At 38.9% G+C, this 72,089-nt stretch overlaps 1 pseudogene across 1 annotated transcript; it reads right to left on the minus strand.

Annotated features, from left to right (window-relative positions):
• Positions 1-16,402: 16,402 nt before the first annotated feature.
• On the minus strand, positions 16,403-58,075 carry LOC143598285 (MADS-box transcription factor 23-like; annotated as a pseudogene). Its single transcript, XR_013147084.1, has 7 exons — positions 57,672-58,075; positions 18,564-18,642; positions 17,354-17,415; positions 17,094-17,193; positions 16,802-16,843; positions 16,659-16,700; positions 16,403-16,525 (listed from the first exon to the last, which is right to left on the minus strand). The product of XR_013147084.1 is annotated as an MADS-box transcription factor 23-like (transcript).
• Between the last annotated feature and the right edge of the window lie 14,014 nt (positions 58,076-72,089).

Below are 72,089 nucleotides of genomic sequence, written 5' to 3' on the forward strand. Positions count from 1 at the left end.
GCTTGAATGCCTGGTTAGTTATACAAGTATAATTTTAGTTATAAATTAATATTTTTTATATTTATTAATTATAAATCAATATCTTTAGTTAATTAGTTGGTTATAGGTTAAATTTTAAATTAATCATTATTATTGTTATTATTAATTTTATTTTTTAAAAAGGGAGAAAAGTGGTGAATTGATAACCATTTCCATCGTATTATGGATGATAGTGAAGGGGAGTAAGGGATGATGTGACGCTGACGTGTCACAGTAAATTGAGAAGCAAAATGATAACCACACCTGATAGCCTTAGGCACATGAACCCGAATCCTTTGGTTGAAACCAAAATTCAGAACATGTATTCGGGCATGGAATTTTAATTTTAAATCTTTTTCGCATTATCAACTTAATATTATATATTAGCTCAATATTCACACATTTTTAATGAACATACCTGTAAAAAACTTTTTATTTTATTTTTCCATTGAGTAATAAAATAATCTATTAATTCACCATCTTTTAGTTTTTTATGTTTTAATTAAATCTTGTTTGTTATAGTCATATAAAATAAAAATAATAATAAATGTTTTTACATGCAATTATTAACTAACGAGTACATACGATACTGAGATGTAACCATTCGACAAATATATGACGAATATTGAGCCGACTATGTCAATGCTTTACAATATGTTATAAAACTAAGATTATTAATATGGATGTGATTTCTTTGTCATCTCTCGATTATCTTGCCGAGTATTTAATTAACGTGGTTTTATGATATGTCAAATGTATGAATAAAGTTCATGATCAACAATTATGCCAGAATCTCATTACAAACTCACATGGATTGTGTGGCATGATCAACAATTAAGCCACACAAATTTGTATGAATTGGATTCTATGAAGAATATTGTCTTCTAGTCCAATTATGTTAATCAAATCACGATTACTTATATATATATAGGGTTAGGTTAAAATAAAAACCCACTTGAGTTGTGAAAACTCTAGAAAACCATTCTCAACCACATGTTTTTAATTAAAGTTTAAATCTTGTGATACACAATTAAAGTTAATAAAAAATATAAACATACATATAACATTTTCTCTCTCCTGAAAACATATATAAAAATTAGTAAAAAAATGTTAAAAAATAGCAAAAAAATGTTTTTTTAATTTTTCGATGTTTTGTATTAAATGTAACAACATATATTACGTGTGTAACAAAAAAAAAAGAAAAAAAAAGAAAAATGAAGTTACATAGGGTTTTCATTTTATACTTCCCATATATATATATATATATATATATATATATATATATATATATATATATATATGTCTGTGTGTGTGAGAATCTAGTTCTCAAGGCGAGCATACAAGTGCATGTTTGGTTGATTAATTACTACCATATAATCTCTCTTAGAGGTGGCAATATGAATTGGTAGGGTTGGATTTGGGTGATCGGTTAGAATGAGTTTGTGTCAGGATGGATTTTTAAATTACTGATTAATGTCGAAAGGTCAATCAAAAACATTTATAAAATACCTTTACTAGCAAGGGCAAGTAAGGTGTCTAATCCATAGGGAATCAGTCGAAAGTGCTAATCAAGTTCAATACTTAGTAATAATTATGTTAAGCGGACAGACGATGTCAAGCAAGTTGAAAATTAATTTGGTTGTAAAACAATTTAAGAAAACAGTGACTACACTTCAGTTTCAGGTAATGCAATGAAATGATTGATGATAATTTTTATACCAATTGGGAAATCACATAGACATGATTCGTTTATTAGAATAGATAAATGATTACTAGACACAATAGTTTGGTTATGATGATTCATAAAACTTAATCCGAAGAATTGACACAACTGAACACGGTCTATCTAATTACCAGTTCATTAATACAAAACAAAGCATCTATCAATGATTAATGGTAAACGGTTCAATGACGATAAGAACTTAATCCTAAATGTTGATGAACACAAACCAGATAATTGATGATAAACGAAAGTCCCAAAAACACAACTGTTTAATCAGTTCCAATAAACATATAGATTCAATCAACCAAAAGATTAATCAAACTAAATCCCAATACATGTAATGTTCATAAAAATAATTAGTTTATATGCAAACCCTACACCTGAAGTGGTCACGAGTGGTTTAGCCTTGCCTCTTGATGTGTGGGTGAAATATTGTGTGTTAAGTAAGCTATATCATGCATTTTGTGTGTTTATATGTCTTGGACACGATTACTTTGAGTGGTTTTACGTTTACAGGTGAGCGGAGCTTAAAGGATCTTAAAGGAGCTAAATTGGAGCTTATGAGATGGAGTGGAAATGAAGATTTTATTGCATGGAATGATAGAGAATTTGAAGACGAAGACGTGGCCGAAAACGGGGCATAAATCGGAGTTCAAACGAAGAAGTTACAGCCGAAACACCATGGTGGGTGACAGGCCCACCATAGCCTACGGTGGGACTGCCACCTGTAAGGCCCCGTTCCTGGTAACCCTACTTTGGTGTTGGATTTACTCATAAACACAGTTCTAAAATCAGAGTTAACAAAAACTTTCGCGGAATAATTAAAACTTCATGCATTACATTACAAAACATCAAATCATATCTTAACATACAAGTTATCTTTTCATAAACATTAACATAAAATAGTCATGACACTTCTTTATAGATGCCAGTCTCTTTAGCTCGTGCTATGTGTCCCTCCTCAAGCCAGCTGCCTCAACCTATTTGCCTGCGTGCATACTAAAAGTCAGCTACCCTGAGTGAGTTCTAGTTAATCAATTAACATAAATTACATTCATACCATACTCATACGTATCCGGAGATACGTATTCATACCTTATTTACTATCACTTCTTTCATACATACATGCATACGTTCTTACATACTTTCTTTCATAAAACCCTATGGTATACCATAAGCTATTCTATCTCAGACATCATAGATATTGGAAGGGTCTGGTCCCTAACATCACAGATATTATAAGGGTCTGGTTCCTAATATCACAGATATTATAAGGGCCTGGTCTCTAACATCACAGATATTATAAGGGTCTGGTCCCTAATATCACAGATATTATAAGGGTCTGGTCCCTAATATCACATATATTATAAGGGTCTGGTCCCTGACATCACAGATATTATAAGGGTCTGGTCGCTACTATCTCGAATAACCTTACCACCGTACCTGTCTTATGTATATAATATATATACATGATCATACATATAATCATCATATAATAATAACATTCCATATATAGTCATACACGCATCATACACTTACCATTCAAGTAAATCTATTAACTATCACATGGGAGTATGTACACAGCCCCGAAAACATAACAGATAGGGGGGGGGGGGCTAGAACTCACCTGGAGTCGGTTTCTCTCGCTGTTAACGGTAATGCCCTTCCTTAGTTGTGCACGGCTAACTGTACAATACATTACGCGTGTTAATTATCCATTACTACTACTTCCTACATCTAAGTTAATGAAACCCACAACTAATGGGGGTTCGGGGGCAGCGCCCCTGGTAGCGGGGTCTAGGGGCGGCAGCCCAGCCCCTAGCAGGGTCCAAGGGGCGGCAGCCCCTGCTGGGAGAATTTCGCCAAATATAAGTCATTAAACATGATCATTACGTGCTTTTAAAGTACAATTACACTACTGACTTGATCATCCACGCTGTTAGTCATATGGGGTCCCCGTGCTCGGGTCTCATTACCATTAAGAAACGGACCACACGGGACACGTCATATGTAAGACCTACAGATGAATTCGTGCATACTCACCTATGGAGATGGACTTTGGGGTGTTGCTTGATAACGGATGTATAGCATGTAGTGGGGGCTATTTGCTAGTTAGTTACATAATTGTACCTTAGTCGTATCTAATTGCCATTCTGGTAGACTTTGATGCTTAAGTTTAGGTTTTGGTTCAATAAAAAAATCCATGATTGTTTTAGCTATTACATATGGGCTTAAAATGGTACACTTGGTTGTGCATAGTTTTGATCATCTAGCTCTAAGGTTTAAGTCAATTTGGGGTGGTCTGGCTCGGTAAAGCATACTGAAGCATGGTAAGGCGGCTTCAGAGCTTTGATGTGTGGGTTCCATTTAATCGTATAAACTAATGAAATTGTCACGCCTTATTTATCCCGGTAAGTATTAGGGTATGGGTTTAAGTGGATAGCAATATCGGTAATCGCGGTTTTTGTGTTATTTGTTGATATTCAAAATATAATTTAATTATTTAGTAAAAAACAGTTTCCGGTTCTGATTTCATTGTTCATCTTTTTCGGGACGAAAAAGGATAAGTGTGGGAATGTGATGTGTGGGTGAAATATTGTGTGTTAAGTAATTTATATCATGCATTTTGTGTGTTTATATGTCTTGGACACGATTACTTTGAGTGGTTTTACGTTTACAGGTGAGCGGAGCTTAAATGATCTTAAAGGAGCTAAATTGGAGCATATGAGATGGGGTGGAAATGAAGATTTTATTACATGGAATGATAAAGAATTTGAAGACGAAGACGTGGCCAAAAGCGGGGCATAAATAGGAGTTCAAACGAAGAAGTTACATGCGAAACACCATGGTGGGTGACAGGCCCACCATAGCCTATGGTGGGACTGCCACCGTAGCCTATGGTGACCCACCATAGCTTACGGTGGGACTGCCACCGTAAGGCAGAAGATGAAGACCGTAGGCTACAGTCCGGTGGTGTGACCGTAGCTTACGGCCGCCTGGGCGGAAAAAACGCAATTTTTAAGTTTTTTCTTCCATATTTAAGCCCGGTTCAACCCTATGCCGCCTATCCTTCATACCCTAGCCCCCTTGGACGATTTTGGGGCTATTCTTCACCATTCTAACACCTCCCAATCACCATAATCATCCATGGTTTCATCCTTCCAATCCATAATCGAGCTAATCATGATGAAGAGGCAAGGCTAAACCACTCGTGACCACTTCAGGTGTAGGGTTTGCATATGAACTAATTATTTTTATGAACATTACATATATTGGGATTTAGTTTGATTAATCTTTTGGTTGATTGAATCTATATGTTTATTGGAACTGATTAAACAGTTGTGTTTTTGGGACTTTCGTTTATCATCATTATCTGGTTTGTGTTCATCAACATTTAGGATTAAGTTCTTATCGTCATTGATCCGTTTACCATTAACCATTGATAGATGCTTTGTTTTGTATTAATGAACTGGTAATTAGATAGACCGTGTTCAGTTGTGTCAATTCTTCGGATTAAGTTCTATGAATCATCATACACAAACTATTGTGTCTATTAATCATTTATCTATTCTAATAAACGAATCATGTCTATGTGATTTCCCAATTGGTATAAAAATTATCATCAATCATTTCATTGCATTACCTGAAACTGAAGTGTAGTCACTGTTTTCTTAAATTGTTTTACAACCAAATTAATTTTCAACTTGTTTGACATCGTCTGTCCGCTTAACATAATTATTACTAAGTATTGAACTTGATTAGCACTTTCCACTGATTTCCTGTGGATTCGACACCTTACTTGCCTTTGCTAGTAAAGGTATTTTATAAATGTTTTTGATTGACCTTTCGACATCGATCACCTATTCATCATGATTAGCTCGATTATGGATTGGAAGGATGAAACCATGGATGATTATGGTGATTGGGAGGTGTTAGAATGGTGAAGAATAGCCCCAAAATCATCCAAGGGGGCTAGGGTATGAAGGATAGGCGGCATAGGGTTGAACCGGGCTTAAATATGGAAGAAAAAACCTAAAAATCGCGTTTTTCCGCCCAGGCGGCTGTAAGCTACGGTCACACCACCGTAGGTTACGGTCTTATCTTCTGCCTTACGGTGGCAGTCCCACTGTAAGCTATGGTGGGTCACCGTAGGCTATGGTGGGCCTGTCACCCACCATGGTGTTTCGTCTGTAACTTCTTCGTTTGAACACCGATTTATGCCCCGTTTTCGGCCACGTCTTCGTCTTCAAATTCTCTATCATTGTATGCAATAAAATCTTCATTTCCACTCCATCTCATATGCTCCAATTTAGCTCCTTTAAGATCCTTTAAGCTCCGCTCACCTGTAAACGTAAAACCACTCAAAGTAATCGTGTCCAAGACATATAAACACACAAAATGCATGATATAACTTACTTAACACACAATATTTCACCCACACATCAATTAGAGAGTATGATGGGTATGGGTCAAGATGGGTAAAGTTAACCTATCTTAACCAAAGTAAATATTAAAATACAAAGTGTTTCAAGAACCCTTCAAAAAAAATTAAAAAAAAAAAACAATAACTCAAAATATAAATAAAAAATGCAAAATGTAAAAAAAACTAAAATGTTTTCCCCGTCGTCATCGGTTTCGATTTCTCGGTTTCGATTCGTTTTCGTGGGTTTTGTTTGAAATTAAATTGTATAGAGCTTGTTTTAGTCCATTCTAACCTATAACAAAAAATCATTAGCATTTTCCCAACCTATCTTGAACATCTTGCAAAACTCTTTTAATCCATGCTGACGATCATTTCAATTTTAAAAGTTATCCATATTAACTCAAAACAACTCATTTGAGTTTCTTTTGCCATTCCTAATCTCTCTGTACATATACAATTAGAGTTAACTTAGTCAACTCAAACCTCAACTAATTTAGCCATATCACATATTATGAGATAAATTAATTAAAAAATTTAACCACTTGTTGTACTCGAAACTCGAAAGGTACATGTAATTTGGTGTATCTAATGTCTATCTAAAAGTATTGGTCTACGGAATTTACCTGCATATGAAATCTGAATATCAGAACTTCTATAATTATCGAAATTAACGACATTGACGTCAATTTATCTAATGAGAAAGCTTAGCCTGATCAGTGAGACATTGAGGCCGTGATATGAGATTAAACAGCACGTGTGAAGAAAAAGTTCAAAATATGAGAAAGCTTAGTCTGATCAGTGAGACACTGAGACTGTGATATGAGATTAAACAGCACGTGCGAAGAAAAAGTTCAAAAGATAGTTATAAATCTATGAAATTAACAACGCTGACTTCAATTTATCTAATGAGAAAGCTTAGTTTGAAATGGAAGCATATATTCAGTTAAGTATTTCTTCAAAATTCCAACTTGATGTGTGGGTGAAATATCGTGTATTAAATGAGTCATATCACATGTTTTATGAGTTTATATGCTGGAAACACGATTACTTTGTGTGCGTTTACGATTACAGGTGTGCGGAGCTTAAAGGATCTAAATTGGAGCATATGAGATGGAGTGAAAATGAAGATTTTATTGCATGGAATGATAGAGAATTTGAAGACGAAGATGTGGCCGAAAACGGTGCTTAAAACGGAGCTATAACGAAGAAGTTATGGGCAAAACAGTACGGTGGGCCAGTCACCGTAAGGCAGTGGCTGATGACCGTAGGCTACGGTCGTCTGGGCGGAAAAATACGATTTTTTTGGGTTTTTCTTCCATATTTAACCCCGGTTCAACCTTAGGACGGCTATGCTTCATACCCTAACATATTTGGGCGATTTTGGGGCCATTCTTCACCATCCTAACACCTCTCAATCACCATAATCATCCATGGTTTCATCCTTCCAATCCATAATCGAGCTAATCATAATGAAAAGGCAAGGCTAAACCACTTGTGACCACTTCAGGTGTAGGGTTTGCATATGAACTGATTATTTTTATGAACATTACATGTATTGGGATTTAGTTTTGATTAATCTTTTGGTTGATTGAATCTATTTGTTTATTGGAACCGATTAACAGTTGTTATAAATGTTTATAAATGTTTTTGATTGACCTTTCGACATCGATCACAACTCGTAAAGGTAATTTATAAATGTTTTTGATTGACCTTTCGACATCGATCACAACTCGACCCGAGCTACTTGTTATATCTACTAGAATGATTTCAATTATCCCACAATCCAATTTAAAAGCAGTACGTAATAGGCGTTGAGATTATTTTTTCATCAACGTTAGACCATTATGATCCTCTGGTTCACAACTTCACTCTTTTAACCTACATTCCCAATTTTAATCTCTTACACTTTATTCCTTATATATGCAAAAGATAGTAATCTAAAAGCCCAAGACAATACCTCCTCTTATCTGCTAGCTTTTAGGCTGTTTTTTTAAAGTATATGTACATTAAGATCAGATTTATGACGTGTATCCAACAATCTTCCTTTACATAAAAGTACTAGAGAATGATGTTAGTGTAATTTGCTTTTGGTAGTTTGTGCATGCATGGGAACGGTGGAAACACGTCGATCTTAAAACTCCAAGCTAGGCATATAAACTTTATGCTTTTATGTTGTTTGTAAAATTTGACGTTAGAAGATAATATTTGACTACTTAAGGAACTTTAAGAATGTTGAATGCTCAAAGGAAGATCTGTCTTTTGAATAACATTGGATAAGATGTCGGCAACAACTTCTTCAACTATTATATCATCTTAGAGCATCCACAATGTTAAACCCATACAAAGTACTACATTAGTGCCACATTAATTGTAAAGTTTTTTCAAAAAGCCTTATTTTCTTTCACAACATCAGACCTCTACAAACACTATTTAAATTTTATTAAAATTGTCTGTATAATGTGTGTATGTATATATATGTATGTATGTATGTATGAGAGAGAGAGAAAGAGAGGGAAAGAGAAGAGGGTTGTTCCCACTTCCTTGTCCCCCTTCTCGTTTGCAGGCACAAACCATCCTCACCCGAACTTTGCTCTATATCACTGGACATCATTGCCTCTTCTTTTGTTGTGTGCCATGTTGGAAGGACGGCGCCTAGAACCTTAGCATTACACGTGCTCTTAGACTAATGTTTGTGTACATGAATGTAGAAAGTGTCTCATTTTTGCAATATAAATATCATTAAATAGCCTACTTTCAAAGTTTATATCATACATGAAAACAATTTAGACTAACCTTACAATAATTTATAATCGATATAACTTATAAGTGATTTAAGAAATTATTTTTAATTTGTAAAAATCAAAAATGTTTTAATATTGATGTATATTACACAAAAATCACATCCATTTATAGTTTGGCAACTCAAATTTGTAAAAATTAAACAAAAATTTAGTCAAGATATCATGGGACCAGCATTATGTGTAAAGATTGAACACTGACGATTGTACACGATGTATTCAAAGTGAATGCTTTCCAAACTTGTTAAAATTACCATAATACCCCCATGCGACATCTATAAAACCCCGTTCGTCCACTCAAACTTCCATATCATTTGTTATCTCCAAAAACAAACTACTCGTATACCTCATGGCGACCGCAACTGACAACATTTGCACCATAGACACCATTCAAGGACGACCATCTAACTTCTCTGAATGTTCGTCGCTTTCATCCGTCTCTGACACTGGAGAGTTTACACGAAATAACAGTGGCAGACCCCGGAAATGGAAAAAGCTTATGAAAAAGCTGGTTAAAGAAAGCAAGAAACGTTTGTATGGATCTTCGAAGCCTTCGGTGTATTCTTACGATGCCGTTAGTTACTCCCTCAACTTTGATGACGGGAATAGCAGCGATGATTATTATTCATATCGAGTTGGATGTTTGTCCCAGGTTTTAGTTGAATGATCTTGAGGTTAGTCAGCGTGGCGGCATCATGCATGTATATAGGCTATAGTAGAGATGGTGTCATTTGTTGTATGAGTTGTGAGATACGACTTAGATCTTGTAGATGATTAACCATATATATAGGTGTCAAAGCAGTAGAAATAGTCAATTTGTATTTTAGACGTGTAAATCAAGTCTAAGGATTTGGAAGTTTACAAGATATATGAATAATATGACAATGATATTTTGTTGAATATCAACTCTTTTAAGGTGTTTTTAATTCACGGATAAAATATTTAAGTAAAGAATTATAATTAATTTGAAGAAGTTGTATTTGAAATTGAAATTAAAATTGAAAATTTAGGATTTTGAATCCGGATGGAATTTGAATTTCTAATGATTTTAGATTTTTTTGTAACTAAAATAATTAAAGTAAAACTGTTATTTCCGTTCTTCAGATTTGGTTAATTATGCCACTTTTGTCTTTTTCTATTTTTTTTTTTTTGATAATAAGAGCCTTTGAGGTTTCACGACTCATGTTAGTTTCTTTCAAATCGTTAATTCCGCCTATTTGCTAACATTAACTAAGAGGCATTTTTTTATTTTACATACTTGGATGAGCAATAATAATATGGCAAACCTCAATGACACTTTTATAAGATTAATATTAAGATATTTAACCATTTCAATATAACTTATTACAAATTACTTAATGACGATTACCTCATGCATTACTAAAATATATAGAATCACTTTTTTAGGGTTTTTTTAAAGTTAATTTTCGGGTTTTAATTATTTATTTAAATATCCATTCTAATCTTTTACTCTTTTTTATCTTTTTATTTAATTAAAGCTTTGTCACTTTTATATACTCATAGTTGCGCATATTTGTGATGTGCGGCCTTGAATGAGCTTCCCTTGGTTTATGCGTTCGGAGTTCAATATCTATTAGAGATAGACAAGTTTTTGAAGTGCTTTAAGAAATAGGGTTGGCACGGTTCGGTTTTTTGGCGAAACCGAAGTAAGCGGCCTTTTGAATATACAGCCGTTTGGTTTTTTGATTTTCGATTTTTTGTTATTTTTTGTTTCGGTTCGGTTATAGTCGTTTTTTTTAATTATGTGTAGACATTGCAAATATATATATATATATATATGAAGATGTTGATTTTAAGCTTGTAAGAACGTATTAGAGTATCATAAATATATTAAATACAAAAAACAAAAATAGACGCATGTTACGTGCAACCATACGAATACAAAATTGCTTGAGTAATAGGGTTTAAAATAACAAAGTTCTTAATCAAAAAACACTAAAAGTTTATTCTTAATCTTCATTAATCATCTTGTTCATCTTCAAAAAAGTTTAATACCAGTCTTCGTCACCTTCATAATCTTTATCACCAACAATTGGTTCAGTTCATTTTTTTCGATTTTTGTGAAATGGCACCAAACCGAAACCGAAAATTTGGTTTTCCAAAAAATAAAAATTAACCGTCTGCTAATGCTTCGATTTAGTTTTTTTGATTCGATTTTTTCAGTTAATTCGGTTTTCTACTCACCCTTAATAAGAAACAATCGAAAATTGTCCATGCATGCCATTATTCTTGTAGAGCCCACTCAAGTTTTTAAGTATTTTGTATTGGTTAGCTTAATTCACGATTGTTTATATGTTTTTGTTTAGTTCATGTATGTTTGGGACCGAGCCCTTTTTGTAAACAAGCCCATTGGGCCAATATGAATGGAAGATGCATGCCATGCAACACTAACCTTTTGTATAATTCAAACTTCTCTCTCTCTCTCTCTCTACCTTATTCCCTCAACAACTCTTTCTTACCTTTTATAGTAAATAATCAAACACTCAAGATCCGAGATCCTTTTATGCTGTAAGTGATTTCCGATAGCTTACAACAAGGATTGATTCAAGAACAAGTTGTGAGATCCGTTATAAGGAACTTCAATTCTTACCTCGTTATGGTGACTCTGGAGGGCTCGAAATGAGCTGACTTTTGATCATATATAAAACGAGTTCAGTTGCGAAACTGGTCGAATTTGTAGGGCCAATCTTCTATATTGTTTTTAGGATTGCGTATGTCGTTTTAGTTTGCTTTTGGTCGGTGTTTTACGTACTCGGTGCGTTTATTTTGTAAGTTTATTATGTAAACTTTGGAGAAATGGAGACCCTATAAAAGGGACACTTTACCATTTCTCCAAACTCCAACTCTTTCACAACTCTTGGAAATAAAAAGAAGTTCTCTCTCCACTTCTCCTTTTTCTCTCTTTTACATAAACAAACTAAGATCCGAGTGTCGTTAGTGATTTCCGCTAACCAACAACACGGATTGATCAGAGTCAAGTCTTGAGATCCATCTAGAGAACCTACAAGTGGTATCAGAGCTTTCGGCTCGACTTTTTGTGGTTTTCGGGTCAAACTTTTCGAATTTTGATCTTAGTTTTTGTTGGATTTGAGGTTGATTTCGTGTTATTTATCTCTTTTGGAATCCCTTTCACCTTAGAAATACACAAGAATCACTAAATCTAACTTTTTAGTACTTTAAATTTTTGTGTATGTGCTCAGATTCGGCTTAAAAACTCAGATCTAGGCCGATTTATTAATTTTTAGACTAAAGTCTTTTTTGGAAGTTAGGGTGTTATATTCCCAAAAAAAAAAAAAATTGCATCGGGTACTGTAGCAGTCGCTTCCGAGGTATTGTAGCAATCTTCGAGTACTGTAACAATCGCAACGCCGAGGTATTGTAGCAATCGTTTCGCTTCGCACGGGGGTACTGTAGCAATCGTTTCTCTTCGCACGAGGTACTGTAGCAATCGCTTCGCACGGGTACTGTAGCAAATCGTTTCGCTTCACACGGGGGGGGGGGGGGTACTGTAGCAATCGTTTCACTTCGCACGTGTACTGTAGCAATCGCTTCCCATCGGGTACTCTAGCAACTCATGCGAAACACTGTAGCAACTCATGCGACACACTGTAGCGACTCGGTACTGTAGCAAAAAAAAAACAAAGAAAAAAAGAAAAACCTTAAATTTCTTTTCTTTTTCAAAAAAAAAAATGTCTTACGAACCTGAGCTTGGAGGAAATCTGGATATGGGAGAAAGCCGAAAGAAAATATTAAAAGAAGAATTCAACATGTTTATACATATTAAAGGAGAATCGGTTGCCTCTCTCATCAACAGATTTGAGTCACTCGTCTCCAAAATGAGTAATGTTGGTATCATCAATGGTTTGTTTGAGATCAACATGAAGTTGTTGAATTCACTACCTTACACATGGAACATCAATGTGGTTACCATCAAAAGAACCACAAATCTGTATACCATGACACTCTCCGAGTTGGCTTCTACCATCAAGTCTTTTGAAATAATGGAAGATAAGCTCCAAATAAACAATCAGTCCAAGGAAAATAAAGTTGGGTCAAGTAATAAAGTTTGGACAAGTGCTGTCGGTAAAAGCAATCATGCATGTCCTATCATTCCCGACACATCACCAGTCGATGAGATAAATCACAATCTGTGCACTCAAGCTTGCATAAATAAGGTTACATATTATAGATATCTTCATGACGAAGTTTTGAAAGAAAATGCAAAACTTCGTCAATTAAATGCTGAATATGTAAAGGCTGACAAGATCTACGGTGAAAAGATTAAAACTCATCATGTGAGTTTTAATTTTCAATTAAGAATTGATCCGACCATGTGAAAAATGATAGTACATTGGTATGCAATGATCTTAGCGCATGAAAAGAGTAGATCAAAAGTCCACAAAATCATTCATAGATGTGTAGGTAGGCTTGACAAACAAGTAAGTGTCGGGTGATATAAACCTAAATTCCTGCCGGTATTAGTGGATATACGATTGTGAGGCGGTTGCATGATTCCATGAAGTCATATTCATGAAGGCAGAAATGTAATTATACATGTCATACCCAAGCCTCTATTTACCCTATCACAGTTGTCTTATGAAATAAGTGTCAATTTTTAATCTTTATTTGAGTCAAGAAAAGCCTCATAGAAAGGCAAGAAAAAGAAAAACAAAAGAGTCAAGAAAAGAAAAAGAAAAACAGAAAAACAAAAGAAAAATCAAGAAAAAGAGTCGAAAAAAAGTCTATCTTAGGATTTTGACTTCTGTTTTATTTCTTCATTTATTTTGATTCAAGCCTTGGACTTTCTCTGTTTGTAGTCATACAAGACCTGATTGTTAAGGCCCTGAATCTTCTGCTTTCTTTTAATCTTTCTAGATTGAGTCAAGTGTGCAAAAATAAAGCATAAAGTATCAAGTATGTTAATAAGAGTACTGTGATCAAATAAGAAAGGTTTAAGTCAAGTTGAGGTGATATGTCAACACAAAGTAAGCCCGAGATATGATGGAATCAGTAACATGTCTGATTAAGTGGGGACCACATAAGCACCGTGCCTAATTGTACTTTAAACGTATCACTTTGGCATCAAAACACTTGTCAGGTTAAACAAATGGACGATATCTACATTCGGTGATGAAATTGTGACACAATAATATCAAGATGGAAACACGATCTAGGACTTTGCAAATCAATATGATTCCATGTTGTGATCTTTCTCACAAAAATATTAAAATCGTTAGAAAATTCTGTAAATATTATTGATATATAATATTAATTTCATCTTTACTCCTATCTTTTATTGTTTATTTTGATTTGATTTTATTTTAGTTTCAACTTCAAAATGTTATGTATATATTTTTGTTATTTTTAAAATATATGAAAATGCCAAAAATATTTTAAATTTGTATTATGTTCGTACATATTTTGTTAAACTTTGTTTCATTCAAAATCATGTGTTTTGTTGTCAAGGTCGTTCATGCAAAGTTCGTTGAAAATCTGGGACTTAAACAAATCATTTACAAGTTGAGGGACTGAAATTGGGAGGGCCTATGAACGATTTCTTCTTGACCGTCCAGAGGGTCTGCGAGCGAATCTTATCGTTCTGAGTTTTGTGCAGCTATACATGGACAGGTAGATCAAGATCAAGTCTGCTTGGAGTTGCAGATATTGAAGCGCTTAAAAGAAAACGAGAACGTGAAAGTTGGTGGTTGAACCTAAAGATGAACTGATTGTTTCTGAAGACAAGGAAAGAAACCAGTCGGCTCAAAGAAGGCAACAAAAGAAAATTAGATGTCGAGCCTCCCGCATCTGATGTTTCTAAAATTTGCTGATGCCGATCCTCCCAGAAAATAAGATTGAAGTTCAAGTCTACAAGATTGGAAAATAAAGAATTGTCCGAGATCCAATCTGGTTCAAGATCCTGGATCAAGACAAGTACTAGTTTCAAGAAATAAAGACGAAGCAAAGAACTTAATGAAGGTTCCTCGACATACTCAATCCTAGAGGGAGATTGTAGGGCCAATATTTTTATATTGGTTTTAAGATTTTGTATGTCGTTTTAGTTTGCTTTTGGTCGGTGTTTTACGTACTCAGTACGTTTATTTTATAAGTTTATTATGTAAACTTTGGAGAAATGGGGACCCTATAAAAGGGACACTTTACCATTTCTCCAAACTCCAGCTCTTTCACAACTCTTGGAAATAAAAAGAAGTTCTCTCTCCACTTCTCCTTTTTCTCTCTTTTACATAAACAAACTAAGATCCGAGATCCGAGTGTCGTTGGTGATTTCCGCTAACCAACAACACGGATTGATTCGAGTCAAGTCTTGAGATCCATCTAGAGGACCTACAGAATTGAAGATGTTAAACTCCTGGGCTTTCTTTGAGTAAGAAATCGTGTGAAGTTTTGGTGCTTTGAGTTTTTAAGATAGGCATAGGTTTAATCTCCATAGCATAGGAGTTTGACGTGGCTTTTTCTTTGATGTTTATATTGATTGTGTAAATATTTGAGGTATTTGGTGTTGCTAGCCGGCCATGCAGTTATATAAAAATTCTGTTGCTTGTTAAAAAAAAGATGTTAAATCAGACGCTACATCTTTTCTTAAATATAAACTACGCATTCAGTCAACACAAATATTTGACATAAGTTTTTTACCCTCAGATGTTACAAAAGATGTTAAACTATATCTATAACATAAAAAGAAAATACTTTATAAATAAACAATGCAATGAATAAGAAATAATATAACATAAATGAACCATTAGACCTGAAAAAAAATAAAAAACACATATTAGTAAAAGATTTTGTAATATTAATTGAAAACTAAGTTTACAAATACATACTAACTTTAAACTGTATCACATTAAGTTTTCGAAAATCTCTTTGTAAACAGCTTTATTTAATTTTTTTAAATGTTCCTAATTGTTCTAAAGAATGTTTTTTTTCTTTTTTCTTTTATAGTGTTTTTTATAAATAATTTTCAGAAATATCTATATTTTTATAGCATTTTTCATGTCATTTCTTAATAAATAAATAAATAAAACTTAAAGAACATTCGGTTTGATCACCATTCACCGGCTCTTTTTCTTTCCTCAAGAGTAAATTAAATCATTGACAAAGTGGTTAATAATTGGAATAAATAGACTTAATCATGGAGTTAATTGCATTAATTTGAATAAATAGATTTAATTGCAGAATTAATTGAATTAAATTGGAATGCTTATTTTAATTTAGTGGATTAAAAATATTTATGAATATGTGGAAATTATTGATATGAAAATATGATTACATGGAATCCTATGTGGATAGGCTAGAATAAGGACATGTGGAGAGAATCATCTTGATTTAATATATTAGTAAGAGATTTTAACTATTTCTGTTAACATTGCCAGAAAAAATTGACTTTCCCTTTGAAATTTCTTCTCAAAATGCCGATGGTAATCCTTGAGTTTCATGCTCAAGCTGGCTTAGTTGCAGATTCATAAGAGCACGACTATCACTCTCCTCAATTACTAAGTTTTCAGCATTCACGCTTGCTCCGTAAATCTAATGTCAAAGGAAACCTTACATTATACATAGTTGTATAACTTGAATAAAAAGATTGATAGAAATGATACATGAAAACTAATCAAGTATGTACACATAGAATTAATTAGGTATCAAGGGACACAAGATTTACCTTTTTGTAGAGATCAATGTTTTGTTGATGTATCAAGCTCCCCTGTGTGATTAAGAACACAAAAAAAAAAGCCCAGATATGGTTAGATTTTCTTATTAGATGAACTTTTTGTGATATAGAAATGAAGAATAAACCGAACACACCTTTCTTGTCAGATCTTGTATCTCCTCTATTAAAAGTTCATCCTGCAACCATTTAGCCCAAAAGTGTGTGGAATCAATTAATTAGCAATTAATTAGCTGTAGTGACTATTCAAAGGGCCAAACCAATTTTTATTGTGATGTTTTCTAACTAAATCATAAGTAATAAAAACCTGTTTTCAAATTTGTGAAAATAGAAGTGCAAGTTTAAGGCCATTAAGAACATAGAATTAATGTGTTTTATTATCTTTATACAAAACTAAAAACTTTCCAACCTTAGACATACGTATTATACCTTCTTTGAACTAATGCATCGCAAGCTCATTTCAAGCTGATTCTCTAGGCTTTTCAGGTCATCAAGACCCATATTGCTGATTTCTTCTCCCATCACCTGCCTAATATTAACAAAGAATAAAATTAACATGAAGTGTTTTTTAAAGTAATGCATGCCGGTGGATAATTTAAATCACACAATACACTGTCCATCTTTGAGTCTAATGCAAATGAATACAGTACCAATGAAATCATTAGAAATGAAAATTAAATACAATTTACCGATGAGCTACTTGCAGAGTCTCTAGTTGTTTCTTCAGTGTTGATGCTTCCATTTGCTAGAGCTAGCAATTGTTTATATTAGTGATAAACTTAAATATATAATTATAGAAACAGGATCAAATACATTTTAGTTTTAACATAAAAACAGTGAGAACCAATTTGCTGTTATTATTAGGTTTATTTTTATAGGTGTTTGTTGTTATATTTTGCTCGTATTTGCTAATGTTCGATTATAAGACGTTATAAATATTTGCTTATTTATATTTTGTTGTTAATATTAGATTTTTTCTTTTGCTATTATAAGTATTTGCTGTTATTATTTTGTTTTTTGATTTTGTTTCTTTTGTTGTGATTTTTAGGGTTTTTTTTCTTTGTTATTATAAATAATTGTTTATGTAGATTGGTATTGTTTCTTACATTCTTATTTTTTTATAAATTGGTATTATTTCCTACGTTCTCATGTTAAGATTAAAATGTACATGAATCTTTCCTTATAATTATAAATATAATGTGTACCACTAAAAGCATAAAGAGTTAAAATATTACAATGATCAAATTATTTGTATAATGAGGGTCTTAACGGATTTTAAAATTGGAGTTCTTTTCGTAAAGTAAAAATTAACTTTTTACCCAGGATTGTAACATGTGGGAGCATGGCAACAACACATTTTTTGTATTACGATAATGCACAAAATCAACATATATGAGTTGAAGTGAGTTTGAGGGAAAAGGGAACTATCCCAAGCATAGTGATTCTTTTTCTCCGGATCGAACCTAGAAAAATAGAAAAAGCTTATAACCCTAACTTTTAGGCCCCCTCTTGAAATTGGGTCCCTAGCTTCAACTTATTTCTTGTGCATAGACCATTCGTGTGTGATTATAAAACTGTCCTAGCTAGTTGTCGTATAATATACCCAGAAACAACTATTCACTACGATTTTGATTAGTGTATATGGACATAAAGGATTCTAAAGTTTCATTATTCTAAAATGATTAGTAAGATAAGAAGAATGTTTTCGGTTTAATTTGCATCTTATGTGTGACAAAATGTGCAAACAAAATTAATTAAGTGATCATTCAATTTGTAATCTATAAGTACATAATGTTTATTTATATGTTAAATTACTTGAAGGTGGATTAAGAAGTAAGACTAAGGGTCATTAAAAAAAGAAAAAGAAAAGAAAGATGTAAGAGAAAGGGGGAATTGTACCTTAGCCTCTGACGTAGAATTCAACAGTTGATTGTTGTCTTCTTTTGATCTGATATAGCGTTGAATCACCGATTTCATGCTGAAATATCATATAAAATATAAGACAGAATTACAAATTTTGTCCTTTAAACATAGTTGATTTACGGATCAGATCCTTCGAAAAGCTTACTTTCAGGAGGTGTCCTTTATATAACATGTTTCATTGCTTTTCGTCCTTTAGACTAACTGATAATCCAATTCATCTGTTAAGTGATAGCAGGTGCAAGTCATGTGATGGGCAAATAGGTAATTTCAACATTTTCTATATTAAAATAAAAATAATTAAAATTAAAATTTAAATTTAAAAAGACTAATATAAATAAATGGTGGACCCCACAAGTCTTCATCTCCAACCGCATCACCCTAACCTTAAATCTTCCCCAGCTCCATTTTTCCGATGAGGGAGGGTGAGATAGAAAAACTACGGTTTTCGGTGGTCGTAGCATATACCCCGTCATCGTTTCAAACCCTCCCTTCGTTTCTATCATCCAAACCCAAAAATCAGAGATTCCGGTGACCCAGGCCTCTCCGTCGTAAGTAGTTTCAAAGATGAAGAAACACTAATTGACCCCGGGCAGATTATGGATAATCTGGGGGTTAAATAGATGTTTCCCACGAGGGGTTAGGTCCGGCAAAGATGGTTCTTCTGATGACCTGCAAAATAGACACCGTGAGCTCGTCACTAAGAAGGGGGGGGGGGGGGTACCTCCTTGTGACCACCCTCCGGCGTGAGAATCAGACTAGATTGCTCTTGAATATAAGTGTATATTAAGATATTGCTAGAGAAGATAAGATAATGAGATATCAGATAACGTAATGTAGTGTGATGTGATCATACCATTCCAAGGTGTTAGAGTATTTATAGCCGAAGGTAGGTTTCCAAGCAGGTACAGCCGGCTGAATAGTATTCCTGTTCTGCCAACTGTGGGCTACGCACGTGCCATGCTGGTGGTTGGTGGGTAGACAGCGGCTGATAGTGACCAGGCCGGCTGTGTACTATTCCTGTTCCACCAACTGCATGCTATGCACGTCCTCCGACAGGTTGGTGAGTAGGTAGCGGCTGATAGTGACATACAGTACAAGAGCGTGCTGCTCGTCATACTGTTGTCAGTGAGCTGTCGTATCTTTGGTCAGATCTTTTGTCCATACCTCGTCAGGTACAGTACAAAAGATCCTCCAGTATCGTACGGACTGGCTCATTTGTGCGGGAGTGTTCCCGGCTTTGTGCGGGAGTGTTCCCGGCTTGCTCATTCCTTCTTCAGGTGACATTACTGAATTATATAAGAGTTAAGTGCCTTGTGCGTGTAGCCTTGCTGCGCGAGTAGCCTTCCCTGATGGCTAGTATCCGTTGCTGCGGGAACAGGCGGAGTACGTCGACCATTGGGAGGCTTTTTTTGCGGGAACAGCTTGCGTACTGCGCGTAAGGACGTCACGTCTCTGAGCATGGTGGGTCCTGCGGATCCAGTTGGTTTCTGCGCAGACGTCTCTTCAAGGTGAGTCGCGAGTTTAGCCTTTGCGCAGACGTCCCTGTTGAAGGTGAGTCTTGCGGGTTCAACTGCGCAGACGTCCCTCTTTGAGGCGAGTCTTGCGGGTCCAACTGGGCTCTGCTGGGACCTACCTCTTCAAGTCCCCCCAGTCCAATGTTCTTCTCATGAATTGTTAATAAGTGAGGTGAACTTTTGGACTTAAGCAAAGGGTTTTGAAAAAGGTTTTAGTTTTAAGGTTTTCCATGGGGATTCTTCCCGCGGAAGTCCTAATGTCACGTGAAGAAATTCCCGACTTTTCTGCTTGATCTTTGGGTATGATGCGGGTAGGTCTGTAACTTCCTCGCAAGTCAGGAGCGTTGGGTTCCACTTGTATAGATTCTCCCTGAGGTTTTGGTAGTTTTGAACATAGTGATCAATTATGTTAAAACAACCAATTCCATCTTGGAGCTTCAAACAATCTAGTTCTCGACGTTCCCGCTATGCGGGGATGTTATTCCCGTTTCCGCAAGCGTGGCCCAGAAGATCCTTCTTGGTTTCAATTCCCTGCGGAGTGCTAGGTATGTGAAGGGCTTCGCCTTGACACTGTACCCGCACTCGTCTTATAGTTACTTTACTTCCAAGGTATTCCTGGCTTCAATTCCCTGCGGGTGTTAAGTATGTGAAGGGTTTTGCCTTGACACTGTACCCGCACCCGTCTTATAGTTACTTGGTTGCCGAGGTATTCTTGGCTTCAATTCCCTGCAGGTGCTAAGTATGTGAAGGGTTTTGCCTTAACACTGTACTCGCACCTGTCTTATAGTTACTTGGTTGCCAAGGTAAGGGGTATAGTCCCGCTTACTTTTGAATCTTTTTGAATCTTTTTGAAATTCGAAGAGTTGGTGAAAGGATAAGAACAGTCCAAACTGTTGAAACGTCGTCCGACGGTTTCTTCTGACAGTGTCAGGACGTGCAGGAAGTTATGACGACGTGACAGTATATGGTCATTCCAGACGCTTTTTCAGGCGCGTGGGCGCGAGTTTTCGGGCGCGTGGCCGCGAAGTTTATGGCACGCGTCCTGTCAACAGCTGTTGCCAGCTTGCTTTTTCCACGTGTCATAGTTTCATTACACCAGCGTTTTCCTCTCTCTTCCGCATTAAATTCATCGCATTCATTGCGATGAGTATATAAAGGGAGGAGAGGTTGCATCTCAACTCACAGTTTCACCTCTCTTCTTCTTCTAAACGATTTCCGGCGAATACTCTTAACTTTTCTGTCGAGCATTCTCCTGAAATCGTTCTTCTTTACATCCCAAACATGTCTTCTGTTCATGATCTTGAGGCTACCGCCGAGGAGTCTGACGTGTATGCAGAGAATCCGTCGTCCACGTCGGACAAGGATGACAAGAGTACTGCTGGCGAGTGCCAGTGTGCTCTTCCGGTCGACCTCTATCAGTACGTCGTCACGAAGTTATGCTCGAGCCTTTCGAGCCTGAGTTTCCTGCACCTCATCAGACGGTGTACGATGCCCCCAAGGGCAAGATAGGGGTGTACGCTGCATTCTTCGTCTATGGGAATCTCAGGTTCCCATTGACGAAGTTTGTATACCGTGTTCTGGAGAGACACGGTGTGCATCTGACTGAGGTACACCCAATGGCGATCGCCAAGATCCGCCATTTCGAGTGGGTGTGTCTCATTCTGGGTGTGGAGCCCCATGTTGACCGCCTGAAGACCTTCTATTCCTGGAGGTGCATCCAGGGGTAGTATACCTTGGTCAATCGGATCAAGGGTTTGAAGATCTGCGCTACCGAGCGCAGTCTTCGATCTTGGAAGCTGGAGTTCTTCTATATCTCCGCTCGCGTCGTCCCCATAGCAATGACGTTCAAGAACGGGAGAGCTCTCCCGAACCTTCACGCCTCCAACTACCAGGAGGCGGAATGGTTCTCCAAGGTTTCCCGGATCCAGTCTCCGGTTTACCGCTTTGCGGAGTCCGGGATGGTGATGCTCGGGATGAGCCGGGTGTGGAAGGAGGCGTCACAGATTCCCATCGTCCTTCAATACGGTTTGAACTCTGTCCCTTACGGTATGCTTCATATTATCCGTTAATTTAGGGTTTTTGTTCTAACCGTTTTTTCTTTTTGTTTTCAGAGGGAAACGACTTGCAGTCTCTCCTGCAGCCGCGGGAGAGTGATGGTCCCGCTCGGATGGGTACTCGTGCTCTAGATGAGAACGAGTTGCCCATCCTTGAGCAAACGGCGGATCGGTTCGTGGAGGTCTACCCGCCGGGCCACCCGATTCTAAGCGCCACGCGGCCAGGTAAGGAGTTGTTTAACCCTAGACCTGTCAATGCTCAAACCTCTGCTGGAATTCCTCTAATCTTGTCAACTTCTGATGAGGAATCCGCAGATGGTCCATTCTTCGTGAGGAAGAAGAAGGCTGCTGGCGGGAAGGGGAAGGCGAAGGTTGCCTCCACTGCCGATCCGGTGAATCGGTCTGACTCAGAGACCGAAAGCGAGGAGGTGGCGGGGAACACTGGTGGTGTTGAGATCACTGCTCCGGAGGTTGAGACGGCTGTCACCTCCGGGCAGCCCAGTACAGCGACGGTGACCGGCGTAAAGAGGCCGGTTCCATCGGGTTCGTCCCCGCCTGTTCGTACCTTCAAGCTCAAGAGGACTCGTAAGTACAAACTTCCTTTAATTTTAACTTCATATCTTTCCGCCATTATGCTTATATATCTTGTCTTCGTGTAGGCGTGGATGCTACCGCATTCCAGGGTGGAGCGGGGAGGAGCACCTCCGGACCCATGATGGTAGGTTTGGTCAACCTACCTGAGGCGATGACCCAGGCGGCTGCGCCTGCTTCAGTTGGTTCAGTTGCTCACTCGGTTGAGGCAACTGCTCCAACTGTGACGACGTCTCCGCCGGTTGTCAGTGCCATATTCACTGATTGTTTCACTGAGCCGGCGGTGAGTTTTTCTGTGGTCTCTTCCGCAGCAACGACCGCGGTTGTGAGTTCACCTCCGGTGAGTTCACCTCCGTTGGTCTCTACCACGGCGGCCTCCGCCATGCCTCCTCCGGCGCCGGCGACAACGGCCGGTCCTTCAGGTATGTCCGGGGTTGCGGCGTCTAGCCAATCTCTGCCTCCTTCCCATCTGCCTGACCTCTTGGATGGATATCCGTTAGGTTCGGGTGATGGGTTTGGCGGCTACAGGTCTGTCGTCGACCCTACAGGTGCGTAGGGTTATTTTGGCCTGTTATGTATTTGTTTTTTTTATCATCTTTTCCTAACTGCTTTTTGTTTTTGTAGTGTCGTATTCGAATGAGGTGTTTGTTCCGCGGTGGAACATCCGCCGGGGAACCACCTGTAACACCCCGACCGATGGCGGATTATACATCGGGGCGCTAAGAATTGTTTCATTACTCGTGACACTATTTGGGTGTCAATATTTAATAAATACATTTCATTGCGCATGCGCATAACACACCATAAAGTAACATAAATCACATCATAACTCATAATATTCAAATACATAAATTTGTCTTGTTATATTTTAAACTAGGTCCAAAGTAAAAGAAAACATCCTACGTGTCCTCGAGTTTCCAAAAGCAGCTACAGCAAACCTGAACATGTGTTAAAATAAAACGTCAACACTTGCGTGTCGGTGAGAAATCATGTTTAATAGATATACATAGATAATAACAAAGCACTGCGCGCAACATGTGTATAACTGGTGTTCAACATAGTGTGTAAACAGATTGTGATCAAGCCTAAATAGATCATAGCTCATAGTTCATAGCGTGCTCCAAATCGAGCAAAAACAAATAATCATTCGTGTATGTGCAAAGAAAACAAGAAAATCGTAACGATAGGTCTCCCGTGTTTATCTAATGGATCCATGAAAACTTCGGAATAGGCCGATCAAAGCGGTTAATGATCAACACATACAAATATACAACACTAGTAAACGTCCATAACACATGGGTTTTGCGCACATAATTTCATAAATAAGTTTAAGACTCAAGTTGTACGAACACATGAACATCCCAAAAACGTTAAAAATAAAAGGGGATTAGGTACGAGATTACTCACTTGTAAAAGATGCGTTGAAAGATAATGCAAGAACCAACTTTTAAACAAGCGAAAGTTAACCTATAAATAAGAGGTTATTGGTTTAACGATTGGTTTTTTTTATGTCTTGAATATATGCAAGTCACTTAAACAAATTATTAAAAAAAAGGACTATATATTATATATTTACCGAGATTTCTGGGCAGAAAAGAAGAGAAGACGGATTGCAAAGAGGGGAGTGTTTAAATGTTTGAGTGTAGTGTTTAATTATCCAAGAAATTAGTTTTATTTATAGGAAAACCCTAGGGAACACATCCCTAGAATTGGGGAAAAAGATCTTATCAAATCAAAGCAAAAGATATCAAAAGCAAAAGATATCACAAGCAAAAGATATGGTGGCAGCTGCAGGGGATGGGGGAGGCTGACAAGTTACTGTTCATAGCATGGGAGGGGTCAGTCAAAGTACTGTTCAAGACATGGAAAAGAAGATTTTAAAAGATTATGCCAGTTACTTTTTCTGACAACCAAGAGGGTTGGTAAGCAAGCTGCGCCGAAAGTGACATTTCGGACAGATGTCAGATCTGGCCTACTGTGCCCATACCTTGGCAGGTATAGCACAGAAGATGAGATATTTCAAAAGCATACAGGCTGGCTTAAACTGGAGAAAAGACTTAAGTGTCTAGCGCGAGAAGGCTTGAGTGCGCGAGGGCGAAGGCAGACAGAACAATCCTTAGCGTGCCGCGGGAAGAACTACAATCCTTGGCGCGTCGCGGGAAGAACTACAATCCTTGGCGCGCCGCGGGAAGAACTACAATCCTTTGCGCGCCGCGGGAAGAACTACAATCCTTTGCGCGCCGCGGGAACAGTTCGCCTCGCGTATCGCAGGAACAGCTGGTCTTCACGCAGGCTTCCTTGTAAGGAGTCTGGCGCTTGGAGCTGCACAGACATCCTTAGGCGGGAAGAACCAAAGGACAAGCAAAGAGTTAAGAGAAAAAGGGGTTCAAGGCTTAAGGGTTAAGCAGAGGGGCGGGACGGCGACAAGAGAGAAAAAGGGGCGGGACGGCGGAAAGGAATTATTATTATTATCATTATTATTATTAGTAATATAAATATATATATATATATTTGATAAATTTATAAAGATTATAATCAAATTTTAAATCTTAAAATCGGATCCGTAAACGGGTACCTGGGTCGGGTCGGATTTGGGCAGTTGTCACAGTCTCCCCTACTTTAAGAAATTTCGTCCCGAAATTTATCTCGAAGTAGGATGCGCAGAGAAAAGGTGCGGGTATTTGATCTTCATTTGATCTTCCCTTTCCCAAGTGAACTCGGCTCCGCGCTTGGACTCCCAGCGAACTTTGACAATAGGGATGCGACTGCGCTTGGTTTGCTTCACCTCGCGATCCATAATCTCAATAGGCTTCTCAACGAAATGCATAGACTCATCAACTTGAACTTCATCAAGTGGTATGTGGAGGTTCTTGTCAGCTAAACATTTCTTGAGATTGGATACATGGAACGTTGGATGCACATTGCTGAGCGCGGGCGGCAGGTCCAGTTTGTAGGCAACCTTTCCCACTCTCGCAAGAATCTTGAACGGACCAACATAACGAGGTGCAAGCTTACCTTTCTTCCCAAAGCGGACAACACCCTTCCAGGGCGACACTTTGAGGAGAACAAGATCACCAACTAGAAATTCGAGAGGCTTCCGCCTGCGATCTGCGTAACTCTTCTGCCGGCTTCTGGCAGTCAGCAGATGATCACGGACCTTGGCGATTTTATCGGTTGTCTCTTGAACTAGTTCGGGTCCTGTGATTTGAACTTCACCCACTTCGTTCCAACAAATCGATGAGCGGCACTTTCGACCGTAAAGTGCTTCAAATGGGGCCATACCGATGCTGGAATGATAGCTGTTATTATAAGAGAACTCGATCAGAGGTAGGTGTGAATCCCAATTACCTCCAAAATCAAGAACACAAGATCGAAGCATATCCTCAAGGGTTTGGATGGTTCGCTCGGACTGTCCGTCAGTCTGAGGATGATATGCAGTACTCATGTCCAAACGAGTTCCTAACGCAGATTGGAGAGACTTCCAAAAGCGAGATATAAAACGGCCATCGCGATCGGATATTATGCTCAAGGGAGTACCATGACGGCAGACAATTTCTTTAACATATAGATGCGCAAGTTGTTCAACACGGTAGGTTTCACGAATGGGCAGAAAGTGGGCAGACTTGGTCAATCGATCCACTATTACCCAAATGCTATCATGTTTGCTTGCGGTCGAGGGTAACTTGGTGATAAAGTCCATTGCTATACTTTCCCATTTCCACGTAGGAATTTCTGGTTGTTCGAGCAAACCAGATGGGCGTTGATGTTCAGCTTTTACCTTAGAACAAGTTAGGCATTTAGCTACGAACACAGCAATATCCTTTTTCATACCGGGCCACCAATAAGTAAGGCGCAAATCTTTGTACATTTTGTCAGCGCCAGGATGAATGGAATACCGAGTTTTGTGCGCTTCACTCAGTATGTCAGTGCGATGAATCTCATCATTGGGAATCCAGCTGCGATTGAGATAACAGAGAGTTCCATTCAGGTTAGGGACTAGATGCGCTTCCGCACCACACGCTAACTCGGCGCGTAGGTTGCCTTGGCTGATCGATGCGCGCTGCGCGTCGCGAATTCGCGATTCAAAATTGCTTTGGATCGGCGCGAAGTGAAGCTGCGTGCGCGGCAAAATACAGTTGAGTTGACTGGGTTTGCGGCTGAGCGCATCGGCTACCACATTAGCCTTTCCAGGATGATACCGGATCTCACAATCGTAATCGCTGATGAGTTCGTTCCATCGGCGTTGTCTCATGTTAAGTTCCTTTTGATCAAAAATGTGCTGAAGGCTTTTATGGTCGGTGTAAATGATGCACTTAGTACCATAGAGGTAGTGTCTCCAGATTTTTAAGGCAAATACAACTGCGCCAAGTTCGAGGTCGTGAGTCGTATAATTCTTTTCATGAATTTTGAGTTGCCTTGACGCGTAAGCGATAACCTTGCCTCGTTGCATAAGTACACAACCGAGACCTTGGTTGGAGGCATCACAATAAACGACAAGGTCGTCAGTACCCTCTGGTAACGTTAGAACAGGAGCTTCGCACAACTTTCGCTTGAGCGTTTGAAAGGCTTCTTCTTGCTTCGAGCCCCAAATATACGGTTTGCCTTTGTGCGTTAAAGCTGTTAAAGGCAAGGCGATTTTTGAGAAGTTCGAAATGAATCGCCGGTAGTAACCAGCTAATCCCAAAAAGGAACGGATTTCGGTAGGAGTGGTCGGTGTAATCCAGTGCTTGATTGCTTCAATTTTGGATGGGTCGACATGAATACCCATCTTGTTTACAACATGACCAAGAAACTGTACTTCGTCAGACCAAAACTCACACTTGGAGAGTTTGGCATAGAGTTGTTCGGATCGAAGCTTTTGCAACACCAACAGAAGATGTTGTTCATGGTCGGCCTTGGTTTTGGAATATACCAGAACGTCATCGATAAACACGATCACGAATTGGTCCAAGAAAGGCCTGCACACCCGGTTCATTAGATCCATGAAGACAGCGGGTGCGTTGGTTAAACCGAAGGGCATGACCAGGAATTCAAAATGACCGTAGCGGGTTCGAAAGGCAGTTTTGGGAATATCTTCTTCGCGGATACGCAACTGGTGATAGCCAGAACGGAGATCGATTTTGGAGAAACAAGAGGCACCTTGGAGTTGGTCAAAGAGGTCGTCAATACGCGGTAAGGGGTACCGGTTCTTAATGGTGAGCTTGTTCAGCTCGCGATAATCGATACACATGCGAAACGAACCGTCTTTCTTTTTAACGAACAAAACCGGAGCACCCCACGACGAAGAGCTAGGGCGAATGAATCCTTTATCGGTCAACTCTTGAAGTTGACTTGCTAATTCTTGCATTTCAGCGGGTGCAAGTCGATAAGGAGATTTGGCTACGGGGGATGCACCAGGAACAAGATCAACACGAAACTCGACTTCCCGGGCGGGAGGTAAACCAGAAAGATCTTCGGGAAAGACTTCAGGAAAGTCACGCACGATGGGGATTTCATGAAGTTTCTTCTCTCCTTCATCGTGTTTGACCACATGAGCTAAGAACGCGACACATTTCTTTCGTAAAAGTCTTCGGGCTTCAGTGCATGACATAAGTTTAAGACCGTTAGATGGTTTCTCGCCGTAGATATGAAGATCTTGACCATTTTCCCGAGGAATGCGAATCAATTTCTTGGCGCAGATTACTTCGACGCGATTTTGCGAGAGCCAGTCCATACCAATAATAACATCAAAACTTCCAAGAGGCATGGGAATGAGGTTGATTAGAAAATCGTGTTCATTAAGGTTAAGCGTGCAATCTTTGATCACGGAGTTTATTATAATTGTTTCACCGTTAGCCATTTCAACTGTAAAGTTTCCGTTTAAGTTTATTCGCGGTCGCGCAAGTTTTTGTTCAAATGCGCGAGAAATAAAACTCCTATCGGCGCCAGTATCAAAAAGTATAGATGCATATTGTCCGTTAAGTAAAAATGTACCATTAACCACGTCATTATTCGCTTGCGCTTGGTGCGCGGTTATATTAAAAGCTCGTCCGCGCGCCACTTGGTTTGAAATTTGGTTAACCGGATTAGCTTGCGTAATTTGTACTTGCAGTCTCGGGCACGCGTTCCGGAAATGACTGGGGTCACCGCAGTTATAGCACGACCTGGGTCGTGGATTATGGTATGTTGATTGTGGGTTTTGCGGGTAGGTTGGTGGTGTTTGCGCGATTGGGTTGGCGGGAAGGGCTCTACAGTACTCAGCAGTGTGACCAATACGGCCACATCGGTTGCATTGTCGACACGGGGCTTGAGTTGGGTGATGAAGTTTACAGGTTGGGCAAAAGGGTTGGTTTCCTGTGTAAGGTTTCTTAGTTGACGGGGCAGGGAGCGCGGAATTGGTTAAGGCATAGTTATGGACTACAGGGGGTGTTGGGTAGGTTGACAGTGGGTTAGGAGCGTGTACTGGAGGTTGGTAGGCGGGTTGCTGGACAATGAGCGGGTTGGTAAGCGCGTAGGCTTGATGATTGGGTTTGTGCCTGCGTTTGAGGTTGTTACGGTTTGAGGGTTCTGGCTTGGTTTCTGTTGGTTCTGGGACAGTCTTGGTGAGTTTGGTCTTCTCGGCTCCCCGCAGGAACAGGGTTCCTGCCCTGACATGGTTGTCGCTGAGCACAGCGGCCAACTCGATGGCGTCAGAGAGGGGTACTGGGTTCCTGGCCCATACAGAATCTTGAATTTCCATGGGGAGACCCCCAAGAAACATTTCGATGGCGCGGCGGGAAGGGGTAACTAGGTGTGGGACAAGCAAACTTAGTTCGTGAAAGCGCGTAGCGTACTCGCGCGCTTCGCCACTGTACTGTTTCAAGTTCCAAAATTCATCCTCAAGGCGCTTTACTTCGTTGGGAGGGCAGAATTCTCGAGTCAAAAGATCCTTGAATTCCTCCCAGAGCATGCTAGAAGCAGCCTCTGCGCCACGCGCGTGAGCTACTCCGTTCCACCATGTAAGCGCCCTTGATTCCAGGACACTTGAGGCGTATAAGGTTCGTCGGTCTGGAGGGCAATGGGTATGGAGAAAGGTGTTCTCAATTTTCTCGAGCCATTGGAGCATTACGGTGGCTCCTTCGAGCCCTGTGAATTTCGGAGGGTTACCCGCATTAAAGGACTTAATATTGTATCCGGAGGGGTTGGTATTATTTTGATTTAAGGCTTGGGCTATTGCGGCGGCCATTTCCTGGGAAAGACGCTGCATACGTCTGCGCGAGGCTTCTCTCCTCTGATGACGGCGAGCTGATAGCGGAGGCATTCTATAAAAGTTTTAGTTTTTGTTAATATCTTGGTATGGGAAATCGTTTTAGCGCAAAGTATATCATTGTAAAGCTTGTTTCGCGGAGTTAAATGCTATCAAATTTTGAAGTAAAATATGAATTTAAATGCAAACTTAATACAGGTAATGAATTCGATTTGAAAATCGACAATTCATGCATCACCATGACTTTTCAAATCTTCAATTTAAAATATACGAGTAAATGAGTATTGGAGGTTGACAATTCATGTATCACCATGACTTTTCAAATCTTCAATTTAAAATATACGAGTAAATGAGTATTGGAGGTTGACAATTCACGTATCACCATGACTTTTCAAATCTTCAATTTTAGAACATAAAGTTAATGGGGATTGAAAATCAACTATTCATGTATCACCATGACTTTTCGGATTTTCAATGTTAAGTCCCAACAACAAACGAATATGTAAGTAAAGAAACGAATTGAAATTTAACAATAAAAATCGAAAGATCGCGGATAAAACATGAAATCATGTGCTGCGTATGCGCAAGCATATTTTATAAATATCGAGTAATTAACAATTAGCGCGAAATCATTAGATTTTTCTCATGCGCGAGAAGGGACTCTTAGGTATTCTAGGTCGTTACGTCTAACCACCTAATCCTAGAGTCACGGAGCTCTGATACCAATCTGTAACACCCCGACCGATGGCGGATTATACATCGGGGCGCTACGAATTGTTTCATTACTCGTGACACTATTTGGGAGTCAATATTTAATAAATACATTTCATTGCGCATGCGCATAACACACCATAAAGTAACATAAATCACATCATAACTCATAATATTCAAATACATAAATTTGTCTTGTTATATTTTAAACTAGGTCCAAAGTAAAAGAAAACATCCTACGTGTCCTCGAGTTTCCAAAAGCAGCTACAGCAAACCTGAACATGTGTTAAAATAAAACGTCAACACTTGCGTGTCGGTGAGAAATCATGTTTAATAGATATACATAGATAATAACAAAGCACTGCGCGCAACATGTGTATAACTGGTGTTCAACATAGTGTGTAAACAGATTGTGATCAAGCCTAAATAGATCATAGCTCATAGTTCATAGCGTGCTCCAAATCAAGCAAAAACAAATAATCATTCGTGTATGTGCAAAGAAAACAAGAAAATCGTAACGATAGGTCTCCCGTGTTTATCTAATGGATCCATGAAAACTTCGGAATAGGCCGATCAAAGCGGTTAATGATCAACACATACAAATATACAACACTAGTAAACGTCCATAACACATGGGTTTTGCGCACATAATTTCATAAATAAGTTTAAGACTCAAGTTGTACGAACACATGAACATCCCAAAACGTTAAAAATAAAAGGGGATTAGGTACGAGATTACTCACTTGTAAAAGATGCGTTGAAAGATAATGCAAGAACCAACTTTTAAACAAGCGAAAGTTAACCTATAAATAAGAGGTTATTGGTTTAACGATTGGTTTTTTTTATGTCTTGAATATATGCAAGTCACTTAAACAAATTATTAAAAAAAAGGACTATATATTATATATTTACCGAGATTTCTGGGCAGAAAAGAAGAGAAGACGGATTGCAAAGAGGGGAGTGTTTAAATGTTTGAGTGTAGTGTTTAATTATCCAAGAAATTAGTTTTATTTATAGGAAAACCCTAAGGAACACATCCCTAGAATTGGGGAAAAAGATCTTATCAAATCAAAGCAAAAGATATCAAAAGCAAAAGATATCACAAGCAAAAGATATGGTGGCAGCTGCAGGGGATGGGGGAGGCTGACAGGTTACTGTTCATAGCATGGGAGGGGTCAGTCAAAGTACTGTTCAAGACATGGAAAAGAAGATTTAAAAGATTATGCCAGTTACTTTTTCTGACAACCAAGAGGGTTGGTAAGCAAGCTGCGCCGAAAGTGACATTTCGGACAGATGTCAGATCTGGCCTACTGTGCCCATACCTTGGCAGGTATAGCACAGAAGATGAGATATTTCAAAAGCATACAGGCTGGCTTAAACTGGAGAAAAGACTTAAGTGTCTAGCGCGAGAAGGCTTGAGTGCGCGAGGGCGAAGGCAGACAGAACAATCCTTAGCGTGCAGCGGGAAGAACTACAATCCATGGCGCGCCGCGGGAAGAACTACAATCCTTAGCGCGCCGCGGGAAGAACTACAATCCTTTGCGCGCCGCGGGAACAGTTCGCCTCGCGTATCGCAGGAACAGCTGGTCTTCACGCAGGCTTCCTTGTAAGGAGTCTGGCGCGTGGAGCTGCGCAGACATCCTTAGGCGGGAAGAACCAAAGGACAAGCAAAGAGTTTAGAGAAAAAGGGGTTCAAGGCTTAAGGGTTAAGCAGAGGGGCGGGACGGCGACAAGAGAGAAAAAGGGGCGGGACGGCGGAAAGGAATTATTATTATTATCATTATTATTATTAGTAATATAAATATATATATATATATTTGATAAATTTATAAAGATTATAATCAAATTTTAAATCTTAAAATCGGATCCGTAAACGGGTACCTGGGTCGGGTCGGATTTGGGCAGTTGTCACACCACCCTTCGGACGGCTGTGGACTGCGTCGAGTGGGCGCGCCACGCCGCCCCCAGTGGTGCACTGGGAGAAGCTATGTCAAGCTACCAGGAGGGTAGGCTGACAAACGAGCTTCGAATTCTTCTTGCCCGGTTGCAGCCGCGCGTCGAGCTGCTTTGTCGTGAAAACGACAAGTTAAAAGCAGCTCGTATCCAAGAAGTAGCTCAAGCGCGGGCTGTCCGGGAGGAGAACAGGAAGCTCTCCGCCGTTGCTGCGGAGAAGGAGAAGGCCTTCAAGGCCCTTGAGGTTGAAGTTCAGGCCCGTCTCGAGGCCCGTTCCAAGGCAGCCCAAGCTGTTAACGAACAGCTTCGGCTGGCTAAGGAAACTGCACGGAACGCAACTGAGAGGGCCACCAAGGCTGAAGCTGTTGCTGAGCCTCTACGCCTCGAGAATGAGGAACTTAAAGCCAAACTAGAGAGGCTCCAACAGGCTCATGATGCCTTGGCCATGGAAGACGCCAAGAAGCTCCAAGAAATCTTGGACCAGAGGGGCGTGCTTGACCATACTGAGCGTAAGCTAAAGGGCGTCGAAGAGGCTGCGGCTAAAGAAGTGTTGCTTGCCAACCTTAACAAAAGTGAAGCCGAACGCGCCCGTAACCAAGCTCAAGCTGCCCTCCAGGAGGCTCTGGTTACCAAGGAATGGCTTCTACGAGAAGCGTTGTCGCAGGTAAGCTTAGCTTCATAACGTCTTTACGCTTTTCTTTGTACTAAGAAAAGGTTTTGATACTTGTATTTTTTCTTGTAGGTTGTGCATCTGGTCTTCACTGACACATCATATGACGATGCCATGAGCGCAGCCCTCAACGCTTCTCATGAGGATGGGGAAAAGGCTGGCTTCCTGCTTGGTCTAGGGTTCGTTGAGAAGGGCATCCCGCCTTCCAACTTCCCTTTATATGATGTGGATACTGAAGCTGCTTATGACCAAGCAGTGAACCAGTATGCTGCCTTCCCGCATCCAGTGGTGGAGAAGGTGAACGAAGTTGCTGCTGCTGATGATGGGTTAACCATTCTCAAGACCTTCCTTGAACCGCCACAGCCAACTGATGGTGCGGGTACAAGTGGGTTTGGAGGGAGTGGTCCTGAAGCTTGAACCTTTAGATCCATTCCCACTGTTAGGATAGGTTTATGTTTTTGTATAGATTTACACTCTTGTAGGCGGGTAGATACCTGGCCATTCTTGTAATACTTGAATTTTTATGGAATGTAAAATCTTTTGTGCGGGTAAGACCGTCACTCTTGCTTTATAAACGTTATACGACTTGTTCATGCATATTATAGTTTAATTTGGCACTTGTTTTGCCGCATAAACAATATATGATTCGCTTGTGCATACTTTAGTTTAACTTAGCAATTTCTTAAGTACTTTGAATAAGTTAACCTATCAACGTGGCAGATAATAGGTTAAAGTTTTGCTTCCTCTTTCGTGATTGTGCGGGTAAGACCGTCACTTGCACTTAGCAGGTTGGCTAAACTTTACCTATATCTGACCTGCGTAGAGGTTTTCCTCATTTTTTCCTTGAAGATATTTTCTAATTGTTCTGAATAAGTTAACCGTTCGACGCGCGGTTGTCAATAGGTTAAAGTTCAGTTTCCTCTATCATGATTTGTGCGGTTAGGCCCGGCACTTTCATTTAGTGGGATGACCGAACTTCACCTATGACTGACCTGCGTGAAGGTTTGCCGTTTTTTGTGTTTATGCGGGTTTTGCTGTAACACCCCGACCGATGGCGGATTATACATCGGGGCGCCACGTATTTGTTTCATTACTCGCGACACTATTTGGGTGTCCATATTTAATAAATACATTATCATTGCGCACGCGCAGAACATGAAATCGTAAGGTAACATAAATCATATCATAACTTAAAATATTCAAATAACATAATTTGTCTTGTTACATTTTAATCTAGGTCCAAACAAAAAGAAAACATCCTACGTGTCCTTGAGATTCCCAAAGCAGCTACAGCAAACCTGAACATGTGTTAAAATAAAACGTCAACACTTGCGTGTCGGTGAGAAATCAAGTTTAATAGATATAAATAGATAATACAAACACTGCGCGCAACATGTGCTTAAGTGGGGTTTAACATAGGGTGTAATCAGATTGTGATCAAGCCTTAGATCATAGCTCATAGTTCAATCCGTGCTCCCAATTGAGCACAAAAAACAAGAAAACATACGTGCATGTGTAACAAAACAAGAAAACCGTAAACGATAGGTCTCCCGTGTTCATCTAATGGATCCATGAAAACTTCGGAATAGGCCGTCAAAGCGGTTAATGAGTCACACATACAAATAAACAGCCAAGTAAACGTCCATAACACATGGGGTTTTGCGCACATAAAGTTCATAAACAAGTTTAAGACTCAAGTTGTACGAACACATGAACATCCCAAAACGTTAAAAATAAAAGGGGATTAAGTACGAGATTACTCACCTGAAAAAGGTGTGTTGAAAGATAATGCAAGAACCAACTTTTAAACAAGCACAAGTTAACCTATAAATAAGAGGTTATTGGTTTAACGATTAGTTTTTATGTCTTGTATATAGGCAGTAAGTATCGATTTTTGTTAGTTAAACAAATTAAAACTAAATATATATTTATAATTACCGAGATCTGGGCAGAACAGAAGAGAAGACGGAGGCAAGAGAGTGGTGGCGCTGCAGAGAAACTAGGGCAGAGAGCAAAGGGAGAGAGATTTGGGGAGTGTTTAAGTGTAGTGTGTGTAGTGTTACAAGAAATTAGCTTTATTTATAGGAAAACCCTAGGGAACACAATCCCTAAAAAGGAGGAAAAGATCTTATCAAATCAAGCAAAAGATATTAAAAAGCACAAGAATCCAAAAGCAAAAGATATCAAAAGATATGCCGGCAGCTGCAGGGGATGGGGAAAAGCTGACAGGATACAGGTCAAAGCATGGGAGGCGTCAGATAAAACACTGTTCAAGACATGCAAAAGAAGATTTTCAAAAGATTATGTCAGTCACTTTTTCTGTCACCCAATAGGATTGGTGCGCATGCTGCGCCGAAAGTGGCTTTTCGGACAGATGTCGGAACTGACCTAAAGTGCTCATACAAAAGATAAGATATTTCAAAGGCATACAGGCTGACCTAAACTGAAGAAAAGACTTAAGTTCTAGCGCGAGAAGACTCGAGCGCACGCGCGAGAGCGAAGGCAGACAGAACAAACCTTAGCGCGTCGCGGGAAGAACTTAAATCCTTAGCGCGCCGCGGGAAGAACTACAATCCTTAGCGCGTCGCGGGAAGAACTACAATCCTTAGCGCGCCGCGGGAAGAACTACAAATCCTTAGCGCGCCGCGGGAAGAACTACAAATCCTTAGCGCGTCGCGGGAAGAACTACCATTCTTAGCGCGCTGCGAGAAGAACTACAATTCTTAGCGCGCTGCGAGAAGAGTTCGCCTCGCGTATCGCAGGAACAGCTGGTCTTCACGCAGGCTTCCTTGTAAGGAGTCTGGCGCGTGGAGCTGCGCAGACATCCTTAGGCGGGAAGAACCAAAGGACAAGCAAAGAGTTAAGAGAAAAAAGGGGGTTTCAAGGCTCAAGGGTTTAAGCAAAGGGGCGGGACGGCGACAAGAGAGACAAAAGGGCGGGACGGCGACAAGAGAGACGAAGAGGCGGGACGGCGATAAGAGAGAAGAAGAGGCGGGACGGCGATAAGAGATATTATTATTATCATTATTATTATTAGTAATATATATATATATAATAAATTTATTTAATGTTAAATTTTCAAAGATTAATAATCAAATTTTAAATCATAAAAAGAATCGGATTCGAAAACGGGTACCTGGGTCGGGTCGGATTTGGGCAGTTGTCACAGTCTCCCCTACTTTAAGAAATTTCGTCCCGAAATTTATCTCAAGTAGGTTGCGCAGAGAAAAGGTGCGGGTACTTGATCTTCATCTGATCTTCCCTTTCCCAAGTGAACTCGGCTCCGCGCTTGGACTGCCAACGAACTTTAACAATAGGGATGCGACTGCGCTTGGTTTTCTTCACCTCGCGATCCATAATCTCAACAGGCTTCTCAACGAAATGCATAGACTCATCAACTTGAACTTCATCAAGTGGTATGTGGAGGTTCTCGTCAGCTAAACATTTCTTGAGATTGGATACATGGAAAGTTGGATGCACATTGCTGAGCGCGGGCGGTAGGTCAAGCTTGTAGGCAACTTTTCCCACTCTCGCGAGAATCTTGAATGGACCAACATAACGAGGTGCAAGCTTACCTTTCTTCCCAAAGCAAACAACACCCTTCCAGGGCGACACTTTGAGGAGAACAAGATCACCAACTAGAAATTCGAGAGGCTTCCGCCTGCGATCTGCGTAACTCTTCTGTCGGCTTCTGGCAGTCAGCAGATGATCACGGATCTTGGCGATTTTATCGGTTGTCTCTTGAACTAGTTCGGGTCCTGTGATTTGAACTTCACCCACTTCGTTCCAACAAATCGGTGAACGGCACTTTCGACCGTAAAGTGATTCAAATGGGGCCATACCGATGCTGGAATGATAGCTGTTATTATAAGAGAACTCGATCAGAGGTAGGTGTGAATCCCAATTACCTCCAAAATCAAGAACACAAGATCGAAGCATATCCTCAAGGGTTTGGATGGTTCGCTCAGACTGTCCGTCAGTCTGAGGATGATATGCAGTACTTATGTCCAAACGAGTTCCTAGCGCAGATTGGAGAGATTTCCAAAAGCGAGATATAAAACGGCCATCGCGATCGGATATGATGCTCAAGGGAGTACCATGACGGCAGACAATTTCTTTGACATAAAGATGCGCAAGTTGTTCAACACGGTAGGTTTCACGAATGGGCAGAAAGTGGGCAGACGTGGTCAATCGATCCACTATTACCCAAATGCTATCATGTTTGCTTGCGGTCAAGGGTAACTTGGTGATAAAGTCCATTGCTATACTTTCCCATTTCCACGTAGGAATTTCAGGTTGTTCGAGCAAACCAGATGGGCGTTGATGTTCAGCTTTTACCTTAGAACAAGTTAGGCATTTAGATACGAACACAGCAATATCCTTTTCATACCAGGCCACCAAAAAGAAAGGCGCAAATCTTTGTACATTTTGTCAGCGCCAGGATGAATGGAATACCGAGTTTTGTGCGCTTCACTCAGTATGACAGAGCGAAGATTCTCATCATTGGGAATCCAGATGCGATTGAGATAACAGAGAGTTCCATTCAGGTTAGGGACGAGATGCGCTTCTGCCGCGGGAAGAACTACAAATCCTTAGCGCGTCGCGGGAAGAACTACCATTCTTAGCGCGCTGCGAGAAGAACTACAATTCTTAGCGCGCTGCGAGAAGAGTTCGCCTCGCGTATCGCAGGAACAGCTGGTCTTCACGCAGGCTTCCTTGTAAGGAGTCTGGCGCGTGGAGCTGCGCAGACATCCTTAGGCGGGAAGAACCAAAGGACAAGCAAAGAGTTAAGAGAAAAAAGGGGGTTTCAAGGCTCAAGGGTTTAAGCAAAGGGGCGGGACGGCGACAAGAGAGACAAAAGGGCGGGACGGCGACAAGAGAGACGAAGAGGCGGGACGGCGATAAGAGAGAAGAAGAGGCGGGACGGCGATAAGAGATATTATTATTATCATTATTATTATTAGTAATATATATATATATAATAAATTTATTTAATGTTAAATTTTCAAAGATTAATAATCAAATTTTAAATCATAAAAAGAATCGGATTCGAAAACGGGTACCTGGGTCGGGTCGGATTTGGGCAGTTGTCACAGTCTCCCCTACTTTAAGAAATTTCGTCCCGAAATTTATCTCAAGTAGGTTGCGCAGAGAAAAGGTGCGGGTACTTGATCTTCATCTGATCTTCCCTTTCCCAAGTGAACTCGGCTCCGCGCTTGGACTGCCAACGAACTTTAACAATAGGGATGCGACTGCGCTTGGTTTTCTTCACCTCGCGATCCATAATCTCAACAGGCTTCTCAACGAAATGCATAGACTCATCAACTTGAACTTCATCAAGTGGTATGTGGAGGTTCTCGTCAGCTAAACATTTCTTGAGATTGGATACATGGAAAGTTGGATGCACATTGCTGAGCGCGGGCGGTAGGTCAAGCTTGTAGGCAACTTTTCCCACTCTCGCGAGAATCTTGAATGGACCAACATAACGAGGTGCAAGCTTACCTTTCTTCCCAAAGCAAACAACACCCTTCCAGGGCGACACTTTGAGGAGAACAAGATCACCAACTAGAAATTCGAGAGGCTTCCGCCTGCGATCTGCGTAACTCTTCTGTCGGCTTCTGGCAGTCAGCAGATGATCACGGATCTTGGCGATTTTATCGGTTGTCTCTTGAACTAGTTCGGGTCCTGTGATTTGAACTTCACCCACTTCGTTCCAACAAATCGGTGAACGGCACTTTCGACCGTAAAGTGATTCAAATGGGGCCATACCGATGCTGGAATGATAGCTGTTATTATAAGAGAACTCGATCAGAGGTAGGTGTGAATCCCAATTACCTCCAAAATCAAGAACACAAGATCGAAGCATATCCTCAAGGGTTTGGATGGTTCGCTCAGACTGTCCGTCAGTCTGAGGATGATATGCAGTACTTATGTCCAAACGAGTTCCTAGCGCAGATTGGAGAGATTTCCAAAAGCGAGATATAAAACGGCCATCGCGATCGGATATGATGCTCAAGGGAGTACCATGACGGCAGACAATTTCTTTGACATAAAGATGCGCAAGTTGTTCAACACGGTAGGTTTCACGAATGGGCAGAAAGTGGGCAGACGTGGTCAATCGATCCACTATTACCCAAATGCTATCATGTTTGCTTGCGGTCAAGGGTAACTTGGTGATAAAGTCCATTGCTATACTTTCCCATTTCCACGTAGGAATTTCAGGTTGTTCGAGCAAACCAGATGGGCGTTGATGTTCAGCTTTTACCTTAGAACAAGTTAGGCATTTAGATACGAACACAGCAATATCCTTTTCATACCAGGCCACCAAAAAGAAAGGCGCAAATCTTTGTACATTTTGTCAGCGCCAGGATGAATGGAATACCGAGTTTTGTGCGCTTCACTCAGTATGACAGAGCGAAGATTCTCATCATTGGGAATCCAGATGCGATTGAGATAACAGAGAGTTCCATTCAGGTTAGGGACGAGATGCGCTTCTGCCGCGGGAAGAACTACAAATCCTTAGCGCGTCGCGGGAAGAACTACCATTCTTAGCGCGCTGCGAGAAGAACTACAATTCTTAGCGCGCTGCGAGAAGAGTTCGCCTCGCGTATCGCAGGAACAGCTGGTCTTCACGCAGGCTTCCTTGTAAGGAGTCTGGCGCGTGGAGCTGCGCAGACATCCTTAGGCGGGAAGAACCAAAGGACAAGCAAAGAGTTAAGAGAAAAAAGGGGGTTTCAAGGCTCAAGGGTTTAAGCAAAGGGGCGGGACGGCGACAAGAGAGACAAAAGGGCGGGACGGCGACAAGAGAGACGAAGAGGCGGGACGGCGATAAGAGAGAAGAAGAGGCGGGACGGCGATAAGAGATATTATTATTATCATTATTATTATTAGTAATATATATATATATAATAAATTTATTTAATGTTAAATTTTCAAAGATTAATAATCAAATTTTAAATCATAAAAAGAATCGGATTCGAAAACGGGTACCTGGGTCGGGTCGGATTTGGGCAGTTGTCACAGTCTCCCCTACTTTAAGAAATTTCGTCCCGAAATTTATCTCAAGTAGGTTGCGCAGAGAAAAGGTGCGGGTACTTGATCTTCATCTGATCTTCCCTTTCCCAAGTGAACTCGGCTCCGCGCTTGGACTGCCAACGAACTTTAACAATAGGGATGCGACTGCGCTTGGTTTTCTTCACCTCGCGATCCATAATCTCAACAGGCTTCTCAACGAAATGCATAGACTCATCAACTTGAACTTCATCAAGTGGTATGTGGAGGTTCTCGTCAGCTAAACATTTCTTGAGATTGGATACATGGAAAGTTGGATGCACATTGCTGAGCGCGGGCGGTAGGTCAAGCTTGTAGGCAACTTTTCCCACTCTCGCGAGAATCTTGAATGGACCAACATAACGAGGTGCAAGCTTACCTTTCTTCCCAAAGCAAACAACACCCTTCCAGGGCGACACTTTGAGGAGAACAAGATCACCAACTAGAAATTCGAGAGGCTTCCGCCTGCGATCTGCGTAACTCTTCTGTCGGCTTCTGGCAGTCAGCAGATGATCACGGATCTTGGCGATTTTATCGGTTGTCTCTTGAACTAGTTCGGGTCCTGTGATTTGAACTTCACCCACTTCGTTCCAACAAATCGGTGAACGGCACTTTCGACCGTAAAGTGATTCAAATGGGGCCATACCGATGCTGGAATGATAGCTGTTATTATAAGAGAACTCGATCAGAGGTAGGTGTGAATCCCAATTACCTCCAAAATCAAGAACACAAGATCGAAGCATATCCTCAAGGGTTTGGATGGTTCGCTCAGACTGTCCGTCAGTCTGAGGATGATATGCAGTACTTATGTCCAAACGAGTTCCTAGCGCAGATTGGAGAGATTTCCAAAAGCGAGATATAAAACGGCCATCGCGATCGGATATGATGCTCAAGGGAGTACCATGACGGCAGACAATTTCTTTGACATAAAGATGCGCAAGTTGTTCAACACGGTAGGTTTCACGAATGGGCAGAAAGTGGGCAGACGTGGTCAATCGATCCACTATTACCCAAATGCTATCATGTTTGCTTGCGGTCAAGGGTAACTTGGTGATAAAGTCCATTGCTATACTTTCCCATTTCCACGTAGGAATTTCAGGTTGTTCGAGCAAACCAGATGGGCGTTGATGTTCAGCTTTTACCTTAGAACAAGTTAGGCATTTAGATACGAACACAGCAATATCCTTTTCATACCAGGCCACCAAAAAGAAAGGCGCAAATCTTTGTACATTTTGTCAGCGCCAGGATGAATGGAATACCGAGTTTTGTGCGCTTCACTCAGTATGACAGAGCGAAGATTCTCATCATTGGGAATCCAGATGCGATTGAGATAACAGAGAGTTCCATTCAGGTTAGGGACGAGATGCGCTTCTGCCGCGGGAAGAACTACAAATCCTTAGCGCGTCGCGGGAAGAACTACCATTCTTAGCGCGCTGCGAGAAGAACTACAATTCTTAGCGCGCTGCGAGAAGAGTTCGCCTCGCGTATCGCAGGAACAGCTGGTCTTCACGCAGGCTTCCTTGTAAGGAGTCTGGCGCGTGGAGCTGCGCAGACATCCTTAGGCGGGAAGAACCAAAGGACAAGCAAAGAGTTAAGAGAAAAAAGGGGGTTTCAAGGCTCAAGGGTTTAAGCAAAGGGGCGGGACGGCGACAAGAGAGACAAAAGGGCGGGACGGCGACAAGAGAGACGAAGAGGCGGGACGGCGATAAGAGAGAAGAAGAGGCGGGACGGCGATAAGAGATATTATTATTATCATTATTATTATTAGTAATATATATATATATAATAAATTTATTTAATGTTAAATTTTCAAAGATTAATAATCAAATTTTAAATCATAAAAAGAATCGGATTCGAAAACGGGTACCTGGGTCGGGTCGGATTTGGGCAGTTGTCACAGTCTCCCCTACTTTAAGAAATTTCGTCCCGAAATTTATCTCAAGTAGGTTGCGCAGAGAAAAGGTGCGGGTACTTGATCTTCATCTGATCTTCCCTTTCCCAAGTGAACTCGGCTCCGCGCTTGGACTGCCAACGAACTTTAACAATAGGGATGCGACTGCGCTTGGTTTTCTTCACCTCGCGATCCATAATCTCAACAGGCTTCTCAACGAAATGCATAGACTCATCAACTTGAACTTCATCAAGTGGTATGTGGAGGTTCTCGTCAGCTAAACATTTCTTGAGATTGGATACATGGAAAGTTGGATGCACATTGCTGAGCGCGGGCGGTAGGTCAAGCTTGTAGGCAACTTTTCCCACTCTCGCGAGAATCTTGAATGGACCAACATAACGAGGTGCAAGCTTACCTTTCTTCCCAAAGCAAACAACACCCTTCCAGGGCGACACTTTGAGGAGAACAAGATCACCAACTAGAAATTCGAGAGGCTTCCGCCTGCGATCTGCGTAACTCTTCTGTCGGCTTCTGGCAGTCAGCAGATGATCACGGATCTTGGCGATTTTATCGGTTGTCTCTTGAACTAGTTCGGGTCCTGTGATTTGAACTTCACCCACTTCGTTCCAACAAATCGGTGAACGGCACTTTCGACCGTAAAGTGCTTCAAATGGGGCCATACCGATGCTGGAATGATAGCTGTTATTATAAGAGAACTCGATCAGAGGTAGGTGTGAATCCCAATTACCTCCAAAATCAAGAACACAAGATCGAAGCATATCCTCAAGGGTTTGGATGGTTCGCTCAGACTGTCCGTCAGTCTGAGGATGATATGCAGTACTTATGTCCAAACGAGTTCCTAGCGCAGATTGGAGAGATTTCCAAAAGCGAGATATAAAACGGCCATCGCGATCGGATATGATGCTCAAGGGAGTACCATGACGGCAGACAATTTCTTTGACATAAAGATGCGCAAGTTGTTCAACACGGTAGGTTTCACGAATGGGCAGAAAGTGGGCAGACGTGGTCAATCGATCCACTATTACCCAAATGCTATCATGTTTGCTTGCGGTCAAGGGTAACTTGGTGATAAAGTCCATTGCTATACTTTCCCATTTCCACGTAGGAATTTCAGGTTGTTCGAGCAAACCAGATGGGCGTTGATGTTCAGCTTTTACCTTAGAACAAGTTAGGCATTTAGATACGAACACAGCAATATCCTTTTCATACCAGGCCACCAAAAAGAAAGGCGCAAATCTTTGTACATTTTGTCAGCGCCAGGATGAATGGAATACCGAGTTTTGTGCGCTTCACTCAGTATGACAGAGCGAAGATTCTCATCATTGGGAATCCAGATGCGATTGAGATAACAGAGAGTTCCATTCAGGTTAGGGACGAGATGCGCTTCTGCACCACACGCTAACACAGCGCGTAGGTTTCCTTCGCTGATCGATGCGCGCTGCGCGTTGCGAATGCGCGATTCAAGATCGCTTTGGATCGGCGCGAAGTGAAGCTGCGTGTGCGGCAAAATACAGTTAAGTTGGCTGGGTTTTCGGCTGAGCGCATCGGCTACCACATTAGCCTTTCCAGGGTGATATCGGATCTCACAATCGTAATCGCTGATGAGTTCGTTCCATCGGCGTTGTCTCATGTTAAGTTCCTTTTGATCAAAAATGTGCTGAAGGCTTTTATGGTCTGTGTAAATGATGCACTTGGTACCATAGAGGTAGTGTCTCCAGATTTTTTAGGCAAATACAACTGCACCAAGTTCGAGGTCGTGAGTCGTTTAATTCTTTTCATGAATTTTGAGTTGCCTTGACGCGTAAGCGATAACCTTGCCTCGTTGCATAAGTACACAACCGAGACCTTGGTTGGAGGCATCGCAATAAACGACAAAGTCGTCAGTACCCTCAGGTAACGCTAGAACAGGAGCTTCGCACAACAATTGCTTGAGCGCTTGAAAGGCTTCTTCTTGCTTCGAGCCCCAAATATACGGTTTGCCTTTGCACGTTAATGCTGTTAAGGGCAAGGCGATTTTTTAGAAGTTCGAAATAAATCGCCGGTAGTAACCAGCTAAGCCCAAAAAGGAACGGATTTCGGTAGGAGTGGACGGTGCAATCCAGTTCTTGAATGCTTCAATTTTGGATGGGTCAACATGAATACCCATCTTGTTTACAACATGACCAAGAAACTGAACTTCATCCGACCAAAACTCACACTTGGAGAGTTTGGCATAGAGTTGTTCGGTTTGAAGCTTTTGCAACACCAACAGAAGATGTTGTTCATGCTCGGCCTTGGTTTTGGAATAAACCAGAACGTCATCGATAAACACGATCACGAATCGGTCCAAGAAAGGCCTACACACCCGGTTCATTAGATCCATGAAGACGGCGGGTGCGTTGGTTAAACCGAAGGGCATGACCAAGAATTCAAAATGACCGTAGCGGGTTCGAAAAGCAGTCTTGGGAATATCTTCATCACGGATACGCAACTGGTGATAGCCAGAACGGAGATCGATTTTGGAGAAACAAGAGGCACCTTGGAGTTGATCAAAGAGGTCGTCAATACGCGGTAAGGGATACCGGTTCTTAATGGTGAGCTTGTTCAGCTCGCGGTAATCGATACACATGCGAAACGAACCGTCTTTCTTTTTAACGAACAACACCGGAGCACCCCATGGCGAAGAGCTAGGGCGAATGAATCCTTTATCGGTCAACTCTTGAAGTTGACTTGCTAATTCTTGCATTTCAGCGGGTGCAAGTCGATAAGGAGATTTGGCTACGGGGGATGCACCAGGGACAAGATCAACACGAAACTCGACTTCCCGAGCGGGAGGTAAACCAGAAAGATCATCGGGAAAGACTTCAGGGAAGTCACGCACAATGGGGATTTCAGAAAGTTTCTTCTTTCCTTCATCGGGTTTGACCACATGAGCTAAGAATGCGACACAATTCTTCCGCAAAAGTCTTCGGGCTTCAGAGCATGACATAAGTTTAAGACCGTTAGATGGTTTCTCGCCGTAGATATGAAGATTTTCACCATTTTCCCGAGGAATGCGAATCAACTTCTAGGCGCAGATTACTTCGGCGCGATTTTGCGAGAGCCAGTCCATTCCAATAATCACATCAAAACTTCCAAGAGGCATGGGAATGAGGTCGATTAGAAAATCATGTTCATTAAGGTTAAGCGTGCAATCTTTGATCACGGAGTTTATTAAAATAGTTTCACCATTAGCCAATTCAACTGACAAGTTTTCGTTTAAGTTTACTCGCGGTCGCGCGAGTTTTTGTTCAAATGCGCGAGAAATAAAACTTCTATCGGCGCCAGTATCAAAAAGTATAGATGCATATTGCCCGTTAAGTAAAAATGTACCATTAACCACGTCATTATTCTCTTGTGCTTGGTGCGCGGTTATATTAAAAGCTCGGCCGCGCGTCACCTGGTTTGAAATTTGGTTAACCGGATTAGCTTGCGTAATTTGTACTTGCAGTCTCGGGCACGCGTTCCGGAAATGACTGGGGTCACCGCAGTTATAGCACGACCTGGGTCGTGGATTAGGGTATGTTGGTTGTGGGTTTAGCGGGTAAGTTGGTGGTGTTTGCGCGATTGGGTTGGCGGGAAGGATTCTACAGTTCTCAGCAGTGTGACCAGTACGGCCACATCGGTTACATTGTCGGCACGGGACTTGAGTTGGATGGTGAAGTCTACAAGTTGGGCAAAAGGGTTGGTTTCCTGTGTAAGGTTTCTTAGTTGACGGGGCAGGGAGTGCGGGATTGGTTAAGGCATAGTTATAGACTACAGGGGGTGTTGGGTAGGTTGACAGTGGGTTAGGAGCGTATACTGGAGGTTGGTAGGCGGGTTGCTGGACAATGAGCGGGTTGGTAAGCGCGTAGGCTTGATGATTGGTTTTGCGCCTGCGCTTAAGGTTGTTACGGTTTGAAGGTTCTGGCTTGGTTTCTGTTGGTTCTGGGACAGTCTTGGTGAGTTTGATCTTTTCGGCTCCCCGCAGGAACAGGGTTCCTGCCCTGACATGGTTGTCGCTGAGCACAGCGGCCAACTCGATGGCGTCAGAGAGGGTTACTGGGTTCCTGGCCCATACAGAATCTTGAATTTCCATGGGGAGACCCCCAAGAAACTTCTCGATGGCTCGGCGGGAAGGGGTAACTAGGTGCGGGACAAGCAAACTAAGTTCGTGGAAGCGCGTAGCGTACTCGCGCGCTTCGCCACTGTACTGCTTCAAGTTCCAAAATTCCTCCTCAAGGCGCTTTACTTCGTTGGGAGGGCAGAATTCTCTAGTCAAAAGTTCCTTGAATTCCTCCCAGAGCATGCTAGAAGCAGCCTATGCGCCACGCGCGTGAGCTACTCCGTTCCACCAAGTAAGCACCCTTGATTCTAGGACACTTGAGGCGTATAAGGTTCGTCGGTCTGGAGGGCATTGGGTATGGAGGAAGGTATTCTCAATTTTCTCGAGCCATTGGAGCATTACGGTGGCTCCTTCAAGCCCTGTGAATTTCGGAGGGTTACCCGCATTAAAGGATTTAATATTGTATCCGGAGGGGTTGGGATTATTTTGGTTTAAGGCTTGGGCTATCGCGGCGGCCATTTCCTGGGAACGTTGCTGCCTACGTCTGCGCGAGGCTTCTCTCCTCTGATGACGGCGAGATAGCGGAGGCATTCTATAAAAGTTTTAGTTTTTTGTTAATATCTTGGTATGGGAAATTGTTTTAGCGCAAAGTATATCGTTGTAAAGCTTGTTTCGCGGAGTTAAATGCTATCAAACTTTGAAGTAAAATATGAATTTAAATGCAAACTTAATACAGGTAATGAATTCGAATTGAAAATCGACAATTCATGTATCACCATGACTTTTCAAATCTTCAATTTAAAATATACGAGTAAACAAGCATTGAAGGTTGACAATTCATGTATCACCATGACTTTTCAAGTCTTCAATTTAAAATATCGAGCAAATGAATATTGGAGATTGACAATTCATGTATCACCATGACTTTTCAAATCTTCAATTTAAAACATAAAGTTAATGGTAATTGAAAATCAACTATTCATGTACCACCATGACTTCTCGGATTTTCAATCCCCACAACAAACGAATATGTAAGTAAAGAAATAGATTGAAATTTAACAATAAAAATCGAAAGATCGCGAATAAAACATGAAATCATGCGCTGCGTATGCGCAAGCATATTTTATAAATATCGAGTAATTAACAATTAGCGCGCAAACATGAGATATTTCTCATGCGCGAGAAGGGACTCTTAGGTATTCTAGGTCGTTACGTCTAACCACCTATCCTAAAGTCACGGAGCTCTGATACCAATCTGTAACACCCCGACCGATGGCGGATTATACATCGGGGCGCCACGTATTTGTTTCATTACTCGCGACACTATTTGGGTGTCCATATTTAATAAATACATTATCATTGCGCACGCGCAGAACATGAAATCGTAAGGTAACATAAATCATATCATAACTTAAAATATTCAAATAACATAATTTGTCTTGTTACATTTTAATCTAGGTCCAAACAAAAAGAAAACATCCTACGTGTCCTTGAGATTCCCAAAGCAGCTACAGCAAACCTGAACATGTGTTAAAATAAAACGTCAACACTTGCGTGTCGGTGAGAAATCAAGTTTAATAGATATAAATAGATAATACAAACACTGCGCGCAACATGTGCTTAAGTGGGGTTTAACATAGGGTGTAATCAGATTGTGATCAAGCCTTAGATCATAGCTCATAGTTCAATCCGTGCTCCCAATTGAGCACAAAAACAAGAAAACATACGTGCATGTGTAACAAAACAAGAAAACCGTAAACGATAGGTCTCCCGTGTTCATCTAATGGATCCATGAAAACTTCGGAATAGGCCGTCAAAGCGGTTAATGAGTCACACATACAAATAAACAGCCAAGTAAACGTCCATAACACATGGGGTTTTGCGCACATAAAGTTCATAAACAAGTTTAAGACTCAAGTTGTACGAACACATGAACATCCCAAAACGTTAAAAATAAAAGGGGATTAAGTACGAGATTACTCACCTGAAAAAGGTGTGTTGAAAGATAATGCAAGAACCAACTTTTAAACAAGCACAAGTTAACCTATAAATAAGAGGTTATTGGTTTAACGATTAGTTTTTATGTCTTGTATATAGGCAGTAAGTATCGATTTTTGTTAGTTAAACAAATTAAAACTAAATATATATTTATAATTACCGAGATCTGGGCAGAACAGAAGAGAAGACGGAGGCAAGAGAGTGGTGGCGCTGCAGAGAAACTAGGGCAGAGAGCAAAGGGAGAGAGATTTGGGGAGTGTTTAAGTGTAGTGTGTGTAGTGTTACAAGAAATTAGCTTTATTTATAGGAAAACCCTAGGGAACACAATCCCTAAAAAGGAGGAAAAGATCTTATCAAATCAAGCAAAAGATATTAAAAAGCACAAGAATCCAAAAGCAAAAGATATCAAAAGATATGCCGGCAGCTGCAGGGGATGGGGAAAAGCTGACAGGATACAGGTCAAAGCATGGGAGGCGTCAGATAAAACACTGTTCAAGACATGCAAAAGAAGATTTTCAAAAGATTATGTCAGTCACTTTTTCTGTCACCCAATAGGATTGGTGCGCATGCTGCGCCGAAAGTGGCTTTTCGGACAGATGTCGGAACTGACCTAAAGTGCTCATACAAAAGATAAGATATTTCAAAGGCATACAGGCTGACCTAAACTGAAGAAAAGACTTAAGGTCTAGCGCGAGAAGACTCGAGCGCACGCGCGAGAGCGAAGGCAGACAGAACAAACCTTAGCGCGTCGCGGGAAGAACTTAAATCCTTAGCGCGCCGCGGGAAGAACTACAATCCTTAGCGCGTCGCGGGAAGAACTACAATCCTTAGCGCGTCGCGGGAAGAACTACAAATCCTTAGCGCGCCGCGGGAAGAACTTCAAATCCTTAGCGCGTCGCGGGAAGAACTACCATTCTTAGCGCGCTGCGAGAAGAGTTCGTCTCGCGTATCGCAGGAACAGCTGGTCTTCACGCAGGCTTCCTTGTAAGGAGTCTGGCGCGTGGAGCTGCGCAGACATCCTTAGGCGGGAAGAACCAAAGGACAAGCAAAGAGTTAAGAGAAAAAAGGGGGTTTCAAGGCTCAAGGGTTTAAGCAAAGGGGCGGGACGGCGACAAGAGAGACAAAAGGGCGGGACGGCGACAAGAGAGACGAAAAGGTGGGACGGCGATAAGAGAGAAGAAGAGGCGGGACGGCGATAAGAGATATTATTATTATCATTATTATTATTAGTAATATATATATATATATATAATAAATTTATTTAATGTAAAATTTCAAAGATTAATAATCAAATTTTAAATCATAAAAAGAATCGGATTCGAAAACGGGTACCTGGGTCGGGTCGGATTTGGGCAGTTGTCACATTTGCCGCCTTCCACACGCAACGATTTCTTCACACTTCTGTATGCGGTGAAGACCGGCATATCAGTGTTTTGAATAAACTAACCGTTCAACGCGCGGTTGTCAATAGGTTAGTTCGGTGTCCTCTATCATGATTTGTGCGGTTAGGACCGGCACTTTCATTTAGTAGGATGATCAAACTTTACCTATGACTGACCTGCGTGAAGGTTTGCCGTTTTTTGTGTTTATGCGGGTTTTGCCGCCTTCCACACGCAACGACTTGTTTTCCCACTTATGTATGCGGTGAAGACCGGCATATCAGTGTGGAAAGTTCATTAAGTATAAATGTAAGACCATCTGCGTCAATGTGATAAGGAGAATCATTTCCATTAGAAGTGGCTCTGGGCCTTTTCTTTTACAAGTTTGGAATTGATCTACATGCAGACTGTGTAATTGAGCTTCCTTCCATGTTCTTGGGAGTGTCATCGAGCCTTTCGAGCCGATATGCACTTGGTTCGGAATCTCGTTGTTTACGCAGTATGTAGTCTCCGACATTGAAGCTGCAGTTTTATTCGTGTTTTCCCCAACTAGGGTTCTACACGCATTAGCCTGCTCAGCGTTCATTACGCCACGAGGTGCGTGAGCGTCCCATCTCTGACAAATGCTTCGACGATGTCCTTCAAGTCTACGCATTCTTCGGTGTTGTGGCCTCTTGTCCTGTGGAAGTCACAGAATTTGCTCTGATCAGCGTTGTGACGCTCTCGGATTATTGGAGCCTTTGGCCATGGGAGTCTCTCGGTGTCGAATATCTCGGTGACGGTTTTGGTGAGTGGCGTCCATCTGGAGTTCCGGTTTGACGACGGCATGTTATCCTTTCCCCCTAACCGAGGGTGCGAGCCGGATGAGGTGTCAAAGTTTACCCTTGACTGCCAAATGCCTAGCTTCCTCTTTTTGTTTAGTCGGGCTGTAAGGACATTGTTTTCTCTTGTTTTCTGGGTGTAGAGGTTTGTGCTCTGGGGAAGATCTCTACCCAGTTGCTTTTCCGTTTCCGCGAAGCGTTTAGCTGCTGTCATGATGGCATCCCATGTGGATGGCATGCCATCTTTACCCGTTAAGGTGCGGATGAGCTCTGGGTCTTTTGTGCCCTGGATGAAAGCAGCGCGAACAAGATCTTCGCTAATATTACCCAGACTTAGATTCTTTGAGTTGAAGCGAGTGATGAAGTCTAGCAAAGATTCATCTTCCTCTCGAATGCAATTGAGGATTGTCCATTGCTCTTCGGTATACTTTCTTTGTTAGCTGAAGTGTTGGCTAAACTTCTGTTGGAAGTCTGCCCAATCATAGATGTGGTGGACCGGTAGACGGTCAAACCACGCTCTGGCTGCTCCAACCAACGTCATCTGGAACATATAACACCACGTGGGTTCCGTCCAGTTGCTGACGGTTGCCCCCGCTATGAATCTGTTCAAATGATCGTCTGGGTCGGATATACCATCATAGGTGCCGATGTTGGACATCTGTTTGGCACTTCTTGGGCGATTGCTTCCGCAATGTCCCTTGCAAACTTGGAGGTTCCCGCATTTGCAGCGGTTGGTCTGAAGGTTTTAGAGAAGTCACGTGGGTTTCCACCCGCGTTTTTTGGTTTGAAGGTTTCTCCAAAATTCCTTCTTGGTTGGAAGTCCGTTTCCTTACGCTTCCCTTTCGCCTTATGGCGAGGGTTTACGTCGGTGTCGGATTCCTCCGAATCATCCAAGTACTCGCACTCATTGCTCATGTTGAGCTGTTGTCGAGTGCTTCCGAATTCGTCAGCCTGTTGGAGTGAACGTAAGCGTTCATCCAACCCAGCTTGGAATTCTCTTTGACGTTTTTCCGCCCACGCTTTAACTTGTTCGAGTGTTTGGCGGGGGAGCCTCGTCTGTTGTCTCTCCAACTGGGTATTGGTGAATCCCAGTGAAGGATTGTTTACTGCACTTGCCCCGGCTCGGGTAACCGGGGTAGTGTTCGTAAAATTTACTACACTTGCCCCGGCTTGGGTAACCGGGGTAGTGTTCGTAAAAAGTGTGTATTCGCCGGTGTTCCCCCAAGTAGCTGGGGTTGTGGTTACCGGGGTTTCTTGGTTACTCCCTGGCCTGGGGACCGGAGTAACGTTAACCACCTTTTCGGAGGTTTGAAAAAACTGAATGAATTAGTTCTAGCTTTTATGCACGGATGACGCCAATGAAGAAACACTAATTGACCCCGGGCAGACTATGGATAATCTGGGGGTTAAATAGATGTTTCCCACGAGGGGTTAGGTCCGGCAAAGATGGTTCTTCTGATGACCTGCAAAACAGACACCGTGAGCTCGTCACTGAGAAGGGGGGGTACCTCCTTGTGACCACCCTCCGGCGTGAGAATCAGACTAGATTGCTCTTGAATATAAGTGTATATTAAGAGATTGCTAGAGAAGATAAGATAATGAGATATCAGATAACGTAATGTAGTGTGATGTGATCATACCATTCCAAGGTGTTGGAGTATTTATAGCCGAAGGTAGGTTTCCAAGCAGGTACAGCCGGCTGAATAGTATTCCTGTTCTGCCAACTTTGGGCTACGCACGTGCCATGCTGGTGGTTGGTGGGTAGGCAGCGGCTGATAGTGACCAGGCCGGCTGTGTACTATTCCTGTTCCACCAACTGCAGGCTATGCACGTCCTCCGACAGGTTGGTGAGTAGGCAGCGGCTGATAGTGACACAGTACAAGAGCGTGCTGCTCGTCATACTGTTGTCAGTGAGCTGTCGTATCTTTGGTCAGATCTTTTGTCCATACCTCCTCAGGTACAGTACAAAAGATCCTCCAGTATCGTACGGACTGACTCATTTGTGCGGGAGTGTTCCCGGCTTTGTGCGGGAGTGTTCCCGGCTTGCTCACTCCTTCTTCAGGTGACATTACTGAATTATATAAGAGTTAAGTGCCTTGTGCGTGTAGCCTTCCTGCGCGGGTAGCCTTCCCTGATGGCTAGTATCCGTTGCTGCGGGAACAGGCGGAGTACGTCGACCATTGGGAGGCTTTTTTTGCGGGAACAGCTTGCGTACTGCGCGTAAGGACGTCACGTCTCTGAGCATGGTGCTCCTGCGGATCCAGTTGGTTTCTGCGCAGACGTCTCTTCAAGGTGAGTCGCAAGTTTAGCCTTTGCGCAGACGTCCCTGTTGAAGGTGAGTCTTGCGGGTTCAACTGCGCAGACGTCCCTCTTTGAGGTGAGTCTTGCGGGTCCAACTGGGCTCTGCTGGGACCTACCTCTTCAAAAGAGTAAAGAGAGACAGAGAAGATTATTGTAGCTAAGCAGTTAGAGGAGTGTGATTGTGGCACCTGTGGTTTAGACGAAATCGCCGGCTAGGGTTTAGCCCTATTGGCGGTGGCAACAGCTGGTTCCCACAGAAGAAGGCGAGCAAAAGAAGCTTTACGAAGTCTGATTTTGTTGGAGGATATGCAAACGGTAACACGACGAGTCCCCACAGTTTTCATGATTTTCTGGCGAACCTAATCTTTTCCGGCAAACCGTATTTCAATCAGAACCTGTGTTGCTGGTGGGAGGTGGCTGGTTGTTGCAATTGTGTAGTAGTAGTGGAGGTTAGGTTTTATGTGAAAGAAAGAAGATGATGTGGGTGGGTGTGAAGGTCTTGTGCAGGTGATGTAGTTGGAGATGAAGACTTGTGGGGTTCACAAATTTATTTATTTATATTAATCTTTTCAAATTTTAATTATTTGTATTTTAATATAGAAAGGGTTGAAATTACCTATTTGCCCATCACATGACCTACACATGTTACCACTTAACGGATGAATTGGATGTCAGTTAGTCTAAAAGACGAAAAGCAATGAAATATGTTATGTAAAGGACACCGCCTGAAAGTAAACTTTTTAAAGGATCTGATTCGTAAATCAGCTATGTTTAAAGGACAAAATTTGTATTTATGTCAAAATGTAAATCAAACCTTTCTAATCAGCACAAACAAGAAAGTTTCATCAAAAGTTTATTGACACACTTAACAAATCAACCGATACTTGGTTGATGGCCTAAAATGCAACTAGTATGAGTTTATCGGAAAGTCACTAAAAAATGGGTCTTGCTAGGAACACCCTACTTTTTGCTAAAACACCCACCAATACGCCCCGTATAGCCTTATACGGGGCGTATTGGTTGGTTTTTCTAGAAAAAATAACCAAATTTGTCTTATTATGTTTTTTGTCTTATTATCAGAAGGGGCGTATAGCCCTATACGCCGCCTCTGATATATTTTTTTAATTTATTATTTGTTATTATTATTGTTATTATTATTTATTATTATTATTATTACTGTTATAATTGCGATGAGGGTGCTGTAATATCTCGGATTTTTCGTATTTGTATTCATTAAACCGATTCGGGATCGTAATTCGGATCTTTCGAACTATTTAAAACTTGTATTTATTTGTATTTAACTTGGTTTAACTTATTTTATAATTTCGTAACTTTCAATTATGCCAAATGTCTCTTAGATTCCTTTAAAATCGCTTAAAAAGGCTAAAAATCGCATTTTCGGGAACTACAGGCTAAAGTCAAACATCTTTGACTAGTCAATTTCTCATGCTTCTGGTCGGAACCGACTTTCGGTCTAGAAGACTTTTATTTTTGTAACAAAATTTTAAGGCTACTGACCAACACCTGACTTCCGACTCGCTGTTCAGATTCTGGTCAGTACCAGCTCGCTTAAACGTTTAATATAAAATAACCGGAGTTCTAAACATCCGTTTGGATCGATTCCAGCGACATTTTAGAACCTGAAACTTTGAGATATGATAATATAAGTAAAAACGAACTTAATGCCGCTTGATCGGTCCAAACGAATGTTTAGAACCCCGGTTATGTTAATAACAACAATAAATAATAATAATAATAATAATAATAATAACAATAATAATAACAAATAATAAATTTAAAAAAATATATATCAGAGGCGACGTATAGTGCTATACGCCCCTTCTGATAATAAGACAAAAAACATAATAAGACAAAATTGGTGGTTTTTTCTAGAAAAAACAACAAATACGTCCCGTATAGAGCTATAAGGGGCATATTGATGGGTGTTTTAGCAAAAAGTGGAATGTCTGCAGAAAACCCCTAAAAATTAGGCATGCGTGCCACCAACTTCGCTCCAATAGGCGGTTATAGAGGAGCCCACACCCCGATAACCTGGCTTTTTGGATGAAGATAAGTTCTAATGTTTGATTATATTTTCTTTTCGTAAATGGCCTTCGGTATCTCTGTGTATTCTTTTGTAAAATTGTGTGTTATTGTGCTCTATGTATCCTGGCTCTTAGCAGGCCTGCTTGATGGCCTTAGGGTTGTTTTTGTGGTTGGAATAAAATTTGCCGTTCAAAGAAAAACGTAATTAAATAAAAAGATGATAGCATATGGCCACATTAGTTTTTAATCTTTATACAGTCATGTTGCTATTAGCTAGAAATTCTAGGTACAAATAAATGCTTAGGCTGAGGGTAATGGGGGTGAACCAAGGGGTTTGATCTAGATGGCAGCGGGGCTTGATCGCGCACACCACTACCACCCTCTAGTGATCGGGGGCGCGAACGGACCAGGCGAGCCGGACCACGGGGCAAAAATTAACCGTTGGACATGGGTTTGATCAAAAAAGAGCCGTTGGGCCAAGTTTAAAAAAAATAATTTAATTTTTACTTACAATCCCTACCACTCCCACTATAAATAACAACCCATTTTATAAAAATAACACACCATGTCGGGTTCAGGTTTCGGTAATTTCAACATCAACGACCCTCAATTTTCCGAAGGATTGAACTACTTGGATGACGGATCGTTTCAAGATTTCGTGTTCTCCGATATGTCACAATCCGAATATTCGGTCCCGGACACACAACCGGAGCCGGAACCGGTGCCGGCTAAACCCGCAAAACGATCTCACAAAGGTAAGGGGAAGAAAACCGGAGAAGCGGGTGGTTCATCGGCACCGGTTAAGCAGAAGGTTACTCCAGGGTCTAAAGAAGAGAAACTCGCGTTGGCAAATGCTTGGATTGAAATATCCCAAGATCGGAACGCGGGTAAATTATTTTTCGAATTTTATTTTTCAATATATCTTTTTAGTTTTGTATGCAATTATTACATTTTTTGTTATTTATTTTGTAGCCGACTTTCAAAGACGTCGAGTTTTTTGGGCCAAGGTTCGGGAATGTTTTTATACGCAAGTGGGGAGTACGGATCGTACCGAAAATATGATATCGGGTGGTGGACCGATATTCGTAAATTTGTAGGATTGTTTACCAACCTACATAACCGAAATGTGGTCCGAATGCGGCCGAATGGGACCGATGATCTCTCGGCTTACCAATTCACTTGTGATGAATGGAAACAAGAGGTATTTAGAAGGTACGGGATGGTGAAGACGTTTAACGAGGGCTGCTTGTGGGAGTTGTTAAGGAGGTGCTCGAAATGGATGCAACAATGTGCGGATGACTTTGGCGAAGAGGCAAAACGTACGAAAACTAGTTCGTCCGGCACATACGTCTCTTCGAGCGGGTCGGAGAATCAAATTGCATTTGACCTAAACTTGTCCGAAGGTCATTTGAAAGACCAAGGTTGTAGCCGCCCCATGGGTAGGGAACGTGGGAATAAACCGGTTGGTGATGACGACTTTAAAAAGGAAATTAAGGAATTGTCAAGTGGCCTCTTCTCGATTGGTGAAGCTCGACATACAAAAACCGGCTCAAGAGTTTGGCTTTTCTAGCCAAAGACTTTAGCCACCTACCGCCATCCGGCCAAGCGATAATGGAGGAAGAAAAATATCGTATTCGGAAGGAATTGACGAAAAAAATAAAAACGCTATTTTTATGTATTTTTTTAGAGGTTGTTGCATTTTAAATTTATGTTTTTATTTTCCTTTTTATTTATGTTTTAATGAAATGTTTTAATTTAGTATTTTTGTGTTTAACAAACAAAAAAGAAAAATCAATCAAGCCCCGGATCACCTGGACCACTACACCCTCTGAGGCTTGATCCTGTACCATGTCAGCGCCTACGTGTCGTAAATATATTGGATAACTTGGGCTTGGATCAACCTATGTCAGTACCCTTAGCCTTAGATTTATTCCAATACAACCTATTTCTTATCAGAAGACTATGTCAAAAAAATATTCTATAGCCACAGAGAATCTATTAAAACAGAATCGTTTGGTTCTTGTTAAAATATTTAGAAATAAAAGCTCTTTTAACTAGGAAAGTGTCTGGTTATTATCTTAAGAAATTTGAACTATTTGAGCATCAATAAAGAAAATTATCAAGTTTATCTTAGAATACATCTTTAAAATAAGGTTCTGCGATCTGGCCGATAAAGAGTAGTACATATATAATGGATGAAGAACAAATTATAAAAAAACACAAATATTTTAATTGGTATCTACTTGTTAAACCCAGACTCAGGTGAAAAACCACTGAGCTTATACCTTTTTTTTATCTCTCTACTATTTTTTATTTCCGTCAAACCAACAACTCCTAAGTACTTCTATTTCTATAAACCACCGATACCTACAACTTGCGGATTTGAAGGGAAACCACAGACTTACCTAACTAATATTTTGCAACTCACTATATACATATGTATGTGTATGTATATGTGTGTGTGTTAAACGTATGTGTTTTGAAGAATAAATACATATTAGATATATTTTGTAATTAGTTGGTTCCTTTGGTAGATTTGTAAAACTCTAGTATATAAAGAGGTGATCCATCTTGTAATATTACTATTTGTATCTTATAAATGCATTATGATCACAACTTCATAATTATTCTCTTTACAAGTTTAGGTTTAGTTAGCTTTCGTTTATACAAAGTTTACAAGGTATCAGTGCATCTAATCAAGGATCAATCCGTATTCAGTTCTACGCAAGAGAGAATGAGTTTATTTATTTTGAAACAGCAACAAAAATCTGCAAAACAAAGAATAAAAAAAATAACCTAGTGCTGGAGTATTCAGAGAGCTTGCCAGTGCTGGAGAAGATGATGACTCCAACTTGAGCATCACATAAAATGGCTATCTCTTTTGCTTTCTTCAGAAACCCATTCCTTCTCTTGGAAAATGTTACTTGCCGGCTCGTTGTGTCCTCGATCCTTCGAATCACAATCTTTCCTCTACCCATAATCTGTATCTCGGTCTCTTAAGATTTTAGGGTTTTCTTGCTAGGGTTTCTTGATTTTCAGAAAGAAATAGAGGGTTAGATCTTGATGAAGCAATTAAGGGCATAAGTGTGTGCTTTAGCTTATTATAGGAAGAGAAAAATAAAAGATAAATATATACGCAAGTGGGAAGAAAATTAGGGAGATAGTGGAGTTATAAGGTGTCATCCACGGTGTAGATAGATCGGATCTGACGTGGCCAACTCATATCTATATCTCTTCCTCTAACCATGCAGGGGTAGGGGGTTCCAAAACAAGCATGTATTTTACGTACTAGTATATGCACACCATCATATTTATTTATTGTATATATTATAGAAGTGAAACATGTATTTGAAAATGCATAACATATTCTTTTAAATACCTTCTTTTGCTAGTCCATTTTGTAATGATTTCACATAGAGATGAAATAAAAATGATACACAAAATGGACAAATAAATGTTCCCAGGTTAATTTAGAATCAGAAAGGGAATTAAAATATAGCATCTTGTTTCATATATTTCCTAACAATTAAACTTGAGCACAACTCTTTAGTTTCACCATGACAATACGAAAAAATAAGCAACACTAAGGACACGTGAAGGAAGCCAAATCTTCATGAAAAAGTACCAACCAGTGAGAGACTATCATCTTATATTTAACCAAACCCATGAATAACAACCAAATCGGTAGGGTGGAAACCAATTGAGATTCAACATGGAGAATATGTGTTGTATATTTTGGGTAGTCTATAACCCAAAATCAATCAACTAAACAAACAAATAAACCTGGTAATCTTGTATGCGATTGTAGATGAAGAAATTGCAACCTGGATTATTCTCTGAATCGTGTAATCACTATCAGATAAACCTATTTGTGGGTTACACACAATGATTTATCAGATAAGACAGAGAATTCTCTTGATGGAATTGGATTTTGATTGTTCTTTGATGAAGATCCAGAGAGAACCAAGTAACCATCGTTCGTCTTCTGTATGTGTGTCGATGAAGTTATGATCATGATCCAGGGAATGCAAAACATGGTTTAATATAAACATGGTTTAATATCATCCAAATCCATTTCCCTTATGAGCCCAAATAAATAATTAAAAGCCCATTTGACATTACACTTAAGCCCAAGTATAAAACCAAATAACAAAGCCCATATAACATTATTATTAAACAAGCCCGCACTCCCGCGTCACCTAACTCGTTTAATCTCATAACGTTATTTCCTCCATCGACAAGTTAATTCAATAACACTAAAATATCCAACAATCCTCCCCCATTTTAGTGATATCCATGATTAACTTAACCATCCTCACATAAACACAAACACTATGCATAAATGAAAATGTCCTATGGATTGAATTTTCATTTTAGTACTTACACGTTACAAATATTAGAATATCTTGGGTGTTGCTATGGATTGAACCCAAGTTATCCATTTTTAATACTTGTAGGAAAATACACATGCGTTTCAAATCCAAATTCCACTTGACACAATATTTTACTAGCCTGTGTCCCAATTCTTCAAAGAATATATCAAAGCTCAAGTCCAAAGCTTCTTGAAGTGGCTAAACTTCATATTCTTATAGGTAGTTCATTATTCTCACACCTGCACTGCAATTTATCAATGAACTATTAAGAAGCTATACTTCAACCCACTTTATCTTGCGGTCCGAACACATACCTTGGGATGATTATATTAATGTGTTCCAATATCGTTATGACAAGCTTGCCACATTGAATTCAGCATCTAACGTTGTATTAGATAGGAATTGGGTGTCTTGACATAAGATATTAAAGTATGGACTTTAAACTCATCCCCATGACTGATATGTTCACGAGATCTCTTCCTAACTCTTTAGTTAGATCATCAGCCAAATTATACTCATAAATTACAAACTCAACTGATATCACATCTTGCATGATGAGCTCATGAATCATGCTACGTATAATATATAACCGTCTAGACTTTCCATTATACATCTGACTATTACCCTTAGTCAACACTATTCCACCTGATAGATTTTGGTGATATCGGCTTTACCACAATAGAATTTCATAATAACAGTTTCTTAACCATTCAACCACTTTTATCAGTTGTTGCAATGCTAGAAACTCACATTCCATTATCGAGTGATGCAAATTCATTCCTTAATTACCTAAGAAATGAAACTTCCTCTTAAGAGAGTATACACATCCACTTAGTTATACGACTTGTATAAGAATACACCTTCTAAAACTGAAGGAAAACCTGATATAAGATAAATTTATCCGACTCAATAACCTGTTTAAAACCAAAGCAATCCAAACAAGAGATTCTTTTTAATCTCTAAAACATACAACATATAATCCAAAACAAATGTTTACCACAAGTAAATACAAGTCTTCACTTTTACATTTCTCATCCTACGTACAGATCCATCTTCAACTGGTTCAAATTCTTCAAACCATTTCAAATCCTTGCATACATGACTCGTATAACCCGAATCTACACACCATGCAAGCATTATCCTGTACATAAAAGGAATGAGAAATAAACCACAAATAATTCGTCACCGAATTATTTTTGAAACCATTAGACTTTTCAAGTCCAATAACACACCCGAAAATCGAGTTTCGTTTATTTCACATCCCAAAGGATTTTCCAACTTGTATACTTCTAATGAGCTACTTATTATCCAGGTCGTGGCCCATTAACCCTATGTGTGTATCATCGGGGCAAATGCTTTAACAGTATTTATATTTCATTCAAACTATAAAATAAATTTTGTTTATTTAAATCAAATCCAGTTTTGTGTTTTACAAAATTTAATATGTCCCGAATGAATAATTGTATCAACTATAAAACTCATAGGTTTTGTAAAATATAAAGTAGAATTAATAAACTTACCTTATGAAGCATTTATATCCTTCGACCTACATGGACCCGTCATGCTAAATTAGTAGGCTAGACATGTTAAAACAAAACTCCTTGTTTACAAATTCCAAATTACATGGATACAAGATTTCCGCATAAAACGGTTTCAAATCGATCTTTTATAAATCTACAAATCACACCATTTAATATATAATAATCTAACTAATAAGAACCACATAACCCTGTGTTGTTTTCAATGGGTATATCCTAAAATTCTAGTTCAATCTCCTTTTCAAATTAAGGTTGTGTCATTCAGATTTAATTTATCCGAATCAAATTGCAATAGAATAACTTGATATATCCGAATGAAAATCAAAATGAAATACTTCATACATAATTAAATCATCTGAATGAAAATCAAATCTTTGCATGAAGTATACATATAGTTTAATAAATTTTCAAACTAATATGAAATTTATTTCCAAACTAACATCAAATATAAGACCATATTAATTTAAATATAAGTATGGCATGTTAATTTATTCAATCAAATTAATAGACAACATTGTATTCACTCGTATTAGTTTATAGCCCCAAACAAATTAGTTTATAGCCCCAAACAAATTAATGCACTTTCAACAAAGTGCACGAGCAATATAGAGAGAAAAGAATTTGTAGAAAACCCTTTTATCGAACAATTAATACGTACATACAGATGATGAATACATTTTAATGCACTTTTTATTTCTCATTCTAACTTATATCAAATTATGTACCTATCATGTGCATAATTAATTGTTGTTTTCAATCGATTAATTCTTTCACCCATAATATGTTCATGTTTTTCAAATAACTTAAGGGAATTGTTATTTCTTGATATCTGAACATGAATATTATCACAAAACCGATGTGTTCATCATCAATCATATAAAAGAAAAATAAATCCAATTTTATGAAAATTGATTCCCTAATCATTAAAATAAATACGTACCATAGCAAACAAAATAACTATATGTGAAATTAGGGTCTCAAGAAAACTTACGGTCAAACCCAGACCGAACTGAGAATTGTTCATTAATAACCAAATCAAACCCTAATAGGTTTATCTTTGTTGTATATTTTGGGTAGTCTATAACCCAAAATCAATCAACTAAACAAACAAACAAACCTGGTAATCTTGTATGCGATTGTAGATGAAGAAATTGCAACCTGGATTATTCTCTGAATCGTGTAATCACTATCAGATAAACCTATTTGTGGGTTGCACACAATGATTTATCGGATAAGACAGAGAATTCTTTTGATGGAATTGGATTTTGATTCTTCTTTGATGAAGATCCAGAGAGAACCAAGTAACCATCGTTCGTCTTCTGTATGTGTGTCGATGAAGTTATGATCATGATCCAGGGAATGCAAAACATGGTTTAATATAAACATGGTTTAATATCATCCAAATCCATTTCCCTTATGAGCCCAAATAAATAATTAAAAGCCCATTTGACATTACACTTTAGCCCAAGTATAAAACCAAATAACAAAGCCCAAATAACATTATTATTAAACAAGCCCGCACTCCCGCGTCACCTAACTCGTTTAATCTCATAACGTTATTTCCTTCATCGACAAGTTAATTCAATAACACTAAAATATCCAACAATATGTTTCCCACAATCACATAGTGTTCCACGTGCAGAATGTGCTTTTGGAGATTCAGATGCTTGGGGTGTTTATGGAGGAGTACCTAATTGGTACTGTTAGTCACGGAACCAAGGCTTCTCATCGGGGGGTCATCCTAAGGCTAGCAATCATCTCTTATAACTACAACTAGTTGGTACAAATTGTGTTTTTATATAGAAATATTTCAGTTTTATGTATAAAAATGGAACAAATTCTCGAGCTTGAAGGGCCAATGAACCCTAATGACTCCCCTTTAGTTCCACATGATACCGAAGGATATATGCCCCTGGCAACCTAAAAATCTAGACCTATACAAATTAAGGCAAAACATTAGAAACAGAAGACCATCAAATAGGATGAACGTTAGCTCTATATATACCTCTACTTAACCATGCTATTAGTAAATTTTCAACAACTTTGCGTAGTGTTTTGAGTCATGTTGTATTTTTTACCCATGATTTATATTAAAGACTACTCTATAGTTTAACCATGTAGGTAATTGTCATGATATATCACATGTAAGGCGGCGTTTTGGGAGCGGGAGGGGTTTGGTGGTTGTTTAGTTGCTTTTTAAATTCTTTTCTTAATGTGTCGCTATCAAGTGCTACCACGGTGTGATTCAAATGTGACGCTTTCTACATAGTTGAGTGTTTATGTCTATGATGATAAATAGAATGTGGAAGTTTAGAAATAAAATTGATGGGTATTTAAATTAGTATTTTCTACGAAATGAATATAAAAAAATAATGTGGACGTACATCACATTGCTACGTACATATCGGCTTAATTTAGGTATATTTTTTGTGTAATTTTACGCCCATTGCATAGATCAATCAAAAATTGACACGTAAACGGTAAAGATGTTTTTCATTCAGAATATACAGTTTGTTCTCCACGGCTCCATCCATTCACTTGCTGACATGTGGAATCAAGTGTAAGATTTAATGTTATTTGCGTTTTAGTTGGTGTAGAAGAATTTATTTTGTTGCTGACATAACTTTCTTTTTTTTCTCAAACAATTTCTTCTTCTTTTCTTTTTTTTAACCAATTTCCTCTATTTCTTTTATTACTATTAATAGTTTTTTTTCCTCGTATTATGGGGTTGTTTTACGTTATTCGTTTATAATATTTATATATTTATTTGTTTTAAGAAAGTTAATAATATATTAAGGGTTTGATGATAAAAAGGTTTCACAAATAAATAAGATGTTATAATTAACCCGGTTTAAAAGTTATCTGGGTTTGGCAGGACCCATGACCCACGTATTTTTTTTACTATAAAATTGTTTTTAAATTATAAATATTATTTTTTAAATCGGATATTAATTTCTAATATATCCCTATTTTATAGGATTTTCATATCAAATATTTGGTGAGATTAATTTTTAATTTCATGAGACGCTATAACCCGTTTAAGAGCTATCTGGGTTTGGTGAGACCTATACCCATGAATTCATGTCAAATGCATGAAAAGCTTTTACTTACAAATACATTAATTTGATGTCTTGTGACAATATAGAAAGCAACCAGAAAGCTTTTAAAGATTTTGTTTATATATATTTTAAGATTAAGATTATATGTATATTCATATGTTTGTTTTCTTACGTTTTGAAATGTGTGTTAGTATTATAACTTATAACTAAAGAGAATAGGAGTTTATGGTATCTTTCCATTCTTTAAAGCATGCAAGCCGTTATATGTGGTTTATTAACCCCTAACTATATTATATATAATGCACGAGACAAGGATAAATTAAGACACTTGATTTTAATAGTTTTATAAATTATAATGCATAAAGTATATGTGTTAATAGGGTTAAACTTGTCTTTTAAAAATAACATAACTTATCCACCTTACAAGTTTACCCTTTCATCTTTAACCATATTATGCTTTTAATTTCAATTTTAAACTAACTTCCCACTCATGATTTTTAAACGACAATAACTTTTTCATACGTTAATATTTTTGTAGAAAAATTGCATCATAAAAACGAACATTTTATTCTCTTTAATTTGAATAGGATATTGTTATAATTTTTAAATTTTAAACAAATTAATATGTTACGTAAGAGCGTTCAATGCCGATTCTGATGGTTTTTAAGTTAAACTTGTGAGCCTAGCGTTAGTATCATTTTTTGTCGTCAAAAACCAAAACTTAACCATTGAAAATTGAAACCAAAATGTTGCTTACGGTATGGTTCCGATTTGATTTCACAGTTTAAGCTATGATAATAAATGTTGTTTAAAATAATTATTAATTTAACCGTACCATCAATTCTAACTAAGCATCAACACAATATGATACCTTAGAGAATCATAATATGAAGAACGATAATTTTAGCCACAAAAATAGTAGACCTAAGACGCGAAATGATAACAAGAACAAAGAATACTACATATCATAGAGGAAATAGATTAATATAAAGTTTTTATATCCAAATTTACCTATATTTAAAGACGCTTTGTTCAATTGCATTTTAACTATATTTAATATATATAACAAAACATATATAATATTAAATAATAAATTTATATCTATACTAATGCGTGAGACAAGGGTAAATTAAGACACTTTATTTTAAAAGTTTTACAAATTATAATGCATAAAGTACATGTGTTAATAGGGTTAAACTTGTCTTTTAAACATAACATAACTTATCCACCTTACAAGTTTACCCCCTCATCTTTACTCATATTATGTTTTTAATTTCAATTGTAAACTAACTTCCCACCCATGATTTTTAAATAACAATATTTTTTCATACGTTAATATTTTTGTAGAAAAATTGCATCATAAAAACGAACATTTTATTCTCTTTAATTTGAATATGATATTGTTATAATTTTTAAATTTTAAACAAATTAATATGTTACGTAAGGGCGTTCAATGCCGATCCTGATGGTTTTTAAGTTAAACTTGTGAGCCTAACGTTAGTATCATTTTTTGTCGTCCAAAACCAAAACTTAACCATTGAAAATTGAAACCAAAATGTTACTTACGGTATGGTTCCGATTTGGTTTCACATTTAAGCTATGATAATAAATGCTATTTAAAATAATTATTAATTTAACCATACCATCAATCCTAACTAAGCATCAACAAAATATGATACTTTAGAGGATCATAATATGAAGAATGATAATTTTAGCCAACTGACCAAAAGTAAAAATATCAACTGTGAAACCACACCGATATCTGGTTTATCTATATCTATACTATATATAATGCATGAGACAAAGGTAAATTAAGACACTTGATTTTAAGAGTTTTACAAATTATAATGCATAAAGTACATGTGTTAATAGGGTTAAACTTGTCTTTTAAACATAACATAACTTATCCACCTTACAAGTTTACCCCTTCATCTTTAACCATATTATGTTTTTAATTTCAATTTTAAACTAACTTTTCACCCATGATTTTTAAACGATAATAACTTTTTCATACATTAATATTTTTGTTGAAAAATTGCATCATAAAAATGAACATTTTGTTCTCTATAATTTGAATATGATATTGTTATAATTTTTAAATTTTAAAAAATTAATATGTTACGTAAGGGCATTTAATGCCGATTCTGATAGTTTTTAAGTTAAACTTGTGAGCCTAACGTTAGTATCATTTTTTGTCATCCAAAACCAAATTTAACCATTGAAAATTGAAACCAAAATGTTACTTAAGGTATGGTTCCGGTTTGGTTTCACAGTTTAAGCTATGATAATAAAGTTGTTTAAAATAATTATTAATTTAACCGTACCATCAATCCTAACTAAGCATCAACAAAATATGATACCTTAGAGGATCATAATATGAAGAATGATAATTTTAGCCAACTGACCAAAAGTAAAAATATCAACTGTGAAACCACACCGATATCCGGTTTAAACTGTTTCATGGTTTTAAACCAAACCATAACCATGAACACTTATAAGTGTTATGTGATTAACATGGTTCGCGCTCAAACAACCGCTGCATCGCGCGGGCACCCGGCTAGTAATGAATTAATAAGAATTGTTTAGAAAATGTATGATTTCAAAAGATATGGTTTCAATTTTCATAAAGACAGCGTTAATATTATAATGTTTAGTCGACATTTTGGGGGGTGTTTGGCCTAGCTTTTTTAGCTTTTTTTAACAAAATAAGTTTAGTTTGGTGTTTGTTTTAGCTTTTTAAGCTTATGCTTATAAGCTTACATAAGCTAATTTATAGAAGTTAGTTGGAAGATGGTTTTTAAGCTTATTTAAGGAAGCTTATTTGTGTAAGGGTGTTAAGTTACCCATTTGCCCTTAAAGGAAATGGTTTAATCCATTTAACTCCATTTCACTCCTATTAATTTTTAACAAATCAATTAGTAATTAATAAATAATTAATGCATATTGTTCATTTTAACCCGTGAAAAGCACATTTAAAGTGTCATTTCATCATAACCTATGTTAAGCGTTAAAGTATACCACATGGCCTAAGAGGCAAATGGTGGATAATTAATAAGAGACAACTTATTACTGCAACAATTTAACAACTTATTGACGCATAATTAATAAGAGGTAAATGGTGGATTTTCGGAGAAGATGCAATTAGTTGATCGAATGGTTTCACCCGCCGTGAAGCGTGGGGTCGAAATACTAGTTGTAAATTATATATTGAAAGTTACCCAGAGTGTATTTTAAACCATAAAATCTTATTTCAAGAGGTTTAATATTAACTCTTAGATAAAAATAGTTTTCGGGTCACGCCCGTTATTTACATTTATGGTGTTTTATTAGCTAACAGTTTGTAAGATTTAAACACTTCAGGCTTCAGAGCCTGGTCCTTTAATTTATTTGCATGAAAAAAAATATATGGAAAGAATAATGGTATTGATAGTCGAGAGTCTAGTGACATTAATGAAATAGATGAAGACACGAGTACACAACGTAGAATAGATTATTTATACATGAGTGCAGTTAGAGATATGATTGTAGGAGATCTAGCCAAACAAAGATGAATGTTTATTGAATATTAATGTATTTTTGCAGAAATTTTGCGTCATTCTCGATATAAATTTATCCAAAAATAATGTATAACTCATAAAAATAAAGTAGATACATATAAAATATAAGTTATGTGATAATATGTAACAATGCCCTTTTTGGTCATTTTCCTAATATAAGCTAAATAAAAAAAGCTAACACAAACACTTGGAAAAAGCTTATCAACTTATAAAATATAAGCTCATCCAAACACATAAAAAGAGCTTATCAAATAGTTAAAAAAAAGCTATAAGTTTCAATCCAATAAAAGCATAAGCTAAAAAATAAAAGCTAGGCCAAACACCCCCTTAATAACACTTGTTTCAGTAACATGTGGGAACTGACATACGATGAGTTCCTAGATCCATATTTGCTAAAAGAAGAACAAAAAATATACCAGCTTTGGTAACCTCAAACCTTAAAACTAATACTTTTGGTCTTCCTTAACCAGTGAATGCGAAGACATTAAAATATATGCCAGATATTGTTTTTAAATAGTTGTCTGCCACCTTAATTAAAAGGTTAAACTTTTTTTTTACGAACGAAAAATTATATTAGAAACCCCCAAACAAAAGCAAGGGCACACAACGTGACAGATAAACAAATTACATGAAAGAAGAATCACACCAATCTTTTGGAAAAAAAAAAGATATGTTTTGATCTATTATTAAACTAAAGTTGACCAAGAGATTTGATGTCCTCCATAACTTTTAACACCTTAACTTCTTTGTTAGAGAAATGAACAGAAAATGTTGCTTGTCTTAACAATCTGATTATCATTGAAACTTCTTTGTTACAAAGATTATCATTGAAACTCCACTCTGGTCTGGGGAATGCGTTTCCATCTCCAATTCCACACAATCTCCTGATATATTGTGCCTGGAGTAACAATCTGAAATTTTGCTTTCTTTTTAAGTTCCAACGTGAAATTGGACGGGGACAATACCTTTAAATGTTCAATGCATGTATAATGTATTCACATCGACATAATCAAACACACTCACCAACATATTAGGATATTATAATAACTTGCATACGTGTGATCATGTTGATAAAAATAACATAAAAATAATAAAAGTTTTCTTCTATAAAGAACTATCCTCAAAATTATATATCATATTATAAAGTTGAAAACTTTATTTATTGGCGAGAGAAAAACACTAATAATATCAATAAATTCTGTCAAGACAAGCAACAAAAAATGTAATCTGGAAAATCAAAATTATCAACAAAAATTATTATTTGTACATATATAATCACTTGGACTACAAAAACAAGTTAAGTCGTATATGACTATATGTGTTGATCGGGTTTTGTCGTTCGTTTCAGTTAATTGGTTGGCGTTAATGGGTTTTTGATATTTGAAAGTCTTACAAAAGCCCGAACCTAATAACTATTAGTTTAATGGATTTTTGGGTATTTGGGTAACCGATTGTAAGGTTTCTTCATAATGATTTCGGGTCGGACGGGTTCCTCGGACCGATACGGGTAAAACCGGCGAGCATACTACCGGCAATTTGGACACGTTTTGGTTGGTCATGGCCTCGTGGCCCGATTCATGTATATTATGTAATTACTTAATATGTGCGTTAAATGGAATAAGAAAAATCAATCTTCTAAAAATTAGTTTATCATATTAATCTGCTTTAGCCTATCATCTTAACTCCTTTATATTACAACAAGATAAAGCAAGCTCCTATAAAAGTTCTCATAACAAACAAAATATACTTAAATTAAAGTATTGTATTGTAAAGTAAAATTAAGGTTGTAAAAGCCTAAAAGGTTTAAAGTTGGCAGAAAAAGTTATAGAATTAATACTTTTAGAAGATGCTTTCTTCTTCATATTTGAAGCTATATTATAGAAATAGAGCTATTGGAGCGCGCCCAAGATGCTGGGAGGACTTCATGGATTCTTTATCCAATGTGTTGTCTTTTGTGGATTGGTCCATGGATATATGGAGAGTGCAAGGTTCATGTGTAATGATTCTCTGCGTTGACCAATAATCATGGATTATAAGGCATTGTTTGACGATGTTAATATGGACTTGAACTTTATGAACCATGGATCTAACACAGAATTTAAGGAGCAATATTTAACCATAATCTAGCTCAGGGCCGGCCCAAATGACTAATGCCTTAAGCCCAAATGACTAATCAAGTAAAGCTAGAGCTTTGAACCCTTACATTTTTAAGGCCTTTATTTTTAAAAAAATAACTACACTATCTATTACAATTAGAACTGAGCATGCACGTGTCATATCATTAGCATCCCACGTAGCAGATTTATCAAACCAAGTGCTTTTCCAATTTCAATCACTTTCAACCGTCGGTGACTTCTTGATGTTTTAATTACTCAACCATCGTATCGTTTCTTCTTTCTCTGATAACCACCTTTCAACCGTCATAACTGAATAACTGCCACCCCTCCCAAACTATAAATACATACGCCCATTCTGCTCAACTACTTTCAATCAAATTTACAACGTCGGTGGCGATCACAACCAAATTTTCTTCACTCGTATCTAGCCACGTTTTTGGTGAAATTATTACAATGAAAAACCTTTAAAATTACCACATGCGGTTGAACTTAACACAACAGATGGTGATGTACGTTTGGTAGAACTCAACCATCGCTTTGTTTCTCTGATAACCGCAGTATAATGGTAATAACCGATGACGTCCGCCACCGCCATCCTATAAATACATCGTTAAACCCAAATTTTTCGGGCGACCACATCCAACTTTTGACATCCCTTGATAATTCAGCCTATATGCAATCATATTGTGAGTGTAAATGGCGGTGACAGTAAGATTAACGCGACTCGGCACTAAAGCCTTCGAACCACCGTTACTCTAAATTTCGTTTGCTTTATAAACTATTATTCATGAAAAGGCCCTTGATAGGCATCACATGGCACTCCGAACCGAAACGTTTTAATTAAATATTTTATTAACGCATGTGTATGCTTTTATAACGTATATAGGTATTTTTATTGTCATATATAAAACCAACATTTTTCTCAAACCATAGTATTATGCTGTTAACCCAATTGATTGTATCATTGTATTGCAGTTTTTTCAAATTGTACGTGCAGGCAACATATCTTCATGGTTATCTTAAGCATATATATATATCAAGTAATACCAAAACTTCATTTTTTGTTATTTGTTTAAGTTGCGATATCAAGTTGCGGAGTGTAACGATACCGTAAGGAAAGAAATTTCCGCAGCAATGCGCAGGGTAATTTTGCCACATTAGCCACCATTGAAAACCTTAAGAAACGAAAACTAATACTATAGAGTGGGATATAACTTTGGTTGCTGATAAAATTTGGTTTATTTTCATTAATTGTATTAATATGTAGTGATTTGACTTTGAGTGTAATACCCAAGTATTGAAAAACAAAAATAATGTTTGTAACCAACACAAATAATATAGTCACAACATGCGGGTTACATCGCTAGTATATAACATATATAATATTTATTCCTGATTTCTAAGACCAAGGGTTGCTCTAGTCCAGCGGTGGTTTGCTTATTATTATTAGAGCTTATCTTTTCCTTGGGCACCAGTGTTCGATCCCATCAGTGTTCGATTGAATATTTGATTGTTGTTTATCCGACACCCATAAAGGGTGATTTAAGTATTTTTTTTATCCGACACCAGGGAAACATGCATGTTAAAAGCCGAAAATTGCATATAGTAAATCATTTTTCTTCTACTATTTTCAATGCATTTTATTTCTCTCACAATATATATTAGTTTAATAAGTTTTTTATTACTTTTGACTAAAGTTAATTTAAAGATTTAGGTGTGCATATGCCGTTAAAAAAAATAATTACAGGACCATATGTAGTTAAAACTTGTTTATAAGTTTAGCAAGCTAAAAGTTAACATTATCTTTACTTATATATGTGCATTATAACTAACTGTAAACGGCCATGTTAAACATGACAAATGTGTGTATTGTTGTCCACAAAATGTTTTGCGGTATACTCCGATCAAGTTACATTGATGACATGTTTCAACATATATACATTATGGTTGGTTTGTTTTAAGAAACAAATCATATACCGACTTATGTTATAAAATAGAGTAGAGAAGTAAAACTATTTAAGTTCTAAATTTAGTGTATTCATTTAATTGAATCTAAAGCGAAATGAATAAAATTTGGAAAGTACGAGCTGAAGTTTTTTAGAAAAGGCCCCTGGATTTTGTACTCGTTTTGGGCCACCATAATGATTGGGCCAACTCTGATCTGACTATCATAGATAGAATCAGGACCGGCCAAAGGAGGGGTGAAGTTGATTACTCAGGATCTGCTCTTCATAGAAACCTATAATTATTAAAAAAAGTTTATATATATTCTATATATAAATTTATTCTAAAATAAAAACTTATAAAATTACCATCTTTGTTTTAATGGAAAGAGGGTTATTTACGAAAACAAAGGTTTGGGGTTCAAATCTTAAGAGTGTCATTTTATATATTTTGGGACCATTTAGTCGTCCTAGGCTCCAAAAATTTTTAGGGGTTCTTAGGAACAACACTGGATAGAATCTCATGTAATTGATTGTGGGCTCTTGATCTGATATATTGAAAGCATACAAAATCTCTGTAATTTGTCTGTGTACGTAGCCCAAGAGTGTCATTTTATAAAATTTAGG

Source organism: Bidens hawaiensis, unplaced genomic scaffold, assembly GCF_021521415.1.
Source record: "Bidens hawaiensis isolate Kalapana, Puna unplaced genomic scaffold, B.hawaiensis_p1.1 tig00049900_1, whole genome shotgun sequence".
Taxonomy (NCBI): Eukaryota; Viridiplantae; Streptophyta; class Magnoliopsida; order Asterales; family Asteraceae; genus Bidens; species Bidens hawaiensis.